Source organism: Patella vulgata, chromosome 1, assembly GCF_932274485.2.
Source record: "Patella vulgata chromosome 1, xgPatVulg1.2, whole genome shotgun sequence".
Classification (NCBI taxonomy): domain Eukaryota; kingdom Metazoa; phylum Mollusca; class Gastropoda; family Patellidae; genus Patella; species Patella vulgata.
This window is the reverse complement of record NC_065879.2, coordinates 68,243,115-68,295,928: the sequence shown is the minus strand read 5'-3', so window position 1 is coordinate 68,295,928 and position 52,814 is coordinate 68,243,115. Positions and strand designations below refer to the sequence as shown.

The following is a 52,814-nucleotide window of genomic DNA, read 5'->3' as shown; positions in this document are numbered from 1 at the left end:
AGGAGTTGCGTAGATTGTCATATTTACCGCATTTCATTGGAAAATGCTCCTCATCGTCTCTGACTTGAGATGAGCACATTGCACAAAGACGTTGCCCTACTGGGATGTTTTTGTACCGACGTCTCTTTATTTCTACGTTATGAGTGCCTAATTGAAGATATGTTAGAACAATTTTGTGGTCTTTCATTCTAACTACATTAAGATAGCCAAGCACACCATCAATGGTTGGTTTGGAAGTAAAGTTAATTTCTGGTTTTCCAAACTACACAGCTGGGTGTAGTGACTTTTAAATGTTCTCTAGAGCTTTTTAAGGTGTCTCTTGGTCCCTAAAATACCTTTTATCAATTTTAAATTGGTTAATTATAGAGATGATAGAGAGGGTCAATCAGAATTTTGGGTTAGTATTAAACAGGTATACGTCTCCGTTGTGGGCTGCTGCTAATAGAGGGGGGAGGGGTAGTGTTATTGTTATTGATTAGTCTCTTGTGGTAAGTAGCCTAAACATGCGTTGGTAGGCCTCCAGGTGTAACGGAAATATGCCCAATTCTCCAAGACAGGCTAAGTTGGAGGATCTGGCTAGTATGAATTTGCACCTTGTTCAAATTTACCTGGTCCTACTTTTCCAACACATGCTTTTTGCTTAGTATTAATTGTGAACCCTATACATCTGAGGCGTACAAGGTTCTCTGTTTAACTATGGTGTTGTATAGTATTATCACGGTATTAGTTGGTAACGAATCAATATTGTATATTATATTTCGGGAACTGAACCACGCCCTTCATGACCCTTGTACGTCTTCGCGTCTTATTGTGACGTTAAATGATAAAATTTAAAACAAACTGACTCAGCTCCCTGTTTAATGACATAAATTGAAATGTAAATAATCACATGAGCACTATATTGCAATGCAGTCCAATATTGTTCCATTGCTTTGTTGTTCGCTCGTCACATTTAGTGTTTACCTTATTCAAGTTCGAACTCTTCTTGCTCTTGCACAACAGGGCTAACGTTCCGACGGGCGCCGCCTTCACTAAGTTTGTATCAAAATAAACATTTAAACGAGTATCACTGTCGTCAAATCATTTATATTTTAATAGATCGTACGTTTACCTCACTGTATACGTCTACTTACCGTACATTCTCAGTATAGTAGAACATATTAAACCGAATGCAGCAATTCCATGAAAGAGCATTGCTGTCTTCTTTCTCCCAATACTGTAAAATAGTACCCTTTAATCAATTTGAGGCGTAGTGGCTCAGTTGATAGTAAACAACTAGAATAACATGGGTTCGAGATTTCTTCAATTCGGTTTCCATTTGTGAGGCACGGATAGGGACGCGTATACAGTTGGATACGATTAAACATAATTATTATCCAAACTGTCCTACGCCGCTTTCCACACGTAAATATCAAATTGGTATAAAATGTCTATGAGACAGTGTAAATTTAGAAACTTCAAACAAAATACTCCATTATTTTTTCATGTGACTAGACTGCCTACTATTCTAACATATTATTACACCTTTTCTTTCTTAATTTCTCATTTGCCCATTCTTTATCAAATTAGGACATTATCATGGTAGAAGTCGGTTTAATACCACATTTACTTGTATCTCTTGTGGTATCAGCTTTAATCATGTGCTCACATAAATATGAAGCATTGGTTGCTTTCCCTAACGAACTGTCCGAAGACGCAAACTCGTATAATTTACGAAGCACCAGAACCAGAACCAGTATATAAATGCAGAAGGAACTTCTACCAGGGCATTTAGGAAGAAATTCAGATAGATGTTACCAGCCAGGCGTGAAGAGGTGAGGACAATACCATAATATGTCAGACTGTTTGTAAACCTGTAATGGAACATCAACATGAACAATGCATACAACTCATTATATGCACGTACGTGATAAATGAGTGGTATATTGCGTTACATAACCAGCGGTTGCCAGGCAAGATACGCCCATATTTTGCGAGAGATGAACAGAGAACTTGCTAAAAAAGAAGGCGATTTGTTTTCGTACAATCAGGGGCCATAATCCAGGAAATTATGGTCTGAAATGCGAGAATATCGAAATCGACTGAGATATTTGGAATGTAAAGATATATTTAAATTTCATCAAAATTGGATACAAATTGTGACTTCTAGAGAGTCCACAACCTTGGTATTATACATACTTTTACATTATTTGCGTACAAGGTGTGGCCATTTTGTCTGGCAGCTTTGGTCCGATTTTCAAGAAATTCGAACTCAGCCATCAATATGGTGTAACGGTGATATATTCAAACAGTTTTTGAAATCGGATAAAAATTGTGACCTCTAGAGGGACAACAAGCTAGGGACCACAAGCCAATATGGAAAGGAACAGAGATCTTTGTTTCAAGTTTTGTTAAAATCAGATAAGATTTGTGACCCGTAGAGTGTCTACACAGGGGCGACGACAATATACGTCCATATGAAAATGAGGGCGTATAAAAATTAAGACATAGCCTTGCCCATGCAAGACGAAGCCCGGGTGTCAATGTTCTATTTCATATCGTTTGATGGCAGATATACTGAATTGTTATAGTTTGATGGTGATGAATTCTGACATTGTACACAAGATAAACAATGATAAACTCATTGATCACCTGGCATCATTGGTGTTGTCTTTTTGACTCCAGTTCGTGGTGTAAAATTTCCGTTTCCGTGTTTTGCCAAGCGATCTGAGTTGTCGTAGACGCCAAATTGACCTTATAATTTTCAATAACACATACGAATACATAAATTAACAGTTAAAAATGAACTTACCACATGAACCATATTATAATCAACGTTGTTGCCAACCGTTTACTTTTAAATATATCTAAAAGTGTGTATTTTTCTACATGAACGACCCCAACTTCTAACGTCGCCTTCTGTTTAGTCTCGTCTTCATCAGTATTTAATGTTACAGCCAGTAGTTTATCGGTTGGTTCATAAGAATCAACAGGTAACAACTCTTTCTGGTAGATCAACTAAAAACAAGACTAACCAGGCAATGACACATACGCCTAACAACCGCTTTATCAGCTGCTTGAAAGGCGTTCTGTAAATAGTATACTAAGACCATCGTCGACGAATCACTCATCGAAGCGGGCACGAACACCCTCATTTAATATCCAAGTTCTCGTGCATGGGATTGATAATTTAGTTTAATCTAACGCGGAGATTTCGATAATTTAATGTCGTTCCATTGACAAAACTGTGAAATGCCGGAGCGCGTACAGGACTTAAATGACAGGGGCAATAACTCTAAATAATATTGATCAGCCAGTTGACAGTGTCCCCCTTAGAGTTTAGGGGTACATTAAGAAGTATGGAAGGCAGAAGGAAATTTATCTGCGATATGACTTCGGTGGAAACGGACGTTAAATAAAGCTATTTCACAGGCAGAAAGGAAATTACGCGGTGAAATTTTACCAGGCACCCGTAGGTCAGAACAGCAATTTTCTCCCCCTCAGAATAATTACGTCAGGAATTAATAGTCACGGGAAGGGGGGTAACTCATATTTAATCCTATGTATGACAAAATTACCTTCAATGGTTCGTTAACATTAACACCATTTATTCTTGCGGCCTTCTTCAACAGTCTGACAGTTTCTTCCAATTTGTTGTTAGCCACCAACCATCTTATAGATTCGTCTGTTACACTTGAAAATGAACAAAACGGGCATAAACCCGTAATATTGTGTAGTAAAACCGCTAGTTCCTAATCAGTCTGGAATGTATCTGCAATATCTCAATTACTGGAACTTACATATGCATGTGAATTGACAATAATTTAATACATATCATGTACATCACACCTACAGCGTGGTTTAACATCACGTTCTGCTCCGAATGTATAAAGAGCTAGGCAACCTGCCGATAGTGTATAAAGAGGGAGACATCACCAATATTACATAAAGAGGGAGTATCAATAGTGAATAAAAGGGGGTCCACTCACCAGTACTGTACAAGAGAATATAAAGAAACGCTGGTTAAAGTTAGGTAGACGATTCTCCAGCTGTACATACGAGTTAAATAAGCAATAGGTGCCATGGACATAACACATACACTCCACATTAACAAACCATAGAATCCACAATATCTTCTCTTTTCTTTAGGAAATATTTCAATGGCGTACGTTACTGCCGCTAATGCAGTACCCTGTAGACGATAAAAAACCCAAATAGCTGTTAGCTTTATGAAGTCCTCAAACGAGAGTACTAACAGACGTTCTAGATCTAGCCTGGCCATAACCACGGTCATTATTCAGCCAGCTTCTTGTACACATTTTACATAAAATAGGAAAAGGTGTGAGTTATCCCGAAAATATAAGAGAATTCATGTAGATAATATGTTATGATCGGATTACATTGTTAATTTCGTGTTTAAAGATATTGGGTTTCAACGACGACGATTGGGACCACCGACTGTGGTTTACAATGTAAATAGATACACATGGTAAACTTTATCCGGAATAAATCAGATCAGATTCTCACATTTACGATATAAAAAGTCGATAGTGTAAATCCAGCATAAGAATAATATTATACCATTGACAAACCTCATCACCATGAACACGGCATAGTTGGGAGCAAACGAAGCACCAATACCAATGGCAAGACATCCCAGATGACTCAATACACATACAGGTTTCCTACCATATTTATCAGATGCTAACGTCAGGGTAGACGATCCAACTGCCATACCAAGATTCAACAGATTTTGAGATAAATCTGAGAGAGCTGCTTGATCACATACTAGATCAAACTGAAAACAGAGGAATAACATATGACACAGATGGCAAGCTGAACCGCGTGTGAACCTTTTCATGTTGAGGGATTTCAGTTTAAATCATCCTGCAACTTCCTTGCTTGCTTTCACCGCCGTACATTCTGCAATCGTAACATTTTCGTCGGTCAGCATAAGTGAAAAGGTTTGAGGGGGTTCGCAGAGAAGCAATAGTAGAGATAGTTGAGATTACTTAATCTCAAATAGTCTACGTTTCTCATATCATCAAAGTAGTGTGATTGCTCCATGCCAAATAGTTTCGACAGCAACAAATAAAAATAAGCGTCTGTTGTGTTTAAATTATCTGACTATTCGGGTTTACGATTATGTATCAATTCTTTGAAATTCAATGGGTGATAGCATAATCATACACATGAATCATAACATGGTGTCATATCATTGCATCGATGAGCTTTGTACAACTCATGTTCATTGGGACACGTTTTAAATATAAAATTCAGTTCCTGCATAATAATCAATGCATTCTTACTTCAGAGACAATGGACATATCAGGTGGATGTTCATACTGGCAACCATAGATACAGGAAGTAACGTTAGTTTCATTCTGACTCAAAATAGAACATTTGCCAAATACGTCATCAGTTTGGTTGAGTTGTAGATCCGGTGGCGCTGCACATTTCTGTGGATTTAGTTGACCTATTGATAGAGTGATCAGATTTTGCAAACGAGGCAGGATACATGATTACTAGAGGCTTCGAAAAGCGCCAGAAGATAACCATAGTCAAATACAATATTTCAAGCATTCTGTTAAACATACTTTCATATCTGCCCTTATCATTGAACATAACTCACATCATAGTGAGGTAATAACCATATTTAGTTATCCGATATTTTACACTACTTCCGGGACTATCTATAATCTATATATATATTTGTGACTGTCGTTTGTCTGTCTGTCTGTCTGTCTGTTCGGGGTTGGCGGCTACACTAGGTCTGCCCCGAGTCTGAAATTTGGGGTATAGGGGTAGCTGGGACCGGGGAGTAACATAGGCCAGGTGGCGTTAGTCTACCACTTCCGGGGTTATGACCCCCGAGCGAAGCCGGGTATCCTGCTAGCGGCTACACTAGGTCTGCCCCGAGTCTGAAATTTGGGGTATAGGGGTAGCTCGGACCGGGGATTAACATAGGCCAGGTGGCGTTAGTCTACCACTTCCGGTTTCGGGGTTATGACCCCCGAGCGAAGTCGGGTATCCTGCTAGTATAAAATATTATCCACATTAACCAAACGTATATTGAAATCACATTTAAAATACTAGAGTTATATTTGAGCAGCCATAAACCATGCACATTATGTTATATACTCTTAAAAAAAAGTAGGGGATATTGAAAGGCAAATACCTATGCAGGTTATGATATGATAAATAGTCATGGACACTTGACATGCTTTGAGAGTATATTCACAGATGAAGAACTTATTGCCCCAACAAAACCATTGAGCTGCACATGCGACACGCAATAGCCCCATACACGTGGGAGAGGTTCATTGTGAAATTTGACACTTCAAGGAAGGGTTGATGAAAACTGCCGCGTGCTGGTTTATCTATCCATGTTTGTTTTCCTATCGGTTCTTGCATACAATTTACTGTTTAACGATTTACTGTTTAGCGTATCTTTGCTTTAGTGTGTTACGTTTAATTTGATCGGGAGACGTGTTCGTCGACGTCAACGTCAACCGACAACACTGCAAGAATTGGCCGTGGCACTGCAAGAAGAGTGGGTCAGATTGCCCCAAATCGTGATTGAACGGTTGATTAGGAGCATGCCACGACGAATTGCTCGATGTCTGAGGATTGGTGGAGCAATTACTCATTATTAAGACAAAAATCATAAAACGTCCATTTTCACTTTTGACGGTGTATCTCTTTGCGAGTGAAATGGGGCCATCAGATAAGCCGCCCATATGAACTGTTTATGTTCATGTGTAGGCAATTGGCTTGTTATTAACATACACTGGTTACCTCTAATAAAAACAGCAGTACATTTCCGCAGTTTTGTATTATTTCTGAATATCCCCTACTTTTTTTGAAGAGTATTATGTATCCATTCTGTTATTTATAGATATGATGGCATGATTGAGAAGCGACCATATTCTCCAAATAGTTATACTGAATTGGAGTCATAGCATACTGACAAGCTTAAAGAAGCTGTTCCAGATTAAAGCCATATAGTGCAGAAATAACTGAAACAGATAGTTAGAAAGTGTCAACTGAAAACATGTAGACTATCCGAAGTGAACGCTAGATTTGCTTAATAGGATGATGTAACATCTAGACGTATTCAAATAATTGGAAAAGCTTTAAATAGCTGGGCATGTTTAAAAACAGAAGATTGGGTTATAATTAAAGTTTACTAAAAGACTTCTAAAACTCTTGAACAGAATAACAAGGTTGCCGGCGGAATTGTTGACAAAAGCTTGAAAGTATTTTGTACGAAATGAAAACATCTCAAATTTAACGCTGACGATTCTCAAAATGGCATGTACTTGGGTGACAAGAAGTGGTGTCACCTGGACAAGTACTTTTTCTGGATTCCTCAGTGTCCTTGTGGCGATAGTACGTAAAATTAACAATAATAAATGTGATAACCACGACCATTTTGAGTTTACCCCGGTTGCTATCGATTTCACACTACCATCTTTAATTCTCATAGAAATATATAATGATAATAAGTGTGCTGTCGTTTTCGAACAAACCAGACATGTCTTCATGAAGACCCTTCTCATGCTCGGATGTGTTTAGTTACATAAACTCCAAGCTATGTATGCGAGAACAGGTTATGATTTGAATGTAATTAATGCCAGACTCACAACATAAATTCGAAATTTCCTGAATTTACGACTTACCTATGAATACTATACTTAGTGTATGAAAAGCTTCAGAAAAATAAGTTAATGTCGATAAGAAGTACATCCAAATTTGGTATTTCCCTCTACTTCCCAGGGCCACCAGTATTTCATCCACATCTACATCACTCATATCCTTCATTACGTCCGATTATACAGCTTCACCTTCTCTCGGATAATTTCTTTTTTATCTCTAAATACTTCCACTTGCTCCCCGAGAATGAAACTGACGATACCAGAATTATACCTTCTCTAAGACAAAATATAAATAGCCAAAATTAAATGGTTTCTTTTGGCGATTCTCTTGGACCGATATTTCTTTTATAGCAGTAAGGTTCCACGGATTCCCCTTTTTCAAAAAATCCACCTTTTTTTAGGCAAAAGATAAACCTACTTCCAATTTTATCTTTTAACGATTACAGAACTTCGCCTTCTGTAGGACAAATATTTCTTTTATTATTATAGTCGATGATTCACCTGGCAAAATCCAAGAATTCGCATAGTCAACCTTCCAAATTTTCCTATCACTGCATTCTTATTTAAATAAATTGTTGTTTGAAATACGTAGTCTTGGTGGGGTATTATTCTAATTTAAAAGTTGATATTGTAGTCGGTTAATTTTGTTTAAGTTACGTATAGAGCAACACTCTGTCTGCAGCTTATTCGCAGAACATACCGGTCCTTATAACCAGAACCAATGTGCCTATCATTTTTTTATAAACGATGCAGTGATATAATTTATGCAATAAGATAATTTTATTCCCGAACAGTTGATTTTATATAAAAAAAAACATATGCATCAAATGACAAGTACATTTTTTAAAAACCTATGATTTCCTTATCCTCCCTCACACTTTGCTCTGACTGATCATAAATTGTCTTAAACTTTCTGCGACCTTTGCGCTTGCAGATTATATTAAGGTACATTGTATTTCGTGGGACAACCCATTTAGCGTGCATAGACAGGCATAGACCAGTATGTACAGGACCATATATGTTTATTCAAAGTAGTGGAAATAGGGTTTCTGTTTAGGTGGCCCAATAATGCGTATCTAAAAGTTCTTTATACATTTTTTATGGATTTATTATGCTACACGTTCTGGAAGGTATTCAAGCTCCCTGCCCCTAGGAAACACAGAACCAGCAAAGAAGGACAAAAGCTGAAGTTTGAGTAGAGGATTTAATGTAAATATATCGAGTTAAAAACATAGAAGATATAACATACATTTTATCCATGGGCCTACTATTTATCACCAAGTATATTCAGATCATCCACGAGTTGCACAATTTATCAAATATATTATTAAGATCACGTTCCACTATATATTATTAAAGTTTATAGCGAACCTCAATGGCATCGTTTTTATTAAGATTGCCACGAAACTTAATCTGATTTAAAGACACGTATAGAGAGGTCTCGTTGACGTCACGCGAGTGTTGGTTACGCCCACTTGCCGCCATCTTGGTAGACACCTACAATTGCTAATGCTAGGCCTATAATATGTTTTAACAATTCACAGTGTAAGTTGTCGTATTATGACACGCTAGACACAATTTCCAAACAGAGATACCTATCCAAAATATCGATGATAGATAAAACTGGACCCTACTCCCTATAGCACACAGAAAGATAAATCGAGCAGTCATCCCGGCCCCAAGTTCACAAAGCATTCTCAGACTTAAATTACGAATTTACTCAAAATTATTCGTCTTATTTTAACTAAAACATAGCCCTTTATAAAACTTTTGTTGTTTTAACGTATTAAATACATCAATAAGAAACCACGTGCAAAGTTTTGTGTTTCTAGATCAAAAATATTTCTCATAAACAGTGACTGAAAGTTGAGTAAATTCTTAACTTAAATCTGAGAATGCTTTGTGAACTCGCGGCCTGATTTATTTCCAAGCGTGCCATACCCTGACATAGTCAACTACCTCGTATACACACCAAGTAGCTATACATCAGGGCCCTGTTTCTCGGAATCTTAACTAAAGATTAGATACTTCAATTTTGATTGGCTAATCACTAAAATTAATCTAATATTATCCAATCAAATTACTAAAATTGAGATTTTATCTTAGTTAAAATTTCGTGAAACAGGCCCCAGATGACCTAAAATCGTTTAAAGGCCTTGATGGTTACAATCAGATTGTGTGTGGATGGGTCAGAGAGGTTGTATCAACAGAAATAACAGAAATAAACAACTTGAAAGTTATCAGTGCAAAGGTAAGGTATTTCAAATTGGCTAGTTTAGTAGATTATGGTCTATTTCCAAAATCAAACGGGAACAATGGACTAGTGACTCAGTGAATAAGGCTTTGGCTTGATAAAGAAGCCCGAGTTGAATCCATGTGTTGGCTGGGATTTTCCATCGTAGCCTGCGATGTTTGTTAGATTAGGTTCCGATTTGCTGTTCGACTTCCATTCCTGATTTAATCATGAAATGGATAATCGTCCGACTTTAGTAATGATGATCGAGGCTAGGCCGAAAATTCAATCGCTAAAATCTCGGTTCCGAGTTGTTCAATTTTACTGAATTTTTCAGCAAATTCCCTTTACTTTATCTAGTTTTTAACTATTATAGTCAAAACTGCCAGCTCTTTATCTCTCCTATAATATATCATATATCTTTAATTGATTCATAAGAAGAATGCTTCAGCAGTAATACACCCCTCTATTCATTTCTATGTTATAGAACAATTTATACAATTTATTTTGCTTTTCGAACTTAAATTTCGAATAACGAGACAGAATGTTTTTCGTTATTCGTTTGTACACTTTTCATGTTGTTGACGAAAATTTAATCACTTACAAAAGCAGTTACCATGGCATTTCTATGCGATAGTGTATCTCGCCGAGACCCCCCCCCCCCTCGTAAGATCATCAGAATAAACCATAACGTTTATCCATGGTCCTTTAAGTGAGCAATGATTCCATAATTTATCATAAAGTGTTTATAAAACGATTATCATCAGGTTTACCAAGGTTGTCAACATTACCTACAATTTATAATAGGTTTTTTTAATTAAAAGCATTCTCGCTCACAGTATTTCTCATATTGTTCAGTGAAATCACCAATTTTCCTTCCTACTTACTATTATTCTTTGCATTCATTCGTGATCTGATTACTTACAACAAAGTTTATTGAAATCATCCATTATCCCTCTTTTTATTGTAAGGTTTATCAAGTTCACAAATGATCCCACAAAGGTTTTCTTTAAGATCATCTATGATTTCCGGCATTTATCATACAATCAGGTTATTGAGATATTTTGGATTATAACAAATTTTATTGAGATATCCAGTGCCCCCACCCAATAAACAAAACTTTAGTCGTGGCTCATTAAAGGGGCATTATGTAAGATTAGATAAAGAGCTGGAAGTTTTCGCTATGATAAACTAAACTTTAACCGTGGCGCATTAAAGATGTCTTTAGTCTGTAGATCAACGATAGTCCCTCTATCGCAAACATTAAAATTATTCATGGCCTCACTAGGTAAAATAAAGTTTAAAGATACATTATGGGAGATTTTAATAGAGAGTTGGCAATTCCTGCTATAACAGTTCCAAAATAGATGATGAAAGAAGAATATATTGAAAATTTCAGTCAAATTACTTTATTCTGAACAAAGTTATCACCATTGTAATTTTTGACTAGAAATAGGAGTCAACCTCTTCAATGTCTCCGGGAATGGCCGATCGTTTGATTGACAGGCGTTAACTCCACCTACATAATCTCGATTACCAAGTAACGTTTTCAATGGCTGTGGTACCGTTAGCCTATTCGGTTTGAGACGGGGTTGCAATTCAAAACGTATCACATTTATTTTTAGTACAAATTAAAAATAAGACTTTTAATATATAGATAAGAAGCGAAAGTTTGAAAGGAATGGAACAAATCAATGAGGCATAATTATAGCCGACTTCTTGTTAGCCTGCGTGTACTCTTGCACTGTAACTGGTAGGCCTATGTAACTCCCGAAGCAGACAAATAGGAAACAGTGATCAAATGGGGCTGCAATTCAACTGGGGTGATGTTATCTGCGATATTTATCAATTTCCATAATTTTTCTGTAAACGCAAGTGACAAAAGAGTGTATAATACCGACCACCCTGCACGTTTCAAGTCAGTAGCTTGAAGCGTATATATGGTATTAGTGTCAGTGGCTTGTGGCACGAAGTAACAGTATATTGTCGCATACATAATATATTATGTCAACGCTTGGGCTCCAAGCGTGTTAGCATATTAGACCTGTAGACTCAGTGGAATGTACGCGTCATCAGAGCGGATCCAGGGGTTGGACCATGGGGACCGGTCCACCCCCTTAACAATAGAAAGTGTCCCTGTAAATAAAAGAGGGCATCCTTATCAGAAAAAGGGCACCTGTGATGTCAGAATTTCAAAAAAGGGCACTTTTCTTTCGGATTAGGGTTAGGGTTAGGGTTAGGACACAGAAAAGAGAGAAAAAACAGAAAAGAAAAAAACAATCGAAACTTACCGATTCCATGATGGAAAATACCGCCAAAATATGTCTCCAAAGCATTCATTGGTTATCAAAGCGCCAATTAAATCTATCGTTGCAAGTTCATGCCTAGTCACCTCCATCCTAGTTCCAAGCGTTGACATAATATATTATATCGCCCAAGCGTTGACATAATATATTATGTATGCGACAATATACTGTTACTTCGTGCCACAGGCCACTGACACTAATACCATATATACGCTTCAAGCTACTGACTTGAAACGTATCGCCTGTACCGACATCCAAACTCTCATTTTAACCACAACTAAACATAATATCAAGGCCGTATAAAAATCGAACTTTCAATCAAATTGACTGACATGCGGCCTCGCTTTACAACGGCCTCGCTTCGTACACTCTATCATTTAGCCTCGATCTAAAATTTCCGGGAGTATGACGTCAACGTAACGGTTAATCTCCGCTTACGACGCCATTTAAAAATTTAATCAATCAATGAAATCCTTTTTAAATCCAAGCCATCCGTGGGTCTACAGAGTTGATTTTGTGCTTGTTGTGTAAATAGAGATCTAATTTGTAATTTCTATTACATCTGAAGCCTAAATAAAGACTTGCAATGATGAGATTTAGCTCTTGTATAATGTATGTTTAAGATCACGAATGGCTATTTATACTACATGTAAAGTTCATGAAGATCATTAATGATCCCACAGTACCTCATAAAGTTTATTAAAACAACCCACAATCCTTTTATTTATCACAAAGTTTATTAAGATCATCAATGGTCCTTGGTTATGAAAATCATCCATGGTCCTCCCTATTTATCATAAAGTTTATGCATTGCCCTGCTTTTTATCATAAAGTTTATTAAGATCCTCCATGGTTTGTGGTAATTCCTTGCCCATCGTTTCTGGTAAATATAAAATGGTAATTGTCACGATTAAACAACATGCTCCAAATATAGCTCCCGGTGCCCATGGTAGATTTGCAGCCTGAAATATAAAAGGACATTTTAATTAATACCGTGGTTTTACTTCAATACACGGGAGAGTAATTTAAAACTTTGTTAGCTATATTCAATTGGGTGCAAATATTATCCCGTTCATAATAAAGTATATTACCAAAAGACTGGAAAATGGTGCTAACATTCCACCGATCCTGGCAGCAGTAGAGGCTGTTCCAAATGATATATTCCTAGAGAGAAAAATTATTAGTATTGAGTATTACGATCAGACGCCATTCATTTGTTAAACCATATTATTACATAATTATTAACAATTGTAGCAGATTCTCTTAATATTTTGTTTTGTTTTTTTCTGCGCCATAGACATTTTCCATAATTCAGCGCACACTTCTCTTAAAGCTCGACTTGAAAGACCATCCCATTGGTCAATCTCTTATATCAATAAGAACACAATTCATTTCGTCTGATTTGTTTGTTTACAAGTTAAATCGACTGTTGTGTTCGATTGATGTAATTGAAGTATTATTAGTAAATATATTATTTTCCTTTACCTTATATTTGTGGGGAAGACTTCCGGTGTGTAGATGAATATAACATTAAAAGAACCAGAAATACCCAGTTTACCAATTAACGAAAATATGGTGGCCGATATTGAAGCAGCCTCACTATCGTCTAAAACACAGACGAAAATAAAACGATAATACAGTTAAAGACTTTGTTACCTATAAATAATTTTAGTCGAGTCAAAGTAAGTGTTGATCTAGAACAAATTACAACAGACAGTTTCTTGGCCGCTAATTATACTTTGGGGCCTCTTATTTCGTTTATCTCCTGCCCCGGACGCTGCTCGGATCAAGACATATTTCAGTCAATAAACAGAACTTTATAGATTTTTGTGTGTAAAACTTAAGACGATACTATGAAAACAAAGAAGCGGGTGGGGGTGGCGATTTGCTTTATTGCCCAGAAAGGAGTCGAACGTGTTCAGTCAGGTAGTATCCATGTACTGACCTCTTGCTTCCACAGTTGCCAAACATGCACTACCTGGTTTTTAGGTCTGACAACTTGATTTTAAAAAAATCCAAAGTTAGTTGCTGGAACATCAACTTGAATGAAGCCACACGATACATGTACCTCCCGTTTGTGCATGCTACAGCTGGGCCAGACACAACATCCAGATTGTCTGGAATTGACAACAGTTTCTCTTTTAAAATAAGACGATTCGAACTTTCTGAAACACGCTGATAGCTTTGTCCAAAAATTAGAGAACTTTGGATATGTTGTGGAGGATGATCCCATGAACAAAATGGTACCTAGAAAACCTCTTTTGCCATTTGTTCAAGGTGGCCTTAATAGTAAGGGAGCTAGGTTCAGGGTGTCTCAAAAATCGCGTACAAAATTGCTACTATGCTAGATGAGTGGACAGCGGTGGCCGATGCTCGGAACCTTGATTCTTAAGTTGCGTTCCCCTTCCCATGGGGGTGGATGGTCCGACAAAACGTCGAAATTTCGAGTTTAATTCGACTTTTGCGAACAACAATAAACTTTCCTGCATAAGTCGACCAACTTCAGATTTCGCTAAAACCTCTGCTTAAGAAGACCCCCGACCCTTCCTTCCTCTCTTAAGGACACCCCCTTTACACTCCTGAGCGATGAGTTAATTCGACTTCCGCGTACAACATAATTTTTTTCGTTAAAAGTTTCACTATTGGTCCGCTAGAACACAACACTATATTAAGAACGCGAAATCCCCTTCTGTCCCGGATAAGAACGACAAAACGGGGTGAAATAACCAAAATTACGATTTAATTCGACTTTTCCGTACAACGATCAACTTTCGTGCATACGTCGACCAACCTTAGATATCATCAAAAACACTGCTTAAGAAGACCCACGACCTTTCCCTCCTCCCTTAAGAACGCCCCCTTTACCCCCCACTGAGAGATGAGTTAATTCGTATTCCGCGTACAACATTAATCGTTTCGTTAAAGGTTTCACTAATGTTGTACGCCGAAGTCGAATTAACTCATCTCTCAGGGAGGTAAAGGGGGTGTTCTAATGGGGGGGTCGGGGGTCTTCTTAAGCAGTGTTTTTGGCGACATTTGAAGATGGTCGATTTATGCACGAAAGTTGAATTAAACTCGAAATTTCAACTTTTTGTCGGACCCCACCCCCACCCCCATGGGAAGGGCACCCGCAACTTAAGAATCACGGTTCAGAGTATCGGGCACCGCTGTACACTCATCTAGCATAGTAGAAATTTTGTACGCAATTTTCGAAACAACCTGAACCTAGCTCTCTTACTATAAATTTACCGTAGATTGACTGAACTATTTCGACATGTAGTATAATTCAAAACAGCCATTACCACACTGTATACGTCTACCTACCGTACATTCTTAGTATTGTAGCACCTATTAGGCCGAATGCAGCAATTCCATGAAAGAGCATTGCCGTCTTCTTTCTCCCAATACTGTAAAATAGTACCCTTTAATCAATTTGAGGCGTAGTGGCTCAGTGGATAATAAACAATTAGAATAACCTGGGTTCGAGATTTCTTCAATTCGGCACCCATTTGTGAGGTACTAATAGGGACGCGTATCCAGTTGTTTGGTTGATACAATACAAATTAGGTTCACCATTATACATATCCAAACTTTCCTATGTCACTTTCCACATGAAACCATAGTAAGTAAATATCAAAATTGTATAAAATGTCTATGAGACAGTATAAATTTAGAGCCTTCAAACAAAATATGACAATTAGACTGCCTACGGTTCTCATATATTTTCCTTTCTTAATTTCTCATTTAACAATGTTACCGAACGGACTGTGCCCTTTGTTCGTATTTGGTCAAAGTTGTCCCTTAGATGCCTATGCAAATATAGACACATGGGAGCAGAAGGTGGATTTAATAATTCTGGGAAATTATATTTATTCGGACCGTTCTTTAAAATAATATACAAAAGCGATGAAATTAGAACATTATCATTTAATACCAAATTTACTTTAATCTCTAATGGTATCAGCTTTACTCATGTGCTCACATAAATATGAAGCATTGGTTGCATTCCCTAACGAACTGTCCGAAGACGCAAACTCGTATAATTTACGAAGCACCAGAAGCAATCCCATACCTGTCAATAGTAAACCAGTATATAAATGCAGAAGGAACTTCAACTAGGGCATTTAGGAAGAAATTCAGATAGATGTTACCAGCCAGGCTTGCAGAGGTGAGGAAAATACCATAATATGTCAGACTGTTTGTAAACCTGTAATGGAAATGAAATGGGGTTTAACGTCCTACTGTTCTGCCCCGACTGGGCTAATGAAGACGGGCATACGTCATAATGTGTGCTATGTGTGAACATTTGCCCGGGCAGCGGCACTATGGCCTACTCTTATATCGAATTCCAATCGCCAAGGGATCTTATACGTGCACGCTAACGTATTCACGAGACCTCGGTTTTTCACCGACAGGGGGAAACCGCGTGGGAAAATCCCGATGAAATATCTTGGTCAGTGCAGGCATCGAACACGCGACTCCCAGGCTAGCAAGCCACCGTCGCTCCACCTGCAATGGAACGTCAACATGGACAATGTATAAAACAAACATATACACGTACGTAATAAGTATAATGATCTCCTTTTTTAGAATTATCCCATAAGCAAATTAGGCAACCGCCTTCGGCCCATTCGAAAATCGAATTACATTGAAGAAACAGACCAAGGTAACCGTAATAAGACGGTCCGAATTGAATTGTATGGAGTGATAAGACGATCAGTCTAAGCCCGAGTGTCGGTGTTTCATTCCATGTTGTTTGACGTAAGATCTGATCCAGAAACATGTGTCGAAACCAACTTCGGTTCATATATACTGATTTGTTATAGTTTGATGGTGATGAATTCTGTACATAAGATAAACAATGATAAACTCATCGATATGTTTCTGAATAAGAAAGACCGGAAACTACCACCAAAGGCAATGGATAAAGACTGGCATCATTATTAGTCTGTCAAAACACCATGATTAAAGATACATCAAATTATCGTTTTACTTCTGTTCATGCTGTTTCTATGACTATGGTTTAATCAGTTTTAAAGAATACGTAAAAGTCATCTCGGTATCTGAACGCATCATTGATCATCTGGCATCATTGGTAATGGCTTTTTGGCCCCAGTTTGTGGTGTAAAATCTCAGTTCTGTGGTGTTTCTGCAACGTGATCTCGAGTTGCCATAAATATACGCCAAATTGGCCATGTATTGGTAGGAATTCTCAATAACACATACGAATACATAAATTAACAGTTAAAAATAAACTTACCACATGAACCATATTATAATCAATGTTATTGCCAAGCGTCTACTTTTAAATATATCCAAAAGTGTGTATTTTTCTACATGAACGACCCGATTCTCCACCCCTGCTTCTAACGCCTTCTTCTGTTTCCTATCGTCTCCGCCCGTATCTAATGTTACAGCCAGTAGTTTATCGGTTGGTTTATCAGTATCAACAGGTAACAACTCTTTCTGGTAGATTAACTATAAACAAGAGTTGCCAGAAAATAAAACGTAAGCCCAACAACCGCTTTATCTGTAGCTGGAAGGGCATTCTATCGGTTTCGAACCAAATTATCAGTCTCTTCCGGCAACCCTATCGTGTATTATATGAGCAGTTAAAGGGACAATAACACTCTTGCTGGCTTGAAAGCTCCAGAAAATAAATAATATCTCTATCTAAGTACTAGATGTTTAAGTGTCCTACCTGTTGTGTAAATTATCCATTACATCCAATTTTACTTGTCCAGAGGGTTCGAAAATATTTTTAAATTGAAGTTTCATTTGAAAAGGTTTACGTTAGACGTTTCAAACCATTATGTTGAATTTTTCAAAATTTTTAAATAAGGTGTGTTAAGATGAAATTTGTATCATCAATTAATTGAAATATTCTAAAATAGTACAATTTGTTGGCCAGAATAAAGATTGGGACATATTATTCAGTTACAACAAGAGTGGTATTGAGCCTTTAACGTAGCATTATCCCTAGATTACATTATGAGTTCATAATAGGAGATTAGATAAAGAGTTGATAATTCTCGCTTGTTAAAACCAGCGGTTGCCAGGCAAAATACGCACACAATTATCCATTTTTAAGTTTAATCATCCTAAATATCGCAGACTAGCAATGACATCGAGAAATGATTATGGTTTGGATAAGCTAATTAATGTCTAATTAATAATTTAGATAACAATTCAGGCCTAAAGAGAGGCCTGCAATAGGCAGATTTAGCTCTTGCATAATGTATGTTTAATTGAGACATTAATAAAGACGCGAGTCTTCGAATTTGTCTGCTATAAATAATACTAACCCATTTTCGACGAATCGCTCACTAAGTGGACATTCAAATTCCATGTTCTAGGCATGGGGTTGTAGATCATTTATGCCGTTTCATTGGCATAAATAATATTGATAGTGTTCCTCTTTCTGAGTAGTCGAAAAATCTAGAAATCTATAAAGTCGTGACATGCGAGACACGGACAATAGCTCTAAATAAGATTGATTATCCACTCGGTAGTGTCCCACTTAGAGTTCAGGCAACAATCCCAATATATTTAAGGGGGTGTGGGAGACAGATGGAAACAAATTGACCCCGAATCAAACATCTAGCGTTCTCGGATTGGAGCAACCTACAAGGCACCCCAGATCAGAACAGCAATTTTCTCTCACTCAGAATAATCGTCATTGGAAGGGGGATAACTCATATTTAATGCTATGGAGGACAAAACTACCTTCAATGGTTCGTTAACATTAATACCATTCATTTTTGCGGCCTTCTTCACCAGTCTGACAGTTTCTTCCAATCTGTTGTTAGCCACCAACCATCTTATAGATTCATCTGTTATCCTTGAAAAGTAAGAAAATTGGCATCACCCCATTGTGTAGTATTGTACGAAAAATGAAAATGAAGATATCGCAGCAACACTGTATAAATAAAGAACAAAAATCATCAGTACTGTGGGAGACAACCCACCACGAGGGAGAGAGAGAGAGAGAGAGAGAGAGAGGGGGGTCACAAACAATATAGATAGAAACAACCCGCCGACAATATACAAAACAAAATGAAATAAAATAGGCTTTAACGACCTACCGGTCTCCTTCGAATGTATAAAGAGCTAGGAAACCTTCCAATATTGTATAAAGAGCGAGACAATCCGCCAATAGCCTTGAGAGAGAGAGAAAGATAGAGAGAGAGAGAGATTCCACCAATATCGTATAAGAGGGGGTATCAATAGTGAATAAAGGGGGGCAACTCACCAGTACTGTATAAGGGAATATAAAGAAGCGCTAGTTAGAGCCAGGTAGACGATTCTCCAGCTGTACATACGAGTTAAATAAGCAATAGGTGCTATGGACATAACACATACACTCCACATTAACAAACCATAGAATCCACAATATCTTCTCTTTTCTTTAGGAAATATTTCAATGGCGTACGTTACTGCCGTTAATACGGTCCCCTGTAAACGATAAATAATCAAAACGATAAAAATGAAAAACAAATGGCTGTTAGTTTTATGACGTCCTCAAATGAGAGTACTAAAAGACGTTCCATAACTATAAAGTCTGGCCACAAACAGGATTATTATTAAAGTTGTTGTTATTATTCGTTGATAATATGTTATGCTTGAATTACACTGTCGATTTCTTGTACGATGTAAATGTATCGGGTAGTTTAAATGTAACGAGATACATATGATTAACTTATATTCGGAATAAATGAGATCAGATTTTCAAATTTACGATATAAAACGTCGATAGTGTAAATCCAGCGTAAGAATAATATTATACCTGTTGGACAATTCCATTGACAAACCTCATCACCACGAACACGGCATAGTTAGGAGCAAATGAAGCACCAATACCTGTAGCAAGACATCCCAAATGACTCAATACACAGATAGGTTTCCTACCATATTTATCAGATGCTAACGTCAGGGTAGACGATCCAACTGCCATACCAAGATTCAGCAGAGTTTGAGATAAATCTGAGAGAGCCGCTTGATCACATACAAGATCAAACTGAAAGCAGAGGAATCACATATTATAAAATTGTCATTGCAGTTACAAGGTGCCCGTGTACACACCAATGACAAGCTTAATCGCGTGTAAATCTTTTTATGTTGAGGGACTGACTAGGCGAATTTCGTTCACCGCCGCGCAATTCGTTAAAATTCTGCAATCGTAACATTTTCATCGGCCAGCATACGACAAAAAAGGTTTGAGGCGGTTCGTTGCTAAAATTCTTAAGAATATCATGCTTTCATTTCACAATGAGAAGCAGTTGTAGAGATAGTTTAGATTACTCAATCTCAAATAGTCTACGTTTCTCACATCATCAAAGTAGCAATGCTAGAGATAGTTCTATTTCATTGCCCCATTCGAAATAGTTTCGACGGCAACGAATACAAATATATTATGTACCAATTGGTGATAGCATAATAATGCGCATGAATCATAACATGATTTTATCATTGTCGCTATTAGCGCTGTACATCAACTCATGTTCACTGGGGCACGTTTTAAATATAAAATTCAGTTCCTGCATAATAATCAATGCATTCTTACTTCAGAGACAATGGACATATCCGGTGGATGTTCATACTGGTAACCATAGATACAGGAAGTAACGTTAGTTTCATTCTGACTCAAAATAGAACATTTACCAAATATGTCATCAGTTTGGTTGACGGGTAGATCCGGTGGCGCTGCACATTTCTGTGGATTTAGTTGACCTGTTGATAGAGTGATCAGATTTTGAAAACGAGAATGGTATATCATTACTAGAGGCTTGGAAAAGCGCTAGAACATAACCATAGCCAAATACAATATTTCAAGAATTTTGTTAAACACACTTTTATTTCTCCCCTTAATTGAACATAACTCACCTATAAATGCAATAACCAAGGCATGGTATGACGCAGACATCATAGTGAGGTAATAAAGGAAATATTTAGTTATCTGATATTTTCCACTACTTCCAAGACTATATAAAATATTATCCACATTAACCAAGCGTACATCCGTCGTTAAATTTAAATCACATTTAAAATCCTCCTCAATAACATTTTCATCAGCTTCTTCGATACCTCCAGAAACCCTGGGAAAGCAACCACAGCTTGCCATTTTAAAACGCGACATCGTCTTTGAGAGGTATATGGGCGCATATAATAATACGGTAAATTTTCAAGTCAAATTAAATGTTAAAATGGATGAACTTTTGACCATTATTGACTTTGTTATTAACGTGTCTGGTAGTTATCTTCTATAGTTATATGTGAGCAGCCATAAACCATACACATTACGTAATATGTATTCAGTCTGTTATTTATTGATATGATGATATGATTGACCATATTGGCCTTCGAGTCATGGCATATTGACAAACTTAAAGGAACGACACAGATTAAGAGTCATATTAGTGCAGAAATAACTCAAACAGCTGGTCTGAAAGTGTCAACTGGAACCATGGACACGTTCGGAAGTGATCGCTAGATTTGCTTATTCAAATCATTGAAAAGGCTTTATATAGATAAGTATGTGTAAAATTGAAGATTTGAGTAATAATTAATTGTTTACTAAAAGACTTCTAATACTCTTGAACTGAATAACAAAGTTGTCTGCGGAATTGTTTATAAAATCTTAAAAGTATTTTGCACGAACTGAAAACATCTCCTAGATTTGAAACACCTAACGATTGTATCATAAATAGGGGGTTTGGTGGCCGTATGGTTAACCCGTGCATGTTGGGTCAGAAGGTATGTCATTGAGTCAAGTGGCGTTGTTTCGAGTCACAGTAGGATCGCCTGTCCAACCTCGTGGGGTTTCTCCGGGTCCTCCCACTGCTAAAGACCCTGTGCGCAAGCGAATTATTGAAAAAAAAAGTGAACATTGTTAGTCCCAAGATGACTTAGTTTGTGTCATGCGGACGTTGGACTCCAAGTCTCTCTCTCTCTCTCTCTCTCTGTATCACAGACATATCTAACGGCGACGATTCTCAAATTGGCTTGGGAGCTACGGTAGCTCAGTGAGTAAGTCGTTGGCTCGCTAACCTGAAGGTCCCGTGTTCGATCCCTGCGTTGGCCGAGACAGTTCATCGGAATTTTCCGACGTCCCCCCCCCTTGTCAGTGGTGCTGGATGAAGGGCCTGGCAAGGGACAACATATAGTCATTCGGATGAGACGAATAACCAAGGTCCAGAGTATACATTGGTGTACACGTAAAAAAAACTCTTGGCAGTTGGAAATCGATATAAGAAAAGGCCATAGCACCGCTGCCCTGGAAAAAATTTCCGTCATAGCACACTGTATGGCGTATGGCCGTCTTCATTAGCCTAGTCGGAGCAGAACAGTAGGACGTTAAACCCCATTTCATTTCATTTTAAAATGGCTTTTACATACGTGATAAAAAGTGATGTCGCCTGTATATCTACACTGTAAAAAATATCCATTTTTGATGTGGCCGAATTCCGTAGTTTAACACCTTTTTTCTGTTAATCGAAGGATTTTTTGGTAAAATTGTGTTAAAAGCATGAATTATTTCTTCAAATTAGGTGTTTTATATATTTCTGTGGAATATTCAGTATTTAACAGGAACTTTCCGTGAAATTTAGGGATAAAATGTTTTATTCCCTTCTATAATGGACTTAATCCTGTTATTTTACGGAATAAACGGTGGAATGACAAGGAAGTTCCGTGAAATTTAGGGATAAAATGTTTTATTCCGTTCTGTAATGGACTTAATTCTGTTATTTTATGGGATAAGCGGTACAACGATAAGTAATCGTATACATATATAATCATTTATAATAATGATCATGTTATAGTATTCATTTCAATGGATTAACCATAATATGAAGAATCATATTTTGTAACGTTTGGTATATTAATTGAAATGTATATCTAATTTCCATTATTTATAAGATCTATAAAGTGTATTGTTATTCATCATACGGAAATCAGATTGTAAGTATTTTCATAAATATGTAAAAATATGTATTAATGCCTCGTGTGATAAGGTTGAAATATCTGGTAATCAAGCAGGCTTAAATCCAGATAGTACAACCCGTTGGCCAGTGTAAGTTAGGTTGTCTCTATAGCAGAGTCTACCACTGAAAGCCTCCAACCACTGACGAGTGGCTGGTGATACCTTGCTCTCGATTCATAAATTAGCGCAAAGAGGTTATGTTTAAAGATTATCTGCGATATCACTTCGGTTGAAGCGGACGTTAGATAAAGCTATTTGACGCACAGGTATAAAGTCAATGGTTAATTCAATGAACTTTTTATCATCTTCATACTCAGGAAAGAAAATTTACCAGGATTTTTTTTTCTGAATTTGAAAATGAAATTTATGTTAATTGAAGGAATTTCTGTAAATTACAGGAAAAACAAATACGGATAAAATTTTCCTGGTAATTTTTGTTTCCGGAATTTTTTACGTTTTTTCACGGAAATTTGTGTTACAGTGTACCTTTTTCTGGATTCTCTAGTTCCTATCACTGTTAAAGACCCCTATGCGCATGTAAAGCCCGGAATGACCAAGTATGTCCAGCGCAGACATTAACTGCTCGTTCTCGCTTATACACTTCAGTGCAGGTGTATTTCCCAATAAACGTTAATAAAGAAATACAAAACCAAACGAACATTCGTTTTAAAACATTTTATTTCAACAATTATTCAATTCGATCAAGATTAAGTGCGGGAGGACCGAATTACACGTAAACAACATCGAAAGGACAAACCTGCGGACAAGACACAGATTACACAGATACTGTAATCAATAAACAACAAAATTACAAAACAAGTGAATGGATCCGGGGGACATCCGTGCCTGTAATAATACAGACTTCACTCAAAATGAAAAACAAAACAATCATTTACAAGAAAGGGACAAATGCGATCGGTCTTGACGGTGGTCGTCTTCCGAATTCCATTTCCTAGTCGCGATATAACGTCAAAAAATTAACAATAATAAATGTGATAATCACGTCCATTTTGAGTTTACCTCGGTTGCTATCGATTTCACACTACCATCTTTAATTCTCTTAGACATATATAACGAAAATATAACGAACAAACCAGCCATTTCTTCATAAAGACCTTTTTCATTCTTGAGTGCGCTTAATTACATAAACCTCCAAGCAAGCTATGCAAGAACAAATGATATCATGATTTGAATGTAATTAATTTCAGACTCGCAACATAAATTCGCCATTTTCTGAAATTTAGACTTACCTATAAATACTATACTTAGTGAATGAAAAGCTTCAGAAAAATAAGTTAATGTGGATAAGAAGTACATCCACATTTGGTATTTCCCTCTACTTCCCAGGGCTACCAGTATCTCATCCACATCTACATCGCGCATATCCTTCATGACGTCCGATTACACAGCTTCACCTGCTCTCGGATGATTTCTTTTTTTATATCTCTAAATGCTTCCACCGGCTCCCCGAGAATGAAAACTGACGATACCAGAATGTTACCTTCTCCAAGACAAAATATAAATAGCCAAACTTAAATGGTTTCTTTTGGCGATTCTCTTGGGCAGATATTTCTTTTTATAGCAGTATGGTTCCACGGATTCCCCTTTTTAAAAAATTTCACCTTCTCTTAGTCAAAAAATTAGCCAACTTCACCTTCTGTCCGACAAATATTTCTTTTAATTATTATAGTCGATGATTCACGTCACGAAATCCAAGAATCCGTATAGTCAACCTTCCAAATTTTCCTGATCACAAGATCCTTATTTAAACAAATTGTTATTTCAAATACGTAATCTGGGTAGAGTATTATATAATGTTTCCAATTTAAAAGTTGGTGTTGTAGTCGGTTGATTTTGTTTGAAGTTACGTATAGAGCAGCGTCCTGCGTGGAGCTTATTCGCAGAACATACTCGTCCTTACAACACGAACTAAGGTGTCTCTGAAACTTTTATAATTACATATTTTAAAACCCTATAATTTCTTTATTCTCCCTCACACTTTGCTCTGACTAATCATAAATTGTCTTAACCTTTCTGTGACCTTTGTGCTAATCTTCCGTCCCCATAATCTACTACATAATCTACTACAGTTATCAGCCAATATGTTCAGGTCCGTATTCAAAGTAGTGGAAACAGCTTTTCTGCACAGGGTCCCAAAAATATGTATTAAAAAGTTTATTTTTGTTTAATTTCTAAGGATTTGTTTACGTTATGCAGATATATATTATGGATTCAAAAAGGGCTTGACCTTAAATTTAGCATCACAATTTTTATGAACATTCCATTTTTGTTTTGATTTGTTTTGTTTGAAATAGCTAAAATCAAACAATATAGAATGGTCAACAAGAATTGTCCCATTAATGTTTAAGACATTGAATGTTGAAGATATTCCTATTTATAAAACAAGGTATAAACATGCTAGGACATCAGCAGTAATAGCTAAAATAGTAAAAACTGTAATAGTAATGACTATAACAGTAATAACTATAATATGAACTCCTATTTGAATATATAATTAGCCCGGTCGGAGTAAAACAGTAGGACGTTAAATTTCATTTCATTTCAGATCAGATATGTTAACTCAGTGATTCTCAGCCAGTGTGCCGCGAAATTTTGAACGGCACAATAAGATAACGTGTAAAACCATGTGATCCTAATTGAGTATTCACTGATAAGTTCATAGCTGTGGGGTTTTTTTTATTTAGTTTGTGTCATTCTATGTGTCTATGACTACAAGTCTCTGTCTACGGTTTTATTCCGTCTGACTTACCATGTTTTTATTTTGCATAATTCAAATATTTTTTATATATATATTTAGCCAGGTGTGCCGCTATTTTTGCATGTGTTCCAAGGTGTGCCATTGGCAAAAAGAAAAGAGTTGAGAACCACTGTGTTAGCTATATTATGTTCTTGAAGGTATTCAATCTTACTGAGCTGCCTCGATGAAAATCAACAATGAAGACGAAGCTAAGTTTCAGTAGAGGATTTAATGCAATTATATCGAATTTAACAAAATAGAAACCAAGTCCAGACAACTATGGTAAAGGTCAATAGTAAATTCTTCATTTCAGTTGTTCATACAGCGAAACAAGTCAATATCTGGTGTAGAATCCGCCGGTATGGATCACCAGTTGCACTCCACTCCACATTGACTGAATAGGACGTTGGCAAAGGCAGTGTAACAATTGTGTGGCCTAGCGTTGCCGTCCATAAAGACATGCCGATTTGAGCTGATTACGAGCTTATGCTATAACTTGTCTGAAATTTCGTTTGTGGACCATGCAATAATATTAACCAAATAGTATAATATGTATAAGACAAAAGATGCATCTAATCCAATGATTCTCAGCCAGTGTGCCGTGAGATCTTCCTAAGTCTGCCGCGAAATTTTGAACGGCACACTAAGAAAATCGAAAAGCCACGTGATCCTAATTGAGTATTTACTGGTGTCTACTGGTATAAGTTCATAGCTGTGGGGTTTTTTTTATTCAGTTTGAGTCATTCTATGTGTCTATGACTAGTCTTTGTATACGGTTGTATGCCATCTATGACTTGCCACGCTTTGGGGATTGCAAAATTCAAATATTTTTCATATATATTTAGCCAGGTGTGCCGCTATTTTTTCACGTGTTCCAAGCTGTGCCGTTGGCAAAAAGGTTGAGAACCACTGATCTAATCAAGGTGGGGGAGAAGGCCGAATGATTTGCAGGTGGGGGAGAAGGCCGAATGGTTTGCGCGTGCCTGTTGTGTCATAAGGTCTGTCATTGAGTCAACTGGCGTGGTTTCGATTCCCTGGCTGTACGTGACAAAAATGAGTAGGGTCGCCGGGTCCTCATGTTTCCTCCAACTGCTAAAGACCCCTACACGCAAGCGAATTATGGAAATAAAATTGAACCATGTGTTAGTCCCAAAATGACCTAGTTTGTGTCGAGTGGACGTTAATCTCTCATCACATGGCATCAATCATTGGCTCGATAGCCCATGAAATGCTTCCACAAAGTGTACTGGTCCGGGCATAATGGTGCCTTTTGATCACTATGTATACTCCTTTACAGTAAATAGGAAATATTTTTATCACGATATAATTCAAACACATTTATTTATTTTTTACTTTAAAGAAATGTTCTTCTAGGATTTAAATTTGCAGAAAGAAAAAAGCTGGTTTATTGCGAGCTGATTAGCCCACGCCGATGTCATCCCCCTCAGTGATATTAGCGGCCTAGTGAATATTTACTGCTGATCAGTGTGAGATCGGCTCACAAGTCACACTGATCAGCAGTGAATATTCGCTAGGCATATTAGAGGACTCGTAATTCTCTGTAAAACAGATTGCTCACAAGTAATTAACGACAATTGTGAAAAGTAGACACTCCCCTTGAATGGTTAACATTGTAAATTATTGTGAACAGATTGTAATGTGGAATGTATCTATAATCCATATCAATGTATTACATCAGTCAATAAACTAGATTTAAAGGGGATAAAAAGAAAAACAATATTGAGAATGTGGAAAAACACGATTTTATGGAGTGGTAGTGCGATGTGAAATGTAGCTTTGGAAAAGCAGCAGCCGTATTTTATTTAAAGCAATATTTTTAATTCAGATTTGTATCTGAATATGGACTGGAGAACAGACATAGATTTAAACCCCTCTCTGTGATACTAGAATGGGATATGTAAGGAGTGAAGCTGAAATATTTTCAATTTCTTAAATAGGATATTGATACTGTGAGTTACCTTTTTTAAATCAGGGTCACAGAGAGGTAAAGTAGAATTGGTGGTTTGGGCATATTTTCGAAATTGGAGATATTGCCCAAGTAATGGCAAACCGTAGGTTGCCAAAATGGCAGCTAAGAGTTCCTCAGAATAATTTTGGTCTTTTTGGACGATTTTAATGCTAAATATATATATATGCTTTAAAAAATTAAAGGGAGAGCAGGAGTGGGTTTTAGTCTAGCTTTTATGATGTGAATAATTGTAAACCCAGGCATCAATTCCAAAGTTCCTGAATAATTTATGAAGGCATTAACTTACCAATAAAGACTATACTTAGTGAATGAAAAGCATCTGAAAAAAAAGTTAATGTGGATAAAAAGTACATCAACATTTGGTATTTTCCTGGGCTTCCCAGGGCATCCAGTACCTCATCCACGTCCACATGACGTAAATCCTTCATGGCGCCAAATTACACAGATTCGCCTTCTCTCGGATAATTGGGGGGGTTGTTTCTTTAAGACAATGTGTTTCCGCCCTCTCTAAGACAACAAATAAATAGCAAATCTCTAATTCTGTTCCTTTTGACGATTACATATCTCCCTCTTCTCTCGCGACAAACAATTACTTAATCGTAATAAAACACAATGTTGTCAGATTTCCACCTTCTCAAAGACAAAATTATTTCCACCTTCTCCAAGACAAAATGTTTTCCGGTCTTTAAATTGCTTTTTATTTTATATAGCAAATACGGCAAATGTTTCTTCAATTATTATATTCGATGATAATTATAGTGGTGAAATCCAAGAACTATAAATAAGGTGTTGCTATGCGGTAGGTTAGTACTATACCTCCACCATCCGCTTCGCAGTTGATAAGACTGAAGATTATAATAAGTAAAACTAAATCGTGGTCATTCATCATCTTATCTTGCCGCTTACATTACTTTTTTTTCATTTAAGTCAAGATGACTCATAAGTGGTTGCCAAGATACGCCCACATTTGCAAGCGATGGGCAGAAAACAAGCTAAAAAAGCGATTTTTCGTACTATAAGGGGACATAATCCAGGAAGTTATGGTCCGATAAGCGCGAATATCAAAAGGAATCGAAATCTCTGGGATATAGACATTCATCAAAATCAGATAATTCTGACCGCTAGAGGGTCCACAACCTTGGTATTACATACTTACATCTGGTTGGCTCTCATTTAATTTTGTAGTATATAGCCTAATAGCTGTGATGCTTAACTGTAGTTTGTCAGAGAAGATTTTGTAAGAAAAACTTTATTAAAATAACCAATCCCTTATGAAATTGGATGTCAATTGCTTTACAAAAAAATAAACTGGATCTAAATGAAGCATCCAAAAAATGGACTAATGTAAAGCAAAGTAAGATTTTGTAAGTTATATCACATTGCAGGCTATATTGATTTATTATAGCTGAGAAATAAAATTGTTACATGTGTTTCAATTTTCCATCATACATTTTTGTCTAATAAATATTCCAGTTGGCCATAAGATACATAAAACCAGCGGCTGCCCGGCAGGATACGCCCACATTTTGCAAGAGATGGATAGAGAACAAGCTAAAAACAAAAATGATTTTTTGTACAATCAGAGGCCATAATCCACAAAGTTATGGTCTTAAATGCGCAAATATCAAAAGGGATTGAGATTTTTGGAATATAAAGATATGTTTTAAGTATCATCCAGAGGGTCCATTACCTTTGTATTACATACTTATACACAATTTGCGTACAAAGAGCGGCCATTTTGTCGGGCAGTTTCATTTCGATTTTCCTGAAATTCCAATTCAACCTTCATTATGGTGGAATGGTGATATATCTAAACGGTTTTTAAACAAGCTAAAAATGTGATTTTTCGACCAATCAGGGGCCATAATCCATAAAGTTAAGTTCGGATATGTGTGATTATCAACAGGAACCAAGATCTTTATGATAAAAACATATATGTAAAGTTTTATCCAAATCGGATAAAAGATATACCATATTTTTACACTATTTGCTACAATTTTTGTCCGATTTTCACGAAATTTCAACTCAACCATCATTAGTGTATAACTGTGATATATTCACACGTTTTATTTTTATAAATCGAATAAAAATTGTCGGGTTTTATTTGTTTGTGTAATTCCTCCAGGTCCCCAGGTCCCCCCCCCCCCACTGCAAAAGAGCTCTACAACCAAATAATTAAAATAAAATTGAGCCATGTGTTAGTCCTGCTATGGCGTAGTTTGTGTCGAGTGGACATTAAACTCCATTTCTCTCTCTCCTTGACAGGCCCTATGCCCTGCACCACTGGCAAGGGGAAACCATGGTGTAAAATCTAGAAGACCTTTTTGCCCAATGACAGGATCGAACATGGGACCACCCGGTTAGTGTGGCGACGTCTCACTCAATGAGCCACAGTGTCTCCTGATATCAAGCACAAATTCTATTTAATTTGTTCAATATAAGAACCAGAATTGCTTCAATTTGAGACGATTTTTTTAGATGTTTAAAATTAGAACACATTTATTTAAAGGAGAAAAAGTTGTTTGATATATACAGTTTAAAAACAAAATTGATTTGTAAAAAAAAAGTTACTGTAGGCGTTATTGAAAATGTTTCTTCTAAGGAAATATCGCAGTACATTATGAAATTGATCAGACAAGCGAGAATCCGTTCCTTTAAAATGATGGTGAATTGAAGTAAACTTTTTCTGTCACCTTGCCTGTCTGTTATTCCATACACGGGCCGATGATCTGAAATCCGTTAGTTCAATGGTTCTTGAGGTTGATACACGGTTGGGCGGTCTGAGAATCTGATGTTCAGTTATACTGATTACCCCTTGGTAATACATTCCCTTATTCCGTGTAGTTCAAAGACAGCTATGGCCCGTATATCTTTCAAACTTTTATTCCGATGGTCACTTTGTACGACAGTCTCTTATTCAGATGTCCCATAGGAAAAGGTGTGATGCCCGGAGCATAAATGCAACCTTTAGTGTCGCTACATACCCTTTTTTAAAAACAAAAAAGTATGCGGATTGTTCGTGAATTGGCGGCAATTAAATTGTATATTTTTCTCACTATAACTCAGACCCCTATCCTTGAGAAGAATCATCCCATCTAAAAAGATAATTTTATGTTTCCAGATAGTTAAGCTTGTGACCCGAATGGATGAATGTTGATTACAGCCAATAGAAGGTAATCCTTTGTATGCATCCACATTTGAATATAGTCGTATATTTCCGTCATCCACACCTTTGTAACAAAATCTTGTTTTAACAGGTATAGTGAATTCTTGGATTATCATCCACCGCTGTTTACCCACATTGTTCTCACAACGCTAACCATTTATCAAGATATATAAAGTTGAGCAAACAACAATTCAACAGGTTGCTAGTTAGTGATACACCTTACATTTTTATACGCACTCATTATATTGTCGTCACCCCTCCCTCCGCCCAGACTGCCAGCCTGGCGCACAGGGGCGACGACAATATACGTCCACAATTAGTAGACAGTCTACAGGTTACAATTTTTATCCGATTTTGATGAAGATTGAAATATAGGTTGATCTCCCAAAGATCTTGGTTCCTTTTAAAATTGGCATGTAACTTCTTTGATTATGGCCCCCGATTGTTTTTTGGCTTGTGGACACTCTAGAGGTCACAATTTTTATTTGATTTTAATAAAACTTAAAATATATGTTAAAACCCAACAGATCTCAGTTCCTTGCGATATCCACGCAATGGCCCCTGATTGTACGAAAATTTGCATATTTAGCTTATGATCCTCTAGAGGTAATAATTTATTGGCTCCTTTCGATATTCACACACATCAGAACAGAATTTCATGAATTGTGGCACCTGTCTGTACGAAAAAATCATGTTTTCAGTTTGTGGAACCTCTAGAGGTCACAATTTTTATATGATTTTCAAAAACGTTCAAAAATATTACTTTTACATCTTAATGACAGTTGAGATCAAATTTCGTGAAAATAAGACCGAAATTGCCCAACAAAATGGCCAAGATTGTGGATCATCTAGAGGTCGCAATTTTGAACTAAAAATGTGTGTTTATAACGCAAAGATCCTGGTTTCTTTCAATATTCGCGCATACCTGTAACTCTCTTTTTTATGGCCCCTGTTTTTAGCTTGTGGTCCCTCTAGAGGTCACAATTTTATCCAATTTTAAAAACCGTTCAAATATATCACCATCACACCATAATATTAATAACAAGTTTGTGGAAATCTGACTGAAATTGCCAGGCAAACGGGCTGCTCCTCGTACTCAAATAATGGAAAAATATGTAGGCCTAATACCAAGGTTGTGGACTCTCTAGACGTCAAAATTTTTTGATCTGATTTTGATGAAACTTGGAATTTATTTTTATAACACAAAGATCTCAGTTTCTTTAAATATTCAGGCAGAGTAGGGTCGCCTGCCCAACCTCGTGGGTTTTCTCCGGGTCCTTCGGTATCCTCCCGCTGCTAAAGTCCCCTACGAATAATGGAACCATATGTTAGTCCCGAAATGACCTAGTTTGTATCAAGTGGGCGTTACCCCCCCCCCCTCTCTCCAAAAGATTCTAGTGTTTTCTAGTAAGATTGGATGTCTCTACTTTCCATATCCAAACTTGCCATACTTTTATTGGAAATAACCACACTATAAATATAATTACTTTTTTTCGGAATGCACATTGAACTGAACATATTTTTTTTTAAATTTCAAGTTATCCATCTAGAATACCAGCACTATGAATGTGACCGAATAAGGTGTGGAGGTGATTGATAGTAACATTGAATATCCGCTTGTATTAGTCACCTTTGGGTTGAATATGGTGTGTTAAAGATGCAAGAAAACACACGAAATGTGTAAACTGTAAGGGATTATAGTCTGGCACTATCCAAATTACAAACCACCTGCCCTTGAATATTTATTTTTTATGCACTCACATTTTTATGACGCTGCCCCTAACCATCCAGATTTACCTCCGTTGACATTTGTTTTGTGGACAACTCTACAGGTCACAATTTTTCTCCAATTTTAATGAAATTTTAAATATATGTTTATATCCAAACCATCTGGGATCGGATGGGTTTTTAACATTGCCCCTTATTGTGCGAAATTGTGTTTTTAGCTTGTGGACAGTCCAGAGGACCCATTTTGTGTTCAATTTTGGCACATATTAAACCGTAACTTACTGGAATATTACACCTGATTGTACTAATTATTGTTTCCCCTTGTCAGTGATGCAGGACGGAGGGCCTGACAAGGACAGCTGTCTAGTCGTTCGGATGGGACGAAAAACCGAGGTCCCGTGTACACACTGGCGTGCACGTAAAAGATCCCTTGACAATTGGAACTCGATATATAAGAGTTGGCCGTAGTGCCGTTGCCCGGGCAAAATTTCCCTCATAGCACACTGTATGGAGTCTTCATTAGCCCAGTTTAGGAGCAGAACAGTAGGACGTTAAACCCCATTTCATTTCATTTCATTTCCCTCTTTGCTGACGACCCCCGTCTTCATTAGCCCAGGTTAGGAACAGAACAGTAGGACGTTAAACCCCATTTCATTTTGCTGACGACCGTTCGATTATTTCGGAGTTATGCCCTTCATCATACACTTTTTGAATTCGATAGAGGTCACAGTTTTTAACAGATCCTTTTCAGATTTGGTGTGAAGCATGAGATCACAACCCCATCAATATGCAGCTATACGAAGCTTGTGAATGTAATTTGGCCGTGTAGCATATGGGTCATGAGAGAACAAATCCTATAAACTTCAATGATTCAAACTTAACCCACTTTTTCGGAAACCGTGTGAACGCGATAAAGGCTACAATATTTCAACAGGTTTGTTTCTAATTCTACATGAAACATCGTGACAATGAGTGGATGAGCCCTATTGATATTCCTCCTGTTCTCTTTTGCTAAATGTTGTTGTATCTTAGATGGGAACCACTTGTTAATGATAGGAATTGTATTGTAATATTATGAAAACAGTAATAAAAAATCAATATCAAAGTGTTATTTTGTTTCATAACTGTGATAATCCAGTGTGCTACGAGGGAAATTTAGCCCAGATATGGCATTTCTGAATTTGAATTACACAGGTTTATTACGTGGACGACAATTTATAAACGGAACTTTGACTTTTTGGCCCAATCACTATCACAACTAGACCCTGTCCTTTGCAATGCCCTAGATCCACTGATCAGGCGAACGGTGCAGAAAATCTCCGGGGGTTGGGGAAACTTTCTTGACCGATACTGGGATCAAATACAGGACCCTAACCTGGTTTGTGACCTAGGCCTCACACTGTTGAAGTCTGCAACCTGATAAGCAATGGGTCGAAGTGAGAAAAACACCCGATAAGCACTGGGTTGAAGTGAAAAAATCATTCGATAAGCACTGGGTTGAAGTGAGAAGAAAAAAACATCGATAAGCACTGGTTTGAAGTGAGCCAGACAGTGGATAAGCACTGGGTTGAAGTGAGCAAAACAGTCGATAAGCACTGAGTTGACGTGAGAAAAATATTAGATAAGCACTGGGTTGAAGTGAGTAAAACACTCGATATGCACTGGTTTTAAGTGAGCAAAACACTCGATAATCACTGGGTTGGAAATGAGCACAACACTCGATAACCACTGGGTTGAAGTGAGCAAAACGCTGAATAAGCACTGGGTTGAATTGAGGAAAAACACTCGACAAACTCTGGGTTAAGTAAGCAAAGCACTCGATAAGCATTGGGTTTAATTGAGAAAACACCTTATAAGCACTCAGTCGAAGTGTGATTTTTGAAGTCTGGTAGAAATGAACACTTCGGATATCAAGTTTTTCACTTCAAACAAGTCTCAGTTTAGTGTCATTCACACTTCATGTGGGTGGTGTCGTCACTTCATTTGCGTAAGGGACTGGTTGTAAATACCTGATGAACGGGTTGCTGTGGATGGAAGGGCCATGTTCGAGAGGTATACGTTAAGCCCTGATGTGTACCGCCATCCATTGGCCTTATCTTCATGCGTATTCTACAACGCCATCGCCCTGTTCGACACAGATCCACACTGTCAACTCCAGTAAACCGATCGGGACTTGCAACCATTTTATCTATGAAGGATAGCTGAAATATATAAAATAGAAAAACAATGATAGTACCACTGAAGGACCACGGCTCCAAACTCACACCGTGTAAGGGAATTTATTAGGACTTTACGATCCTATATGCGCGAATATCAACAGAAACCAGGATCTTTGGGTTATAAACATGCATTTCAAGTTTCATTAAAAATCAGATAAAAATTGTGACCCTTAGAGTGTCCACAAGCTAAAAAAGGTGATTTTTCGAATGATCAGGGGCCATAATCGATGAAGTTATGGTCCGATACATGCCAATATCAAAAGGAACCGAGATCTTTAGGAGACAGAAATATATTCCAAGTTTCGTCAAAATCGGATAAAATTTGCGACCTGTAGGGTGTCCACAAAAAATTGTGGACAGACGGACGGAAAGGGGCGATGGTATAATATGTCCACATGAAAATGTGGGCGTATAAAAAATATGGTATATCAAGGTTGTGGACATTCTAGAGCCCACAATTGCGATCTGAAATTTATGTTTATATCACAAAGATGTTGTTTCCTGTCGATAATCGCGCATATCCGAAGGTACCATGTAGTGTCCACAAATAAATTGTGGACGGGCGGACGGACAGGGGCGACAGCAATATACGTCCACATGAAAATGTGGGCGTATAAAAATCTGATTCAGAGTAAGGTCCTTTTTTTTTAATTTCACCGAAGATAAAAGCTAATATAACTGGATCAAATAAGCATGTCTAAATTAAATTGTGTTTCAGCTAATAGTGAAATTATTCATCTTCTCGTAATATTGGTGACATTTTTGATATGAATATGAATATGTAACGTTTCTAAAATTAGCCATTCTGAAATTAGGAAATCTATGTTTAGCAACAACTCTTAACTATCCTTTAGTTCATATACGTCAATTGATCTGAATTATCGTGTGATCAACAAATAATCCATTTCAATGAACTTCTGAAACCTCTGATAAAAACAGTAAACTCAACTCTGGGGGCTTCTAAAATATCTGATAAACGCTGAAGCCGTATTAAACTGAAATATATACACAATCTGGTCAGAAACAAAAGCAAACCTCTGGGTTATTTTCTTGGTGATATCTCTTCAAAGGGGTTAAAATCCTTCAATATGTACAGAAAGACAATGAAAACTCACAATCTAACGAGACATAATGTAGTTGGAATGTTATTGGGGGGGGGGGGTGTAGACTGGACATTTACTTACACAAGAAGAAATTGAGCAACAACCCAATGTGGTCTTGGCATTTTTGCTTTACACGTGTATCCTCCTCTAGTAGCCACACATGTCATGCACTGTCTCATTAGGAGACAAGTCTCTTAGTGCTTATCATAGATTTAATCCCGGATTTTCTGACCAGTCATATTCTGGAAAGCTGAATAAATTTTAAACTAAGATTTTTATAAACAAAATGTGATATTCTGGAACGTTGACTTGTACTTAATCTTTGTCTAAGTCAGCCCAAATATTAATCACCTCGTGTGTGGGAGAAGAGGAGGGGGGGTAGTTGAAGAAAGAATTAAGTGCATGAATATGTCATGATGCATTCAGTTAAGCAGTTATGAACCAAATAAGCATGAAACGACATTAATTTTGAAATGAAATGAAATGGGATTTAGCGTCCTTCTTATCTGCATCTACCGGGCTAATACAGTTTGCCATCGAATTCCGACTGTAAGGGGTTATTTTAGGTCCACGGGACGTCGGTTTTCCCACCTTCCGTTCTGCACCACTGACAATGAGTAACCAACCAGGCAGGAAATCCAGATGAACCTTCTCGGTCAACAACGCGAGCGAACACGAGAGCTCCTGGCTAGCGAGCCAGCGTCTTACCCACTAAGTTCCCCTTATTTATTTTTAACACCACGTATTCCCCTTTCTCCATAATTAACACACACATTCTTAGCATACTCAACTTACACTGTCTAAAATTATATATATTTTCGATTTACGCCCTGAAGAAAAAAAGTGCAAGAAATTTTCGAGCCGTAAAGGATGTGTGTTCTTAAAGCAACGACCGAGAATTAAAACCTTGATATGATGTACGCCTCCCCGCCCCCAACCCAACTCTGGCTACGGGCCTGCTCACAAGGGAGTATACATGATTTTTGAAAAGGGGTGGGGTGGGGTTCAGCCAAACTAAGGTTTCGTCGAGCGTATCGAGGACAGCATATTTGGTGACACAAGCGACTATGAAATATAATGTCGTTCGCTGCATTAAAAAAGCTTGTTACATTTTTTGTTGCAGTGTCATATACTCACACAATATTTCCAACAAAGAGATGTAAGAAATGAAAACAGCCAAGTTCATAGCGAAGCGAACTCAATAATTGTATTTTAGGTCTTTGAAGCTTGAAAATTACAAATATAATGTTCACTTTTTTATATAATAAATGATATTATATTTAATATATCTCATGAAATGTTATGTAATTGGCACTTAGTTGTATGTGTAAAAATTGCAAAAGCAGAATCTAAAAGGCCAATTAAATTCCATCGAAACATGAAATAGACACAGTTTATGTTAAAATAAAGACCTGTCAAGCGGAGTGATGCGAACAACTTTATTAAAAATGATAATTACATTTTCATCTTCCAGGTGACAGACCTACTTCTGGAGTCTTATTTAAAGGGCTACTCTCGATTATATTTTGGAAAATAAAACTGCTTAATTTTGTGTTAAAAATCCCTTAAAATCCTCTACCTTAGGGCCGAGCAACTAACTTAATACACGTGATACGTTTTCAAACAACCTAAACCCGTTAGTCGTCATCTGGAAACGGATACCGTTATCCCAAGCACTATTACATGTATATTGTGTCTGGATAAAACCAGACTTTTATTTTATAAAAATAACGTGTAGGTGAAATATATCTTTCGTTAGTACAGCACGTGGGTCATGCTATAGACCTATAAAGGAACGGCAATAGATTACCAATCTTAAAAGGGTTACGTGTCCGGATAAGCGGTTTTGACATTGACATCAAAATGACTCAATATTGCGAACTGAAATTTTTAGACAAGATAAATACACCTTTTGGAGGTTAAATTTCATACGTACTCTGTTAAAATCTGGCACGGTCCCTTTAAATAGAAAATATTGCAAGTTGACAAATAATGATGAATTCGGATGTTAAGTGTAGGATAAAGCATGAGACCGGGGTTATGCTGGGGAAAGAAAGACTGAATAAAATAACCCGAGAAAAAGAAAAACCGAGGCCGGCAGGCCGAGGGTTTTCTGTCGATGGTTTTTTTCTGAAGATTTTCTTCCCCAGCATAACCGAAGTCGAGGACTTTATCTTGCTTATAAACCGTCTATGTTTACATGTACACAAAATGAGAATATGCCAGAATTCCCATAAGAAAAACCTTAGATCATGTTTTCTTATGGAGAAAAAAAACCTACCCTGGAAGAATAACCTGTTACAGGTTTAAAGAAAAACTTTCAGAAGAATAACCCCAAATTCCCCTCGACTTTCAGACCTCAAGTTATTCAGGGCATAGAATATACCCCAAAGATCAAAGTGATTTACCGTTACAGGTTTATAATCCGAGAGAATTTTCTATTGTAGTGAAGACAATTACACCTTTGCACCTCCCCATTGTGAACTTAACTAGGTCGCTTCTGGGAAATGTGACGGATAACAACTACTGAAATTCACTGTCCCAATACTAAACATTTCTACAATACTAAAAATTTCATACTCTAATTGACTTGGATGTCTTTTTACACCGACTCGCGTTTTCTTCTGCTTACACCCTACTGATCCCTTTGAACCCCAGGTTGGGAAACGCAGTTCTCAAATACAATGTCATGTTTTTGTAATCTGCTTCCTGTAACTGGGTCCTTTCGTCAATGATAAACAAAAACTCTTTAATCAATGATTATAAGAAATCAGTGATTTAAATGTTTGATTTACAATCAAATTTTAAAACTTGATTTTAATCGTTGATGAAGAGAAATTCTAGTCTTAGATTAGCTAATCTGACTTTTGAGAATGCCAAACTTAGTCATTTACTAATCTGTAATTAGCTTACTGATTAAACCTAATCACAGATTTCTTTAGACACTGTTTGAAAGTATGGAATGACTGTTTGTGGAATCCTGCTCCACTCTCCGGAAATTTTGCAGTCGGTGATATTCTGAGAGTCGACTTCCAATAATGTAAAATAGATTCTCAATTGGCGAGAGGTAAGGATAAAGGGCTGGTCATTCGAGCACTGCCATACTGTCTTTGGTTAAAAAAATCCATAGAGCCGCGTACGGTTCGTGCTCGGGCATTATCACTATAATGTGTACAGATCTTGGTGACTTTGAGTCAGAATTGGCCAAACTTATAAGGGAGTCGGAAACGAATATTGCCAGCAATAAACCGGTGCGTGGACCTCTTTAAGTATCAGCAGCAATATCGGAAGCGGACAGTCGGAAACGAATATTGCCAGCAATGAACCGGTGCGTGGACCTCTTTAAGTATCAGCAGCAATATCGGAAGCCGACAGCGTCTGATGCTGTCGGATAATGTGTCGATCTTGTCCAAGCTGTCACGCGTTGCCAATCTCTTGTGGACCATATGAACTGGAACAATCGACCAGTCTCAGTATAGTTGTGTTGTGGCATCTGGCGACGCTAGAATTAATTAAGTAGCGCGTTCTCAGTGTTCAGGTGTCAACCACGTATTTATGCTGATATACGAAACCGAAGATTAGATTTGTCCCCGTTAGATAAAGTGGGTTAAAATACTGCAGTCATAACTTCCAAATTAAATTTATGTGAAGACAAATGGGCTCCGGTTATTGTTATTATTTCTTAAAGGTACATATACTATCCCACTTTCCACATGACATGGATTGACTGTCAAGGTATGCAGATCAATGGGCCCAATTGAATTAATATCCTATGCAAGACTACCTTGCCTGGATGTCTGGGTTTAAAATATCGATACACTCAGAACACCGGAAATTATATTGTACACCAGATAACCATAACATATCAGTTTAAATAATAAACTTAAATCACTTTTGGATGGTCAGATTTAGTTTGGTATTTTGTTTGAGGGAGGGGGGGGGGTGTTTTTGGTGAATCACGGTAGTTACAGGAAGAGAGGAATACCGCGAAGTGACCATTAGCAATATCCTATACGCATTATATAACTGATCGTATGGTGGATTAACACAGGTAACAGTGTGATTAATTTTGGTTTGAAAGTGCTAAAATAGTATAGCTTTATTTTTATTAATTTGTAAAATTTATCTTTATGTATATTGTACATGGGAACACTACTTTAAGTGTTCTGGCCGACGTATTTCGTGGATGAGATTACGTTTTCAACCTTTGGTAGGCCGATGTCTGTTAACAATCGACTGGGCCTTGTTAAAAATCGTTCCTGAGACACTTGTTGGTTGATTTCTGCTGGTTAAATATCGTCTGTGAGACACTGAGTGAATGATTTCTTGGTTAAATATCATCTGTGAGAAATCAGTTAATGAATTTCCGGTTAAACATCATCTGTGAGACACTGCGAGAAAACGGCAAGTGGAGCAATTTATTTCGGATTGATTGGTAGTCAATCAGTGATGAGTTTCTAGCAAACCACCAACGTTGTGATTTTGATTGGATTGATTTCTTACTGATCATCATCTGTGAAAGGAGTAGTTCTTTGGAAAGTTTAGGAAATTTTGACAATGAATGATCTGAGTTATGTAGGTGTCGATGAAGTATTGGAGAGTCTTGGTAGTTATGGAAAATATCAAATAATCCATTTTTTCTTATCAACTCTGACATTTTTCTCTGAAGCTTATCAACAGTTTAGTATTGTCTTTATAGGTAAGTCTAGAAACATAATAATAATATACAATATCAGGATTTATAAAGCGCATCATTATTACTCATTTAGTTTCTAATGCGTTTTGTAATATTTCCTAGCTGGTCACATAAAACTTTTTTGAAAAATATTGGTTTTCAATGCTGACTTGAATGCTTCGATAGATTTGGATTGGCTAATTTTAGTTAGTAATTGATTCCAGAGACATGGTGCTGCAAACGCAAAAGATCTTTTCCGAATTCGAGCTGTTGTACTTGTCTTTTATTAAGAAGAATGTAGTCCTCTGGCGGATTCATAGTGTTTAAGCATTTCTTTCATAATTTTCATAATGACATTTTGTCATTAAGTCATTTAGTCATTTATATGTAACGAGTACGATTTTAAAAGAACAAGTGTTACATGCTCGTGTGTGCCACTTTTGGTTCAGAGTCTTGCATCTGAGTTCTGTACATGTTGAAGTTTCTGGATTTTGATAGTCTGGTATTATGTAGAGTAGTGCATTGTGGTAGTCCAATTCTGATGATATAAAGGCATGAATGAGCCTCTGTATTTTAAAGGGAGGAGTACGGTTTAACCTGGCGTATTCTGTGGAGATGATAAACTGTTGAGCAAACGGATTGGATGCGTTTTTGGAGTTGAAATTTGAATCCAACTTCGCTCCAATGTTTTTGGCTCATGCTCATGGTTGGGTGCTCTGTTTGTCAAAGTCCAACTGTAGTGATTTGTGCCGATTACAAGGAATTCCGTTTTTTTGGGTAGGGGTCAGGAAGTGCATGGTCATCCACTGGTGTAATTCTTCTTTTACTTCCATTCCATGTATAGTTGCGAGTCATCGACAAATAAATGTGCATATAATCCACTGACCGATGAAAAGGAATCCAGAGTTGAGGTTGATATGACAGTCTCGTCTTCGACATTTTCGGCTATAGTTCTTTGTTTTAGAATTATATCGAGTCCTCTCAGCTTTTCTTCGGATTTTTCTAGCGCCTTTAAGCTCATCATTGAACCATGGACGATGAAACTCAATAAACCGGTCAAAAAGTAAAACAGGCGTGGACAGAAATGCACAATATCCTACAGTTTGGTCATTTCCACTAAAAAAATATAGGTTAAAACCTATTTTCCCCAAGCCAAAGCATCTCCACGTTGGCTAGAAGCAGGAGTCTGTCGGGTCAGTTGAATTCACCTATTCATAAATACCAGCATAACAGTACATTGCATAGCAATGCTGTGCTCGAGGTATATTTCACTAGTTGGATAGATATTGTGTTCTCTCTGAATATATATGCTTTATTTGTGTTCTTTAAGGTCAAGGCAACCCACAGAGATGTGCAGCTCCGCTATCGCTGCCTCTCAATCAAACTGGAGACGTATTTGGTGAATGTTCTATTTCACATCAGAATCAAACTAACGTCAGTTCCTGTATCTATGGTTACCAGTATCAATATCCATCTAATATGTCTATTATCTCTGATGTAAGCTTAAAAAGAGTGGTTCAAGGTATCCTTTATTTCACGGGAGAAGGGTATAAATTTGTTATGCTTCATAGGCCTATAGATTTGCGACCTTTTAATAGAAAAAAACAGGATGGGATCAAATCCAGAAATGGGTGTAAGTGGTGTCTCATTGGGTAACTTTGTCTTTTCGCCCTCTGATTAGTGACTAGACTTTTGTTTTAAAAATCAATAATATATTTCTTCCGCCGTATCGTTGATCCTCGTTCACATGTGATTGACTCCGTAGTATACACATCAACAAATTTCTTTTTTGGAAAAAGACCCACAGATGCCCTATAAACCAATTAGTATAGCGAAGTCGTCAGCGCATTGAACCAACGAAAATGAATCCTTTCCAAAACGTCAGTCAGGTAGAAAGTCATCCTAAAAGAGAAGCAGCTCCATCCTATCGGCCCAGTCCCACTGAAGAGGGGGTCATTTATGTTTTATGATTTCAGTTTGATTTAGTGTGTGAACGATCTGGTTTATCTGATCTTTCACAAACCATGTTGAATTTTGGAATGGCAATTGGATCATCAACCCTCACTCTGGCATCGGACAAATACGGACGGAAGCCAGTCTCTGTTCTCAGTCACCTGGTCGTTCTAGCAACAGGGCTTGGGGTTGCATTTTCCCCTAATTATACAGTACTTATTGTCATGAGATTTCTAAATGGTATAGTTATACAGGTAATCTTTTTATAGATCAATTTCTGTGAGTGAGTTAACTCCATTGATTGGATTTATCTCACGTGTTTCTAGGGAATTAATCATTTAGAATGTACAGCTAGAGCGCGATGTTAATCAAGAATTATGTTAAGTAAGAAGTCTAGTAGAAAACAATAACTGAATTGTAAGGGAAGGTCATTTTTCAACAATTATATGCCGAATGCGAAATGACTATACTATTGGCACTTTTGAGGTTGTTAGATTGCCCTTTTTCGTGATTTTGTTCATGTTTCTTTACTTTTGTTGGGGAGGGGATGTGTCGCCTTTCTTACCAAGTAATCTAAGGCATTTTGTCTCAAAATCCATGTCTTGTTCATTCCCAATTTCCAGGGCACCATTTTGTCAGCAGTGACTTATGGCGTAGAGATGTTCCCGAAAGAAAAGCGTCGTTTTTGTGGAGTATTTACGTTTATAGTTTGGAGTATTTGTATGATGACTATAAGTCCAATAGCTTACCTAACTCGTCAGTACAGTTGGAGAATAGTTTATCTTTCTCTTACAGCCATCTCTTTATACTCTCTTCTCCAATACTGGTGAGTACAAAATATGAACCCCGGATCCATTCACTTGATTTGCTAAGTTTGTTTCTTACAATGTCTATGTATTCTATCGTTCATCTTGTAGGTTTTGTGTAGTGCGGTCCTCCTACACTTACTATTAGTACTGAAAGGTCCTATGTTATAGGGAGTAATCTGCCATATTTATTTAGCGAGGAAACATAATCGTCTTGGTTCGACACTTTTTTTTTTATATAAAGCAATGTATTAAACCCTGGTATTTTATAAACATATCCAGACCACCAGACCACCTTTTATCTAGTTGTTCCTCCTACCGTATTTGCATATCGATTTTCGTTGATACTGGGTTTTGGTGAATAGTCATGATTTTGAAGCCATATATATATTGTCTTTTGTACATACATAGCCCTTAGGACGTCGTAAGGCCGAAAGATCTTGGCAAATATGTAAATGTAATTAAAATACAGATTTTTCCATCCAAATCTTAGTATGTTTGGTATATAAACCTGAGAGTTAAATTTAGAAACTTATATATATGTGTGGCCTTATTTGCGCTAGCCCTGGTCAGTTATCTCCCCTTGTATTTACTTCAGGATAACAGACGAATCTATAAGATGGTTGGTAGCCAACAACAGATTAGAAGAAACGGTTAAAGTTATCAAGAAAGCGGCCAAGATGAACGGTGTTAATGATAACGAACCATTGAAGGTAACTTGTTTTAAACATGATTTCTAACCAGCTAGCAACAGAAGTGATTACATGAATTGTATCGAACATTCGAATAGCATCGAAATGGTCTCTCGCATTCGTATACACCAATCTTAAATAAGGTGCGTAGACACCTGTCAAATCATCTCCCCGCTTGTCAGAGGTATGACTTATAGCGGGAATTATTTGAATGTCATCCTAATATTCAGTTCAGTTCGATCAGCATATTCTCTTTCGTGGGGTTTAACATATGGCCAGAGAAAAGAAAATCACCGTACATATATATTAACCTCAAACTGACCGATTAGACATGACATCCAGCTTCCCGGTTTTAATGATACAGGTAAAATTGGATTCATTCCCTTTAACTCTGTGATTGTTACCACCCCAACCTTTGGTCCAACATCGATCTATTTGTTTAAATATCAACACGATCCTAATTTACACCATCCTACTTGCACTTCCTTTCTGTTCTTTTCCAGTTGATCTACAAACAAGAGTTGTTGTCGATTTCTGAGAAGCAAACAGATAAATTACTGGCTGTAACACTAGATTCTGGCAAGGAAATTATGGAGGAGACTGTAGTTATCCATCCTGAAAAATACACAATTTTAGATATATTTAAGAGAAAACGTCTGGCAGTAACTCTGATTATAATATGGTTCACCTGGTAAGTATAATACATCCAAATGAGCTCCAGGAGCTCAAGCCTTAATATTATTTAGATAATATATTTCTTGGGAAATACAGCTAAATCTGTATCAATCTAGTATAAAAGTTTGAAATTGTTAACATGTAAATCGCTAGTAGTATTAAAGGTTTACATATGGTAAGCATCAGTTCTTATTTACACAGCATTAGGGGGTTCTCCTGTTGAATTGAGTGGGAAACACCTTTCAGTGCAAAGTACAACAATAGTGATATTACGTATTCTACAAGGATTTGTCCATCACTCACCGCTTGATAGAAAGTATATCCGGTTCCCGGGGTAACCAGTGGAATCTCCAGTCCATCCATGCTATAAGTTTTGTTCACCCTTCCGATTCCTCTTTCATTATTACAGGTTTACAAATAGTTTAACATATTTTGGTATATATTTGTCATCTTCATCTCTAGCTGGAAATATATATCTTAATTTCTTCCTTAATGCTCTGGTAGAAGCACCCGCAGCACTTATATACTGGTTTACTATTGACAGGTAGGGTACTTACAGAAACATTTATTACATTAGAGCTATATGCTAAAATACAGATGTTTCAACGAAACGTGTCTCGTTAGACAATAAACGGAAGAGTCGGTAAGAAGAATTGATCATCACGATTACAGATACCATATCAGTTCAAATATTAGGACTACCTTCCCAGCCCCTAATACATTTTGGGCTGTAGAGTAAGCAAAACACACAATCTTACAACTTGTTTCAAATGTTGTTGTAACCCATTTGTACCAGGACCCGACGATTTATTGTTTCCTAGACACTTTAATGGTATTAGGTTACAGTTCGTTTAATTAAAAAAAGTCTTTTAATTATTTTGCCTTGCGGCTTGGGGTAGTCTTTGAATGTAATGTGTGTATGCTTGTAAACTGCAAACTCTCTCATTAAAGTTATGTACAGATAAGCTTTAATCTAACTCCTGTAAAAGTAATTATGGCAAAATTGCATCATTGATTAATGGGGATAACTTTCTAAACTGAATGTCATACGGTCAATTCCCAAAACGTTATTTCATTAGACGTCCCACTGACAACCGCGTCTTCCTTGTATTCTTCTGAATATACTATATATTTTCATATGGTGGGCGATGTTTTGTTTGGTAGATATTTCTAAAGACAAAATCTACAAAGCTTACATGGAATTTTTTTAAATCTAAACATGGTAGCCTATAGTATTCTAGCGTGGTTTCGACATTTTTTCAGTATTGGAAGAAAGAAGACCTGTATAATATTCCATGTTATTGCCACATTCGGTCTAATATCAGCTACTATACTGAAGGTGTATGGTACGTTCTGATTTTGATTTCTAATAATTTAAAGTGTTAGTTATATCTAGCATCTACATTCAATAAATTCGATGTTTTATTTAAAATTGTGAAACACATTCACTTAATGTAATGACTAACGAAACAGGTTAAATGAGAAATAAACAGTGGCGTAGGCAAATGGAACGGAGTAGTGTTCTCAGACCTCCTCCCTCCTGCACCAGGATCTTCCCTCGAGTATACACGCTGCTCCAAATGAAACCAAAGTAATAAAATTGCCATTGCAAGTATTCGAAGTTTCGTGAACCCATTAGACCGGTGAGTGAAGTATATGTGTTAACCATATGACGAAACGAACTGAAATGAAATGGAGTTTTACTTCCTGCATTTCTGCTCCGACTAGACTAATGAAGACGGGTATACGCCATACAGTGTACTATGAAGGAATTTTTTACGGACAGCGGCGTGTATTTATTAATTTATCATTTTATTTTAGCCAATGATAACGAGTCTGTGTCTACTGCTGCCACGGTTTTTGCTTTGATTGGTAAACTGGGTATTAGTGGTTCATTTAATGTTTTATTCACCTACACACCGGAAATCTTTCCAACCAATATCAGGTACGATTTATCCTAGGGTCTCATGTATAAAACAATTGAAGATTTGTACTTTTACCTAAAGGAATATTATATATTTATATCACTAAAATTCGGCAACGGGACATGTAACAGTGGGTATCAATTTGATTTAGCGGTAAAGTTATTGTAATATAAATTTTCAGGAACATAGCGTTTGGAACATCGTGTACGTCTGGTAGAATTGCAGGAATGTTAGCACCATTCTCCAGTCTTTTGGTAGGTTTCACATACACAGTATAATGGAGTAGTTAGATCGTAATGTAGTACATGTATACCAATCACACAAGCCCGGTTATAAGGAAATAATAATTATGATCTTGATGTTTTAGGAGAAAACTCCACGCCGTTGGACGAGCGACCCTACATTTAACCCCACCACTTGTCTCAATGACAGACCGTATGATCTAAAAAGCACACGTTAAGCACACGTCCATGGTTATGATCACTGTGGAGTGCATGATGATATAAATCCCACATACAAGCGGCATTTTAAAGGGTGACTTTTAATTTTTGGCGGTCAGGAACATCGTGTGGGCAACTCTGAATTTCGATATCCTCTCCATGCATTGCTATGTTTTTATTAACTATAGAATTAATAAACACACGTGAATGTACGGTCGACCTTATACAAGCTTTGGAACGAAACACGGCGTGATATTGTTCCGTCTGTGGTGGGAACCGTTCTTACAAACGATAGCTAGAATTAACAGTAAACTCAATGTAAGAATATTTGTTGGTCTGTATCCATATACTATCTTATTCTTACCTCCCTTTGGAACATTTTTTTACTTCAGCTTTGCCAATCTGTTTCACAGAGGATTACGAAAGTATTCTAATATCTCTGTAAAAGATGAGTGCATTCAACATGTGGCGTCAAAGCACGTGGCGTCAATCACAGCCTCAATGGCGCGTGCATTGTTAACATAAGACGTTACTGCTTCGGGCAGAATGCTGCCTTTTAATCATTTTAATACCCATTTATACTAAATAGGAAATAATATTTTACCTACAAATATGTCAAACGTCTTTATTTATTTTTCTAATACATAATTATTTTTTTTAGAACTTGATTTGTCGTTGGAAAAAAGTTAATATTTGAGGCTCATTAAGTCGCATTGGTGTCATCCTTATCAGTGATTGTAGCGGCCTAGCGAATATTCACTGCTTTGCCACAGCCTACATTGTCTTTAACGGTCCCAGTTACAGATAGCTAGACTAAAATATAGTGATAATTTTTGCGATAGAACATACAAACGTGTGGCTACATGATCTTTAAGTGTCATTTAGCGATTAAGAGACACCTTAAGAGTCATTCCACGAGAAAACCATGCAGAAGGTGGGAAATAGGGGTCGGCAGATCAAGTTCATCTCGGGGGGATTTTATGGACTCCTCAAGACTACTTCACCGCCAGGAGGGCCGATCTCAAAATTTCACCTTTATTGAGAAACAGCCTCTTGGTGATTTTTGGCCAATTTTGCCATTTTTCAGGTCATTTTTGGTCAATTTTTAGTCACCTATTGTAGCGAGTCTAGGGTTTGGGTGGAAATGGTGGTGATTGGTGGTGTTAGTTGGGGTCTTCCTGTGCCCCAGTATGAAGACCATAAAGTCGCATCTATTCTCTGGGAGTAATGATTAGCAAAATTGTAACATATGGCGACTAAAACCGAAAATATACACCTGCGAAAATTAGCTCTATTTTCTATGATGCGGGGGTAGGTCAAAATATCGAAATGGTTTTATGCACAGCTCCACACACTCTATATATCGATATAAAAAATAAAATCTCTGTCACCCCTCTTTAATCAATACGAAATAATAAGTCAAAGTTGGTGAATTTTCCCTATTGTAATCTTTCATTCTCTATGAAATGGCCAACTACTTTCATTCAGGGTAAGCCACATATGAGCAATGAAATGACTTAATAGATTGAAAGAGTATACTAAGGACATTAAGGCCCGTCCTTTAGCACATTACATAGCAATAAGTGAATTGAGAGCCGAATGGGAGCTGATTTCTAGACGAAGTGGGATTTTTGATCTTGATACGTCGATTCTAGATGGAAAGGTGACATGTGCTGCCCATCGCTACCGCCTGGGTCTCAAATGGAATATTCCAAAAGGATGTAAACAATATGCTGCCAATAATGAGGAAATGAGCTGCCAAATGAGCCAAGTTCCTACACCACCTCAGGTTAGTTCTTCAAATAAATAATATGACGTAGGGTCAAAAATTAAACTTCATCATGGGATCATTTTCAGAGCCCAAAATAAATCTCGCCATGGTCTTTAAAACTAAATTTGTATATGAAGGACATTTCTATCAGGAGCCACCTCTCAAAATATTGTTGATATCAACCCCAACGTATATGGGCCATTGAAAATGTTCTTGCATCGAGTCTCCGAATGATGGACTGGCTGGTAACAGGGACCCCTGCAAATACTTAGAAAATAATTTTAGTAAATTATTTTATGTGGTTTGGATGTTTCAGGTTACTGTTGGAACTGATGACATCCCTCCCACTGCTACATCATCTGCAGCTACATCCATCATCAATCTACTGCTACAACATCATTTGCAGCTATGGGTATTGGAACTGCCACGCTGCCTCTTCCTTCTGTAACAGCTATTGGTAGCGACACCAGTAACAGTAATGACTTAGAACTACCAATAATAGGCCTAGATCAGGTAATGATGATTACATGCAAAACCTTTAGGAAGGTTGCTAAGAATTCGCTGAAACCCTACATCAAAACAAATCAGAATTAGAATACTGGGATTGCTTCAAGATTCGCATGTAATCATTACCTGACCTAGGCCTATTATTGGTAGTCATTACTGTCACTGGTGTCGCTACCAATAGCTGTTACATAAGGAAGAGGCAGCGTGGCAGTTGCAATACCCATAGCTGCAGATAATGTAGTAGCAGTAGATTGATGATGGGTGTATGCAGCACTACCAGTAGCTGCAGATGATGTAGCAGTGGGAGAGATGTCACCAGTTCCAACAAATAATTAACTAAACTTATTTTCTAATGTACTATTTGCAGGGGGCAACATTTGTAAAATTTTCTGAAACTGTTCCCAGTCAATCCATCATCCGGAGACTCGATACAAGAGATTTTTCAATCGCCCATATACGTTGGGGTTGATATTAAGAATATTTTCAATCTGATTAAAACACAGATCCTACTTCGTTTCGTTTTTATAGTTCAAAATTTCGTTTTACTTGTCTTTACTACACTAGGATCGGAAAGAGTTGTTATCATTGACGTGTTCTTAATAGTGTGAGGTATTAGCCAATGAAACGGTTTGTTACGGCGAGCTTTAGGCATGTTTTGCAGGGAACTGTGGGAAAGCCCCTAGAAGCACTAATGCTGATTGGTTATTCAAATGTCTGACGTCATAGGCTCACTTGCCTCTCGTATGACCTCTGACGTGACCTATCGCAACAACCAGTCAGATCTCCATGTAGTGTAGGTCATCAAAAGTATAGAAAAACGAAACGAAATACAGATCTGTATTTTAATCAGATTGGAATATTTTGAGAGGTGGTCCCTCATAGAAATGTCCTTCATGTACAAATTCAGTTTTAAAAGGCCCAGCAAGATCCATTTTGGACCCCGAAAATGATCATATGATGAAGTTGAATTTTTTACCCTATGCCATTTAGTAAAGGTATTACAGCTATAGCAGACTCAATGCAGCTGGTTTGAGGACTTAAGCCCATCGCACAACTCAGTCAACTGGAGTATCACCGCACAACTGTTTTCTGCTAATTTAATTGTGGTCAAGCACACACACAAGTTTTCCATCGATATTTCAAAGACACAATTTCTTCCCTCTTTTTTCAATAATATTTTATTTCACTTAGCCGTTCCAATAGGAATAAGTTGATTCCAAGTGACACAACGCGGTCTTTGTATGGCTTCTCCTTAGATGTGGCAGCATGCATCCTTTTGGAATATTCCATTTAATGCAGCTTCGTCAAGAAATCAGCTCCCATTCGGTTCTCACATCACTTATTTCTATGTGATGTGCTAAAAGGTGGACCTTAATGCCCTTGGTACATTTTTTCAATCGTATGAAGTGATTCTCTTGGTCATATCTGGGATATGTACCACATTTAATGGCCAAACATGAGGAAAAACCGCAGTTTTTTGCGCTTTCGGGCACGACCATCTTGGATTGGATACCAAGCCTCATCAAAGAGACTAGTTTTGCTCGAGGGGGTTTCAAGCTGCTATCAGTGAGCGCGGGCAAATGATTTGGTGAAGAAATGGAGAGAACTGGTTGACCCTGAATGAAAGTAGTTGGCCATTTCATAGAGAATGAGAAATTTACAATAGGGAAAATTCGCAAACTTTGACTTATGATTTCGCATTGATTGAAGAGAGGTGACAGAGATTTTATTTCTTATATCGATAGAGGGAGTCGGGCTGTGCATAAAACCATTTCGATATTATGACCTACCCCCGCATCATAGAAAATAGGGCTAATCTTCGCAGGTGTATATTTTCTGTTTTATTCACCATATCTTACAATTTTGCTGATCATTGCTCCCAGAGAATAGATGCGACTTCATGGTCTTCACACTGGGGCACAGGAAGACTCCCACTAACATCACCAATCACCACCATTTTCATCCAAACCCTAGACTCGCCATAATAGGTGGCTGAAAATTGACCAAAAATTACCCGAAAAATGGCAAAATTGGCCAAAAATCACCCAAAGGCTGTTTCTCAATAACGGTGAAATTTTGAAATCGGCCCTTCTGGCTGTGAAGTAGTCAGGGGGAGTCCATAAAATCCCCCGGAGATGAACTCGATCTGCCGACCCCCCATCTTCCCGATTCTGCATGATTTTGCATGGTTTTCTCATGGAATGACTCTTAATAGCGTGGCTACAGATATAACTGGGTAACCCTGTCATTTCCCTTCTACGTGAATTTTATTTTTAATAACCTGGGGCCTGTTTCACGAAATTTTAACTAAAGATAAAATCCAAATTTTAGTAGATACATCAATTTTGATTGGCTAAGCTCTAAAATCAATCTAATATTATGCAATCAAATTCCTAAAATTTGGATTTTATCTTAATTAAAATTTCGTGAAACAGGGCCCTGGTCCTGTCATCACTCACTGACATTGTTAACAATGGTTCGGTGAATAAGGCGCTGGTTCAGTAATCCGGAATTGGAACCCGGTGTTAGCCGAGAAAGTTCCTCGGGGTGTGGGTTAAAATGGTGCTGATGTCTTATGTTAAAGTATACTTATGAAATTTCAGGCTGTAAAGATACCATGGGCACCGGGAGCTATTTTTGGAGTTAGCTGTTTCTTTACGACCCTCTCCATTTTATACCTACCAGAAACGATGGGAAAGGAATTACCCCAAACCATGGATGATCTTAATAAACTTTATGATAAATAGATGGAAGGTTGATAATCTTAATCAACTTTATGATAAATAGGGGGAAGGTTGATAATCTTAATCAACTTTATGATAAATAGGGGGAAGGTTGATAATCTTAATCAACTTTATGATAAATAGGGGGAAGGTTGATAATCTTAATCAACTTTATGATAAATAGGGGGAAGGTTGATAATCTTAATCAACTTTATGATAAATAGGGGGAAGGTTGATAATCTTAATCAACTTTATGATAAATAGGAGGAAGGTTGATAATCTTAATTAACTTTATGATAAATTGTCAGGCAATGCGTCTTTATAAGTGTTATGATAAATGTATATCGTCTTAATGTACTTTAAAAGCAAATCATGGCCGTGTCGTCGGGCGATGTGTCATTTAAATACTGTTTATAAACAGTCTCACCTTCGACGATCCTGTTAAACTTTTTGATAAATAATCACACTATCCACGATCCTGCTAAACTTTATGATAAATAGTCACACCATCTACGACCATCCTCGA

At 37.3% G+C, this 52,814-nt stretch overlaps 2 protein-coding genes across 3 annotated transcripts; one reads left to right on the top strand and one right to left on the bottom strand.

Moving 5' to 3' along the window:
* Window positions 1–12,894: 12,894 nt before the first annotated feature.
* On the bottom strand, window positions 12,895–28,372 carry LOC126808773 (organic cation transporter-like protein). 2 transcript variants are annotated; one of them, XM_050533725.2, is made up of 11 exons: window positions 28,192–28,372; window positions 20,740–20,906; window positions 19,963–20,193; window positions 19,429–19,631; window positions 18,903–19,017; window positions 17,437–17,654; window positions 16,249–16,383; window positions 15,501–15,583; window positions 13,662–13,782; window positions 13,268–13,340; window positions 12,895–13,138 (listed from the first exon to the last, which is right to left on the bottom strand). In XM_050533725.2, exons 1-11 carry the CDS (start codon window positions 28,331–28,333, stop codon window positions 12,980–12,982), a joined length of 1,647 nt encoding a protein of 548 aa, XP_050389682.1. In that variant the 5' UTR covers window positions 28,334–28,372; the 3' UTR covers window positions 12,895–12,979. The 2 variants fall into 2 exon arrangements, with proteins under 2 accessions (XP_050389682.1, XP_050389681.1); XM_050533724.2 differs by lacking the exon at window positions 28,192–28,372 and adding an exon at window positions 24,408–25,072.
* A 13,903-nt stretch (window positions 28,373–42,275) lies between these two features.
* On the top strand, window positions 42,276–52,441 carry LOC126814451 (solute carrier family 22 member 3). Its single transcript, XM_050539590.2, has 10 exons — window positions 42,276–42,293; window positions 42,773–43,003; window positions 43,373–43,575; window positions 44,154–44,268; window positions 44,751–44,938; window positions 45,332–45,466; window positions 46,186–46,268; window positions 46,744–46,867; window positions 47,029–47,101; window positions 52,169–52,441. Exons 1-10 carry the CDS (start codon window positions 42,276–42,278, stop codon window positions 52,310–52,312), a joined length of 1,314 nt encoding a protein of 437 aa, XP_050395547.2. The 3' UTR covers window positions 52,313–52,441.
* Window positions 52,442–52,814: the final 373 nt, after the last annotated feature.

Excerpts from the sequence above, each read along its gene's own strand:
- LOC126808773 (XM_050533725.2), bottom strand. The coding sequence starts at position 28,333 with ATGAAGGATTTACGTCATGTGGACGTGGATGAGGTACTGGATGCCCTG. Across the intron at positions 19,632-19,962 it reads TCAATGGAATTGTCCAACAG|GGGACCGTATTAACGGCAGT; the intron begins GTATAATATTAT and ends TATCGTTTACAG. Across the intron at positions 15,584-16,248 it reads TACTGGTTTACTATTGACAG|TATTGGGAGAAAGAAGACGG; the intron begins GTATGGGATTGC and ends ACTATTTTACAG.
- LOC126814451 (XM_050539590.2), top strand. Across the intron at positions 43,576-44,153 it reads TACTCTCTTCTCCAATACTG|GATAACAGACGAATCTATAA; the intron begins GTGAGTACAAAA and ends TATTTACTTCAG. Across the intron at positions 46,269-46,743 it reads TACTATACTGAAGGTGTATG|CCAATGATAACGAGTCTGTG; the intron begins GTACGTTCTGAT and ends ATTTTATTTTAG.